The sequence below is a fragment of the Mobula birostris genome, chromosome 14 (assembly GCF_030028105.1).
Source record: "Mobula birostris isolate sMobBir1 chromosome 14, sMobBir1.hap1, whole genome shotgun sequence".
NCBI classification, from domain to species: domain Eukaryota; kingdom Metazoa; phylum Chordata; class Chondrichthyes; order Myliobatiformes; family Myliobatidae; genus Mobula; species Mobula birostris.
Window position 1 is genome coordinate 98,548,938 of NC_092383.1, and position 69,734 is coordinate 98,618,671.

At 49.5% G+C, this 69,734-nt stretch overlaps 1 protein-coding gene across 1 annotated transcript; it reads left to right on the top strand.

The window, feature by feature from the left end:
- Positions 1–4,376: 4,376 nt before the first annotated feature.
- LOC140209584 (uncharacterized) lies at positions 4,377–57,941 on the top strand. The gene is made up of 7 exons (XM_072277857.1): positions 4,377–4,551; positions 39,690–39,827; positions 40,571–40,621; positions 43,839–44,147; positions 46,079–46,393; positions 53,488–53,588; positions 56,536–57,941. The coding sequence occupies exons 1-6, from the start codon at positions 4,491–4,493 to the stop codon at positions 53,580–53,582; spliced, it is 969 nt and encodes a 322-aa protein (XP_072133958.1). The 5' UTR covers positions 4,377–4,490; the 3' UTR covers positions 53,583–53,588; positions 56,536–57,941.
- Positions 57,942–69,734: the final 11,793 nt, after the last annotated feature.

Genomic DNA, 69,734 nt, shown 5'->3' on the forward strand with positions numbered 1-69,734 from the left:
CAGCAAGTTTGCTGATGATACAAAGATTGGAGGTGTAGTAGACAGTGAGGAAGGTTTTCAGAGCCTGCAGAGGGACTTGGACCAGCTGGAAAAATGGGCTGAAAAATGGCAGATGGAGTTTAATACTGACAAGTGTGAGGTATTGCACGTTGGAAGGACAAACCAAGGTAGAACATACAGGGTTAATGGTAAGGCACTGAGGAGTGCAGTGGAACAGAGGGATCTGGGAATACAGATACAAAATTCCCTAAAAGTGTCGTCACAGGTAGATAGGGTCGTAAAGAGAGCTTTTGGTACATTGGCCTTTATTAATCGAAGTATTGAGTATAAGAGCTGGAATGTTATGATGAGGTTGTATAAGGCATTGGTGAGGCCGAATCTGGAGTATTGTGTTCAGTTTTGTTCACCAAATTACAGGAAGGATATAAATAAGGTTGAAAGAGTGCAGAGAAGATTTACAAGGATGTTGCCGGGACTTGAGAAACTCAGTTACAGAGAAAGGTTGAATAGGTTAGGACTTTATTCCCTGGAGTGTAGAAGAATGAGGGGAGATTTGATAGAGGTATATAAAATTATGATGGGTATAGATAGAGTGAATGCAAGCAGACTTTTTCCACTGAGGCAAGGGGAGAAAAAAACCAGAGGACATGGGTTAAGGGTGAGGGGGGAAGAGTTTAAAGGGAACATTAGGGGGGGCTTCTTCACACAGAGAGTGGTGGGAGTATGGAATGAGCTGCCAGACGAGGTGGTAACAGCGGGTTCTTTTTTAACACTTAGGAATAAATTGGACAGATACATGGATGGGAGGTGTATGGAGGGATATGGTCTGTGTGCAGGTCAGTGGGACTAGGCAGAAAATGGTTCAGCACAGCCAAGAAGGGCCAAAGGGCCTGTTTCTGTGCTGTAGTTTCTATGGTTCTATGGTTCTATGTTGTTGACAGTGTGGAGGACTCTCAGAGGTTACAACAGGACAATGCTAGGATGCAAGACTGGGCTGAGAAGTGGCAGATGGAGTTCAACCCAGGTAAGTGTGAGGTGGTTCATTTTGGTAGGTCTAATATGATGGCAGAATATAGTATTAATGATAAGACTCTTGGCAGAGTGGAGGATCAGAGAGATCTTGGGGTCCAAATCCATAGGACACTCAAAGCTGCTACGCAGTTTGACTCTGTGCTTAGGAAGGCATACGGTGTATTGGCCTTCATCAACTGTGGGATTGAGTTTAAGAGCCGAGTGGTAATGTTGCAGCTATATAGGATCCTGGTCAGACCCCAATTGGAGTTCTGTGCTCATTTCTGGAAGGCCGTGAAAACCATAGAAAAGTTGCAGAAAAGACTTACAAGGATGTTGCCTGGATTGGGGAGTATGCCTTATGAGAATAGGTTGAGTAAACTTGGCCTTTTCACCTTGGAGCGACGGAGGATGAGAGGTGGCCTGATGGAGGTATAAAAGGTGCATTGATCATGTGGACAGTCGGAGGCTTTTTCCCAGGGCTGAAATGGCTATCATGAGGGGGCACAGTTTTAAGGTGCTTGGGAGTAGGTACAGAGAAGTTGTTAGGGGTAAGTTTTTTATGCAGAGAGTGGTGAGTGCATGGAATAGGCTGTCAGCGATAGTGGTGGAGGCAGATATGATAGGGTCTTTTAAGAGACTCCTGGCTAGGTACATGGAACTTGGAAAAATAGAGGGCTATGGGTAACACTAGGTAATTCCTAAAGTAAGTACAGAATTGGACCTGAAGGCCTGTACTGTGCTGTAGGTTTTCTATGTTTCTATGTCATACCGACCAATCCCTAATTGTACAGCAAGTTTAACCACCTTATTCCAAACACTACATGCATTTAGATCCAGCATCTTCAGTCCTGCATTCTTCACCCTTTTTGAATTTTGCTTCGATGGTAGAATTTAACTCTTTGTAACTCTCAGTTTGGCTAGCAGCTTAATCTAGGAAATGATAGCCCCTGGCCCGGACAAATTTAAGAAATCTTGTCTGGCTGGATGCTGCGCGATGTGTCCCCTGTTACAAATCAGTACCATGAAATAACAAACAGTACACAATATGCTATTAAACGATTAAGCTTTATAATTCTTAATTTGACTATATGGTTAGTAAAGTGCGCGATGTGTCCCCTGTTACAAATCAGTACCATGAAATAACAAACAGTACACAATATGCTATTAAACGATTAAGCTTTATAATTCTTAATTTGACTATATGGTTAGTAAAGAAACAAAAAAAGAAAAGGGCCCGTTCTCATGAAAGAGTCGCAGCTCATGGTTCAGTCCACTGGTTTCCCGTCGACCTCTCTGCACGTAGCCAACCCTCGGGCCCTCGGTCCAAGTCCACTCCATCTGGTGGTCTACCAACTCTCTCCTTTGCATCTTCTCTCCTCATCTCTCCCCGGCAAAAGACCGTGAAATCCCTGCTCCCAGACCCAAAAGAAAGGACAACATCCCTCTCATTGGATAGCCCCACGTTCCAAAGCCACATTATCTCTAGTCATAATCCAAACATTGCTGCTACAGAGAAACCATTACATTAACAGTGAAACCTCACAGTGCATTCCATCTTTGCTCTGTCTGCATTTGTACCCAATCATTGGCTGGTCCTTCCTTACATTTATATTACACCCATCTTCCTCGTGTAAACCTGCTGGCTGATCCTCAGCTCTTTCACACTTGTTCCCAGCACCCTGCCATATTAGTTCAGTCCACTCCCAACAGCTCTAGCAAACCTGCTTGCAAGAGACCATTCAGCCCATCGTGTCCAAACTGACCAGTATTTTCCGTACTGTACCTTTTCATGACTCCTTGATGGCCAAAGGGCCTGTTTCTATGCTGTACTTTTCATTCACTATGATTTATCCCATAGCTTTCTGTGCCTGGGGGAGCGAACTGCTCAATCGGACACTAATTAAACATTGTCAGTGACTCTGCCTCTGGCCATGTAGTTCAACTACTCCCCACACTCTGGGCCCTCCCAAATCCCCTCCAAATCATTTAGCAATTTCCCTGAATCTGTGTCCTCTAAATTGTATCTGCCTCCCAGGTGGGGAATTGTTTCCTGTAGTCTGCCCTATCATAATATTCCTTACCTTAGTCATGTCCACAATTAACCCTCACCACCACCGGGAGACTACATTCGTTTCTTTATATACATGCTTCCCCTTGGTCAAATCATTTAAGATTACGACATTTCTTTCCACTGTTATGCTGACGACACACAGCTTTATCTCCCCCGAAACCAAACAACCAGTCAAATCTAGTCAGCCTCATGAACTGCCTTGAGGACATGAAGTGTTGGATGGCACAAAACCTCCTGCAGCTGAATGAAGACAAGTCTGAAGTTGTCCTATTTGGCCCCCTGACTCCATCAAAGTGATTTCCAGCAGTCTTGGTAACATGTCCACCCTTGTCAAACCCCAATTCAAATCCCTTGGTGTGATATTTGATTCCACCCTTAAGTTTGACAAGCAAGTTAATGTAGTAGTAAAAGCCAGTTTTTTCCAGCTTTGTACTATTGCCAAAATCAAGCAGTTTCTCTCTTTCAAAGATCTCGAGAAAGTCATCCATGCCCTTATATCCTCCCGCTTGGACTACTCCAACCCCCTGTGTACTGGGATTAGTCAGTCATCCCTGTCCCGTCTGCAACTGGTCCAGAATGCTGCAGCCAGGCTCCTGACAGGTGCCCGGAAGAGGGACCACATTACTTCTATCCTGGCCTCTCTCCACTGACTACCAGTACGGTTCAGAATTGATTTTAAGATTCTTCTGTTTGTTTATAAAGCCCTAAATGGGCTGGCTCCCCCTTATATCACAGACCTTCTAACCCCTTATTCTACTTCCAGATCCCACAGGTCGGCTGACCTGGGGCTCCTGGCTGTCCCATGATCTAAATTTAAGCTCCGGGGTACCGCACCTTTGCTACTGTAGTCCCTAGACTGTGGAACAGCATTCCCCTCCCTATCAGGTCTGCCCCCTCCATCGACTCTTTTAAATCCAGGCTCAAAACTTACCTTTATTCACTAGTGCTTGAATCTTCCTGATGTGGCTAATTTTTGGCTTGTGCCTCGGCCCTTGTGTTGTTTCTTCTGTGCCGATAAGCTGTTTGCCTTGTTGGTTATGTCTGTGTTTCCTGTATCTGTGATTTTAGCTATCTGCTCTGATCTGTACAGCACTTTGGTCAATGAGGGTTGTTTTTAAATGTGCTATATAAGTAAACTTGACTTGACTTGAGAATAGAGCCAGCTTCTTCAGTCTCTCCTCATAACTGAGATTTCTAACAAAGGGTTAAACAATGTCAGTGTTATTTGCAGACTGGGCTGTGTCACGTATCAGATATTGCAGCTTTCCTTCCTGTAACTGATATTGGTTGAGATTGGCTGAACTGCTTTCAGTTTGCTTTCTGCTTTCAATTTCTCTTGACTGGGATCCAAACGGACTCAAACTTTGATACCATCGGGTAGTCAAAGCTTGAATAAATAGTGAAGATGTCGAACTTACTTTGGTTCCTGTTCGGTATGCTGTTTAACCAACTCTTCAGCTTTGTGGGTAAGATTATATTGTGATGATCACCTTTTGTTGAGACGTGTGTGAGACTCATCCAAGGTTTCGGTGTGTGCAGGAGGATTCCAGGGTAGTGGAGTCAATTCCCGAGCCTCACCCTAAATCAGTACACTGACCTTAAGTCTTTTCTGTCTCTCACCGCCTGACCTGAATGCTCCTCCATTCTCTGACAGACATCTCTACACCTGTTAACCAGAAGTGTTCTGAGCCGCACCCTCTTCCTGCCACCATTTGACAAAGAGTTTCACTGATACCTCACCCTGAGAGAAGCAATGACCTGACACCAGCTCCCCACTCCACAGCCGCCCTGGGTATTCAGAGCCTACAGCTCTTCAATGATTATTCAATTTAGCAATATATTGTCAGCATAGTCAAGGCCAGCCTGTGTTGTCCATCCGTCATCAGCCTGGAGATGGTGCAGTGTGAGCTGCCTCTTACAGGCTTTATCCCAGGGCTGAAATGGCTACAGTTTTAATGTGCTTGGAAGTAGGTACAGAGGAGTTGTCAGGGGTACGCTTTTTTGCAAGACTGGTGGGTGCGTGGAATGGGCTGACGGCCACAAGTGGTGGAGCCGGATACGATATTGTCTGTTATGACGCTCCTGGTGGCACGGAGGTTAGAAAAATTAGAGGGCGATGGGTAACCCGAGGTAATTTCCGAAGTAACTACACGTTCGGCACAGCATTGTGGGCTGAAGGGCCTGTACTGTGGTGTAGCTTTGCTATGTTCTGTGTTTAAACCGCTGCGTCCTGGTGAAGGTGCTCCCATACAGCAGTTGCACTGAAGGTTGCAGGATTTAGACCCGCTCGTGGAGAACGTCCGGTGACGTATTTCACAGAAAGGATGCTGAAGGATATGGGGCGTAGTCTGCCTTTGGAGCTGTCCCACTGTCCAAATCTTTTTGTCTTACAGCGTGGGAGAGGTGCTGGTTTGTGAGTCTGGGTGACTTACGACAAGGCATTTTGCAGATGGTTCACAATATAGCAAATGTGCACCAGTGATGGAGCGAGGGGTTGCTTAGGGTGACAGAGGGAGAGAGTGGTTAGAGAGATGTTGAGGGGGTGTTTAGGGTGACAGAGGGAGAGAGTGTTCAGAGAGATGTCGAGGGGGTGTTTAGGGTGACAGACGGAGAGAGTGGTTAGAGAGATGTTGAGGGGGTGTTTAGGGTGACAGAGGGAGAGAGTGGTTAGAGAGATGTCGAGGGGGTGTTTAGGGTGACAGAGGTAGAGAGTGGTTAGAGAGATGTCGAGGGGGTGTTTAGGGTGAGAGAGGGAGAGAGTGGTTAGAGAGATGTCGAGGGGGTGTTTAGGGTGAGAGAGGGAGAGAGTGGTTAGGGAGATGTTGAGGTGGTGTTACGGTGACAGAGGGAGAGAGTGGTTAGAGAGATGTCGAGGGGGTGTTTAGGGTGACAGAGGGAGAGAGTGGTTAGAGAGATGTTGAGGGGGTGTTTAGGGTGACAGAGGAAGAGAGTGGTTAGAGGGATGTTGAGGGGGTATTTAGGGTGACAGAGGGAAGGATGGTTAGAGAGATGTCGAGGGGGTGTTTAGGGTGACAGAGGGAGAGAGTGGTTAGAGAGATGTTCAGGGGGTGTTTAGGGTGACAGAGGGAGAGAGTGGTTGGAGAGATGTCGAGGGGGTGTTTAGGGTGACAGAGGGAGAGAGTGGTTAGAGAGATGTCGAGGGGGTGTTTAGGGTGACAGAGGGAGAGAGTGGTTAGAGAGATGTCGAGGGGGTGTTTAGGGTGACAGAGGGAGAGAGTGGTTAGAGAGATGATGAGGGGGTGTTTAGGGTGACAGAGGGAGAGAGTGGTTAGTGAGATGTCGAGGATGTGTTTAGGGTGACAGATGGAGAGAGTGGTTAGAGAGATGTTCAGGGGGTGTTTAGGGTGACAGAGGGAGAGGGTGGTTAGAGAGATGTTCAGGGGGTGTTTAGGGTGACAGAGGGAGAGAGTGGTTTGAGAGATGTTGAGGGGGTGTTTAGGGTTACAGAGAGAGAGTGGTTAGAGAGATGTTGAGGGGGTGTTTAGGGTGACAGAGGAAGAGAGTGGTTAGAGGGATGTTGAGGGGGTATTTAGGGTGACAGAGGGGAAGGATGGTTAGAGAGATGTCGAGGGGTGTTTAGGGTGACAGAGGGAGAGAGTGGTTAGAGAGATGTTCAGGGGGGTGTTTAGGGTGACAGAGCGTGTAGAAGTGTGGAGCGATGGTCGGCTGGTGGTTAGAGGCTGTCGAGGGAGAGTGTTTAGCGGTGACGAGGGAGAGTAGGAGAGTGGTTAGAGAGATGTCGAGGGGGTGTATAGGGTGAGAGAGGGAGAGAGTGGTTAGGGAGATGTTGAGGGGGTGTTTAGGGTGACAGAGGGAGAGAGTGGTCAGAGAGATGTTGAGGGGGTGTTTAGGGTTACAGAGGGAGAGAGTGGTTAGAGAGATGTTGAGGGGGTGTTTAGGGTGACAGAGGGAGAGAGTGATCAGAGAGATGTTGAGGGGGTGTTTAGGGTTACAGAGGGAGAGAGTGGTTAGAGAGATGTTGAGGGGGTTTTTAGGGTGACAGAGGGAGAGAGTGGTTAGAGAGATGTTGAGGGGGTGTTTAGGGTGACAGAGAGAGAGAGTGGTTAGAGAGATGTTGAGGGGGTGTCACAGTGACAGAGGGAGAGAGTGGTTAGAGAGATGTTGAGGGGGTGTTTAGGGTGACAGAGGGAGAGAGTGGTTAGAGAGATGTTGAGGGGGTGTTTAGGGTGACAGAGGGAGAGAGTGGTCAGAGAGATGTTGAGGGGGTGTTTAGAGTTACAGAGGGAGAGAGTGGTTAGAGAGATGTTGAGGGGGTGTTTAGGGTGACAGAGGGAGAGAGTGGTCAGAGAGATGTTGAGGGGGTGTTTAGGGTGACAGAGGGAGAGAGTGGTTAGAGAGATGTTGAGGGGGTGTTTAGGGTGACAGAGGGAGAGAGTGGTTAGAGAGATGTTGAGGGGGTGTTTAGGGTTGCAGAGGGAGAGAGTGGTTAGAGGGATGTTGAGGGGGTGTTTAGGGTGACAGAGGGAGAGAGTTGTTAGAGAGATGTCGAGGGGGTGTTTAGGGTGACAGAGGGAGAGAGTGGTTAGAGAGATGTTCAGGGTGTGTTTAGGGTTACTGAGGGAGAGAGTGGTTAGAGAGATGTCGAGAGGGTGTTTAGGGTGACAGAGGGAGAGAGTGGTTAGATTGATGTTGAGGAGGTGTTTAGGGTGACAGAGGGAGAGAGTGGTTAGAGAGATGTTGAGGGGGTGTTTAGGGTGACAGAGGGAGAGAGTGATCAGAGAGATGTTGAGGGGGTGTTTAGGGTTACAGAGGGAGAGAGTGGTTAGAGAGATGTTGAGGGGGTGTTTAGGGTGACAGAGAGAGAGAGTGGTTAGAGAGATGTTGAGGGGGTGTCACAGTGATAGAGGGAGAGAGTGGTTAGAGAGATGTTGAGGGGGTGTTTAGGGTTACAGAGGGAGAGAGTGGTTAGAGAGATGTTGAGGGGGTGTTTAGGGTGACAGAGGGAGAGAGTGGTCAGAGAGATGTTGAAGGGGTGTTTAGGGTGACAGAGGGAGAGAGTGGTTAGAGAGATGTCGAGGGGGTGTTTAGGGTGACAGAGGGAGAGAGTGGTTAGAGAGATGTCGAGGGGGTGTTTAGGGTGACAGAGGGAGAGAGTGGTTAGAGAGATGTCGAGGGGGTGTTTAGGGTGAGAGTTGGAGAGAGTGGTTAGAGAGATGTTGAGGGGGTGTTTAGGGTGACAGAGGGAGAGAGTGGTTAGAGAGATGTTGAGGGGGTGTTTAGGGTGACAGAGGGAGAGAGTGGTTAGAGAGATATCGAGGGGGTGTTTAGGGTGACAGACGGAGAGAGTGGTTAGAGAGATGTTGAGGGGGTGTTTAGGATTACAGAGGGAGAGAGTGGTTAGAGAGATGTTGAGGGGGTGTTTAGGGTGACAGAGGGAGAGAGTTGTTAGAGAGATGTCGAGGGGGTGTTTAGGGTGACAGAGGGAGAGAGTGGTTAGAGAGATGTCGAGGGGGTGTTTAGGGTGACAGAGGGAGAGAGTGGTTAGAGAGATGTCGAGGAGGTGTTTAGGGTTACAGAGGGAGAGAGTGGTTAGAGAGATGTCGAGGGAGTGTTTAGCGTGACAGAGGGAGAGAATGGTTAGGAGAGATGTTGAGGGGGTGTTACGGTGACAGAGGGAGAGAGTGGTTAGAGAGATGTTGAGGGGGTGTTTAGGGTGACAGAGGGAGAGAGTGGTTAGAGAGATGTTGAGCGGGTTTTTAGGGTGACAGAGGGAGAGAGTGGTTAGAGAGATGTTGAGGAGTAGTTTAGGGTGACAGAGAGAGAGAGTGGTTAGAGAGATGTTGAGGGGGTGTCACAGTGACAGAGGCAGAGAGTGGTTAGAGAGATGTTGAGGGCTGTCACGGTGACAGAGGGAGACAGTGGTTAGAGAGATGTCGAGGGGGTGTTTAGGGTGACAGAGGGAGAGAGTGGTTAGAGAGATGTTCAGGGGGTGTTTAGGGTGACAGAGGGAGAGGGTGGTTAGAGAGATGTTCAGGGGGTGTTTAGGGTGACAGAGGGAGAGAGTGGTTAGAGAGATGTTCGGGGGTCTTTAGTTTGACAGAGGGAGAGAGTGGTTAGAGAGAAGTTCAGAGGGTGTTTAGGGTGACAGAGGGAGAGAGTGGTTAGAGAGATGTTGAGGGGGTGTTTAGGGTGACAGAGAGTGAGTGGTTAGAGAGATGTCGAGGGGGTGTTTAGGGTTGCAGAGGGAGAGAGTGGTTAGAGAGATGTTGAGGGGGTGTTTAGAGTGACAGAGGGAGAGGGTTGTTAGAGAGATTTCGAGGGGGTGTTTAGGGTGACAGAGGGAGAGAGTGGTTAGAGAGATGGTGAGGGGGTGTTTAGGGTGACAGAGGGAGAGAGTGGTTAGAGAGATGTTGAGGGGGTGTTTAGGGTGACAGAGGGAGAGAGTGGTTAGAGAGATGTTCAGGGTGTGTTTCGGGTTACAGAGGGAGAGAGTGGTTAGCGAGATGTTGAGGGGGTGTTTAGGGTGACAGAGAGAGAGAGTGGTTAGAGAGATGTTGAGGGGGTGTTTAGGGTTGCAGAGGGAGAGAGTGGTTAGAGAGATGTTGAGGGGGTGTTTAGGGTGACAGAGGGAGAGGGTTGTTAGAGAGATGTCGAGGGGGTGTTTAGGGTGACAGAGGGAGAGAGTGGTTAGAGAGATGGTGAGGGGGTGTTTAGGGTGACAGAGGGAGAGAGTGGTTAGAGAGATGTTGAGAGGGTGTTTAGGGTGACAGAGGGAGAGAGTGGTTAGAGAGATGTTCAGGGTGTGTTTCGGGTTACAGAGGGAGAGAGTGGTTAGAGAGATGTCGAGGTGGTGTTTAGGGAGACAGAGGGAGAGAGTGGTTACAGAGATGTCGAGGAGGTGTTTAGGGTTGCAGAGAGAGAGAGTGGCTAGAGAGATGTCGAGGGAGTGTTTAGGGTGACAGAGGGAGAGAGTGGTTAGAGAGATGTTGAGGGGGTGTTACGGTGACAGAGGGAGAGAGTGGTTAGAGAGATGTCGAGGGGGTGTTTAGGGTGACAGAGTGAGAGAGTGGTTAGAGAGATGTTCAGGGGGTGTTTAGGGTGACAGAGGGAGAGAGTGGTTAGAGAGATGTCGAGGGGGTGTTTAGGGTGACAGAGGGAGAGAATGGTTAGAGAGATGTTGAGGGGGTGTTACGGTGACAGAGGGAGAGAGTGGTTAGAGAGATGTTGAGGGGGTTTTTAGGGTGACAGAGGGAGAGAGTGGTTAGAGAGATGTTGAGCGGGTTTTTAGGGTGACAGAGGGAGAGAGTGGTTAGAGAGATGTTGAGGAGTAGTTTAGGGTGACAGAGAGAGAGAGTGGTTAGAGAGATGTTGAGGGGGTGTCACAGTGACAGAGGGAGAGAGTGGTTAGAGAGATGTTGAGGGCTGTCACAGTGACAGAGGGAGAGAGTGGTTAGAGAGATGTCGAGGGGGTGTTTAGGGTGACAGAGGGAGAGAGTGGTTAGAGAGATGTTTAGGGGGTGTTTAGGGTGACAGAGGGAGAGGGTGGTTATTGAGATGTTCAGGGGGTGTTTAGGGTGACAGAGGGAGAGAGTGGTTAGAGAGAAGTTCAGAGGGTGTTTAGGGTGACAGAGGGAGAGAGTGGTTAGAGAGATGTTGAGGGGGTCTTTAGGGTGACAGAGAGAGAGAGTGGTTAGAGAGATGTTGAGGGGGTGTTTAGGGTGACAGAGGGAGAGAGTGGTTAGAGAGATGTTGAGGGGGTGTTTAGGGTGACAGAGGGAGAGGGTTGTTAGAGAGATGTCGAGGGGGTGTTTAGGGTGACAGAGGGAGAGAGTGGTTAGAGAGATGTTGAGGGGTGTTTAGGGTGACAGAGGGAGAGAGTGGTTAGAGAGATGTTCAGGGTGTGTTTCGGCTTACAGAGGGAGAGAGTGGTTAGAGGGATGTCGAGGGGGTGTTTTGGGAGACAGAGGGAGAGAGTGGTTTGAGAGATGTCGAGGGGGTGTTTAGGGTGACAGAGGGAGAGAGTGGTTAGAGAGATGTTCAGGGGGTGTTTAGGGTGACAGAGGGAGAGAGTGGTTGGAGAGATGTCGAGGGGGTGTTTAGGGTGACAGAGGGAGAGAGTGGTTAGAGAGATGTCGAGGAGGCGTTTAGGGTGACAGAGGGAAAGAGTGGTTAGAGGGATGTCGAGGGGGTGTTTAGGGTGACAGAGGGAGAGAGTGGTTAGAGAGATGTCGAGGGGGTGTTTAGGGTGAGAGACGGAGAGAGTGGTTAGAGATATGTCGAGGGGGTGTATAGGGTGAGAGAGGGAGAGAGTGGTTAGGGAGATGTTGAGGGGGTGTTTAGGGTGACAGAGGGAGAGAGTGGTCAGAGAGATGTTGAGGGGGTGTTTAGGGTTACAGAGGGAGAGAGTGGTTAGAGAGATGTTGAGGGGGTGTTTAGGGTGACAGAGGGAGAGAGTGATCAGAGAGATGTTGAGGGGGTGTTTAGGGTTACAGAGGGAGAGAGTGGTTAGAGAGATGTTGAGGGGGTTTTTAGGGTGACAGAGGGAGAGAGTGGTTAGAGAGATGTTGAGGGGGTGTTTAGGGTGACAGAGAGAGAGAGTGGTTAGAGAGATGTTGAGGGGGTGTCACAGTGACAGAGGGAGAGAGTGGTTAGAGAGATGTTGAGGGGGTGTTTAGGGTGACAGAGGGAGAGAGTGGTTAGAGAGATGTTGAGGGGGTGTTTAGGGTGACAGAGGGAGAGAGTGGTCAGAGAGATGTTGAGGGGGTGTTTAGAGTTACAGAGGGAGAGAGTGGTTAGAGAGATGTTGAGGGGGTGTTTAGGGTGACAGAGGGAGAGAGTGGTCAGAGAGATGTTGAGGGGGTGTTTAGGGTGACAGAGGGAGAGAGTGGTTAGAGAGATGTTGAGGGGGTGTTTAGGGTGACAGAGGGAGAGAGTGGTTAGAGAGATGTTGAGGGGGTGTTTAGGGTTGCAGAGGGAGAGAGTGGTTAGAGGGATGTTGAGGGGGTGTTTAGGGTGACAGAGGGAGAGAGTTGTTAGAGAGATGTCGAGGGGGTGTTTAGGGTGACAGAGGGAGAGAGTGGTTAGAGAGATGTTCAGGGTGTGTTTAGGGTTACTGAGGGAGAGAGTGGTTAGAGAGATGTCGAGAGGGTGTTTAGGGTGACAGAGGGAGAGAGTGGTTAGATTGATGTTGAGGAGGTGTTTAGGGTGACAGAGGGAGAGAGTGGTTAGAGAGATGTTGAGGGGGTGTTTAGGGTGACAGAGGGAGAGAGTGATCAGAGAGATGTTGAGGGGGTGTTTAGGGTTACAGAGGGAGAGAGTGGTTAGAGAGATGTTGAGGGGGTGTTTAGGGTGACAGAGGGAGAGAGTGGTTAGAGAGATGTTGAGGGGGTGTTTAGGGTGACAGAGAGAGAGAGTGGTTAGAGAGATGTTGAGGGGGTGTCACAGTGATAGAGGGAGAGAGTGGTTAGAGAGATGTTGAGGGGGTGTTTAGGGTTACAGAGGGAGAGAGTGGTTAGAGAGATGTTGAGGGGGTGTTTAGGGTGACAGAGGGAGAGAGTGGTCAAAGAGATGTTGAAGGGGTGTTTAGGGTGACAGAGGGAGAGAGTGGTTAGAGAGATGTCGAGGGGGTGTTTAGGGTGACAGAGGGAGAGAGTGGTTAGAGAGATGTCGAGGGGGTGTTTAGGGTGACAGAGGGAGAGAGTGGTTAGAGAGATGTCGAGGGGGTGTTTAGGGTGAGAGTTGGAGAGAGTGGTTAGAGAGATGTTGAGGGGGTGTTTAGGGTGACAGAGGGAGAGAGTGGTTAGAGAGATGTTGAGGGGGTGTTTAGGGTGACAGAGGGAGAGAGTGGTTAGAGAGATATCGAGGGGGTGTTTAGGGTGACAGACGGAGAGAGTGGTTAGAGAGATGTTGAGGGGGTGTTTAGGATTACAGAGGGAGAGAGTGGTTAGAGAGATGTTGAGGGGGTGTTTAGGGTGACAGAGGGAGAGAGTTGTTAGAGAGATGTCGAGGGGGTGTTTAGGGTGACAGAGGGAGAGAGTGGTTAGAGAGATGTCGAGGGGGTGTTTAGGGTGACAGAGGGAGAGAGTGGTTAGAGAGATGTCGAGGAGGTGTTTAGGGTTACAGAGGGAGAGAGTGGTTAGAGAGATGTCGAGGGAGTGTTTAGCGTGACAGAGGGAGAGAATGGTTAGGAGAGATGTTGAGGGGGTGTTACGGTGACAGAGGGAGAGAGTGGTTAGAGAGATGTTGAGGGGGTGTTTAGGGTGACAGAGGGAGAGAGTGGTTAGAGAGATGTTGAGCGGGTTTTTAGGGTGACAGAGGGAGAGAGTGGTTAGAGAGATGTTGAGGAGTAGTTTAGGGTGACAGAGAGAGAGAGTGGTTAGAGAGATGTTGAGGGGGTGTCACAGTGACAGAGGCAGAGAGTGGTTAGAGAGATGTTGAGGGCTGTCACGGTGACAGAGGGAGACAGTGGTTAGAGAGATGTCGAGGGGGTGTTTAGGGTGACAGAGGGAGAGAGTGGTTAGAGAGATGTTCAGGGGGTGTTTAGGGTGACAGAGGGAGAGGGTGGTTAGAGAGATGTTCAGGGGGTGTTTAGGGTGACAGAGGGAGAGAGTGGTTAGAGAGATGTTCGGGGGTCTTTAGTTTGACAGAGGGAGAGAGTGGTTAGAGAGAAGTTCAGAGGGTGTTTAGGGTGACAGAGGGAGAGAGTGGTTAGAGAGATGTTGAGGGGGTGTTTAGGGTGACAGAGAGTGAGTGGTTAGAGAGATGTCGAGGGGGTGTTTAGGGTTGCAGAGGGAGAGAGTGGTTAGAGAGATGTTGAGGGGGTGTTTAGAGTGACAGAGGGAGAGGGTTGTTAGAGAGATTTCGAGGGGGTGTTTAGGGTGACAGAGGGAGAGAGTGGTTAGAGAGATGGTGAGGGGGTGTTTAGGGTGACAGAGGGAGAGAGTGGTTAGAGAGATGTTGAGGGGGTGTTTAGGGTGACAGAGGGAGAGAGTGGTTAGAGAGATGTTCAGGGTGTGTTTCGGGTTACAGAGGGAGAGAGTGGTTAGCGAGATGTTGAGGGGGTGTTTAGGGTGACAGAGAGAGAGAGTGGTTAGAGAGATGTTGAGGGGGTGTTTAGGGTTGCAGAGGGAGAGAGTGGTTAGAGAGATGTTGAGGGGGTGTTTAGGGTGACAGAGGGAGAGGGTTGTTAGAGAGATGTCGAGGGGGTGTTTAGGGTGACAGAGGGAGAGAGTGGTTAGAGAGATGGTGAGGGGGTGTTTAGGGTGACAGAGGGAGAGAGTGGTTAGAGAGATGTTGAGAGGGTGTTTAGGGTGACAGAGGGAGAGAGTGGTTAGAGAGATGTTCAGGGTGTGTTTCGGGTTACAGAGGGAGAGAGTGGTTAGAGAGATGTCGAGGTGGTGTTTAGGGAGACAGAGGGAGAGAGTGGTTACAGAGATGTCGAGGAGGTGTTTAGGGTTGCAGAGAGAGAGAGTGGTTAGAGAGATGTCGAGGGAGTGTTTAGGGTGACAGAGGGAGAGAGTGGTTAGAGAGATGTTGAGGGGGTGTTACGGTGACAGAGGGAGAGAGTGGTTAGAGAGATGTCGAGGGGGTGTTTAGGGTGACAGAGTGAGAGAGTGGTTAGAGAGATGTTCAGGGGGTGTTTAGGGTGACAGAGGGAGAGAGTGGTTAGAGAGATGTCGAGGGGGTGTTTAGGGTGACAGAGGGAGAGAATGGTTAGAGAGATGTTGAGGGGGTGTTACGGTGACAGAGGGAGAGAGTGGTTAGAGAGATGTTGAGGGAGTTTTTAGGGTGACAGAGGGAGAGAGTGGTTAGAGAGATGTTGAGCGGGTTTTTAGGGTGACAGAGGGAGAGAGTGGTTAGAGAGATGTTGAGGAGTAGTTTAGGGTGACAGAGAGAGAGAGTGGTTAGAGAGATGTTGAGGGGGTGTCACAGTGACAGAGGGAGAGAGTGGTTAGAGAGATGTTGAGGGCTGTCACAGTGACAGAGGGAGAGAGTGGTTAGAGAGATGTCGAGGGGGTGTTTAGGGTGACAGAGGGAGAGAGTGGTTAGAGAGATGTTTAGGGGGTGTTTAGGGTGACAGAGGGAGAGGGTGGTTATTGAGATGTTCAGGGGGTGTTTAGGGTGACAGAGGGAGAGAGTGGTTAGAGAGATGTTCAGGGGGTGTTTAGGGTGACAGAGGGAGAGAGTGGTTAGAGAGAAGTTCAGAGGGTGTTTAGGGTGACAGAGGGAGAGAGTGGTTAGAGAGATGTTGAGGGGGTCTTTAGGGTGACAGAGAGAGAGAGTGGTTAGAGAGATGTTGAGGGGGTGTTTAGGGTGACAGAGGGAGAGAGTGGTTAGAGAGATGTTGAGGGGGTGTTTAGGGTGACAGAGGGAGAGGGTTGTTAGAGAGATGTCGAGGGGGTGTTTAGGGTGACAGAGGGAGAGAGTGGTTAGAGAGATGTTGAGGGGTGTTTAGGGTGACAGAGGGAGAGAGTGGTTAGAGAGATGTTCAGGGTGTGTTTCGGCTTACAGAGGGAGAGAGTGGTTAGAGGGATGTCGAGGGGGTGTTTTGGGAGACAGAGGGAGAGAGTGGTTTGAGAGATGTCGAGGAGGTGTTTAGGGTTACAGAGGGAGAGAGTGGTTAGAGAGATGTCGAGGGAGTGTTTAGGGTGACAGAGGGAGAGAGTGGTTAGAGAGATGTTGAGGGGGTGTTATGGTGACAGAGGGAGAGAGTGGTTAGAGAGATGTCGAGGGGGTGTTTAGGGTGACAGAGTGAGAGAGTGGTTAGAGAGATGTTCAGGGGGTGTTTAGGGTGACAGAGGGAGAGAGTGGTTAGAGAGATGTCGAGGGAGTGTTTAGGGTGACAGAGGGAGAGAGTGGTTAGAGAGATGTTGAGCGGGTTTTTAGGGTGACAGAGGGAGAGAGTGGTTAGAGAGATGTTGAGGGGGTGTTTAGGGTGACAGAGAGAGAGTGGTCAGAGAGATGTTGAGGGGGTGTTTAGGGTGAGAGACGGAGAGAGTGGTTAGAGATATGTCGAGGGGGTGTATAGGGTGAGAGAGGGAGAGAGTGGTTAGGGAGATGTTGAGGGGGTGTTTAGGGTGACAGAGGGAGAGAGTGGTCAGAGAGATGTTGAGGGGGTGTTTAGGGTTACAGAGGGAGAGAGTGGTTAGAGAGATGTTGAGGGGGTGTTTAGGGTGACAGAGGGAGAGAGTGATCAGAGAGATGTTGAGGGGGTGTTTAGGGTTACAGAGGGAGAGAGTGGTTAGAGAGATGTTGAGGGGGTTTTTAGGGTGACAGAGGGAGAGAGTGGTTAGAGAGATGTTGAGGGGGTGTTTAGGGTGACAGAGAGAGAGAGTGGTTAGAGAGATGTTGAGGGGGTGTCACAGTGACAGAGGGAGAGAGTGGTTAGAGAGATGTTGAGGGGGTGTTTAGGGTGACAGAGGGAGAGAGTGGTTAGAGAGATGTTGAGGGGGTGTTTAGGGTGACAGAGGGAGAGAGTGGTCAGAGAGATGTTGAGGGGGTGTTTAGAGTTACAGAGGGAGAGAGTGGTTAGAGAGATGTTGAGGGGGTGTTTAGGGTGACAGAGGGAGAGAGTGGTCAGAGAGATGTTGAGGGGGTGTTTAGGGTGACAGAGGGAGAGAGTGGTTAGAGAGATGTTGAGGGGGTGTTTAGGGTGACAGAGGGAGAGAGTGGTTAGAGAGATGTTGAGGGGGTGTTTAGGGTTGCAGAGGGAGAGAGTGGTTAGAGGGATGTTGAGGGGGTGTTTAGGGTGACAGAGGGAGAGAGTTGTTAGAGAGATGTCGAGGGGGTGTTTAGGGTGACAGAGGGAGAGAGTGGTTAGAGAGATGTTCAGGGTGTGTTTAGGGTTACTGAGGGAGAGAGTGGTTAGAGAGATGTCGAGAGGGTGTTTAGGGTGACAGAGGGAGAGAGTGGTTAGATTGATGTTGAGGAGGTGTTTAGGGTGACAGAGGGAGAGAGTGGTTAGAGAGATGTTGAGGGGGTGTTTAGGGTGACAGAGGGAGAGAGTGATCAGAGAGATGTTGAGGGGGTGTTTAGGGTTACAGAGGGAGAGAGTGGTTAGAGAGATGTTGAGGGGGTGTTTAGGGTGACAGAGAGAGAGAGTGGTTAGAGAGATGTTGAGGGGGTGTCACAGTGATAGAGGGAGAGAGTGGTTAGAGAGATGTTGAGGGGGTGTTTAGGGTTACAGAGGGAGAGAGTGGTTAGAGAGATGTTGAGGGGGTGTTTAGGGTGACAGAGGGAGAGAGTGGTCAGAGAGATGTTGAAGGGGTGTTTAGGGTGACAGAGGGAGAGAGTGGTTAGAGAGATGTCGAGGGGGTGTTTAGGGTGACAGAGGGAGAGAGTGGTTAGAGAGATGTCGAGGGGGTGTTTAGGGTGACAGAGGGAGAGAGTGGTTAGAGAGATGTCGAGGGGGTGTTTAGGGTGAGAGTTGGAGAGAGTGGTTAGAGAGATGTTGAGGGGGTGTTTAGGGTGACAGAGGGAGAGAGTGGTTAGAGAGATGTTGAGGGGGTGTTTAGGGTGACAGAGGGAGAGAGTGGTTAGAGAGATATCGAGGGGGTGTTTAGGGTGACAGACGGAGAGAGTGGTTAGAGAGATGTTGAGGGGGTGTTTAGGATTACAGAGGGAGAGAGTGGTTAGAGAGATGTTGAGGGGGTGTTTAGGGTGACAGAGGGAGAGAGTTGTTAGAGAGATGTCGAGGGGGTGTTTAGGGTGACAGAGGGAGAGAGTGGTTAGAGAGATGTCGAGGGGGTGTTTAGGGTGACAGAGGGAGAGAGTGGTTAGAGAGATGTCGAGGAGGTGTTTAGGGTTACAGAGGGAGAGAGTGGTTAGAGAGATGTCGAGGGAGTGTTTAGCGTGACAGAGGGAGAGAATGGTTAGGAGAGATGTTGAGGGGGTGTTACGGTGACAGAGGGAGAGAGTGGTTAGAGAGATGTTGAGGGGGTGTTTAGGGTGACAGAGGGAGAGAGTGGTTAGAGAGATGTTGAGCGGGTTTTTAGGGTGACAGAGGGAGAGAGTGGTTAGAGAGATGTTGAGGAGTAGTTTAGGGTGACAGAGAGAGAGAGTGGTTAGAGAGATGTTGAGGGGGTGTCACAGTGACAGAGGCAGAGAGTGGTTAGAGAGATGTTGAGGGCTGTCACGGTGACAGAGGGAGACAGTGGTTAGAGAGATGTCGAGGGGGTGTTTAGGGTGACAGAGGGAGAGAGTGGTTAGAGAGATGTTCAGGGGGTGTTTAGGGTGACAGAGGGAGAGGGTGGTTAGAGAGATGTTCAGGGGGTGTTTAGGGTGACAGAGGGAGAGAGTGGTTAGAGAGATGTTCGGGGGTCTTTAGTTTGACAGAGGGAGAGAGTGGTTAGAGAGAAGTTCAGAGGGTGTTTAGGGTGACAGAGGGAGAGAGTGGTTAGAGAGATGTTGAGGGGGTGTTTAGGGTGACAGAGAGTGAGTGGTTAGAGAGATGTCGAGGGGGTGTTTAGGGTTGCAGAGGGAGAGAGTGGTTAGAGAGATGTTGAGGGGGTGTTTAGAGTGACAGAGGGAGAGGGTTGTTAGAGAGATTTCGAGGGGGTGTTTAGGGTGACAGAGGGAGAGAGTGGTTAGAGAGATGGTGAGGGGGTGTTTAGGGTGACAGAGGGAGAGAGTGGTTAGAGAGATGTTGAGGGGGTGTTTAGGGTGACAGAGGGAGAGAGTGGTTAGAGAGATGTTCAGGGTGTGTTTCGGGTTACAGAGGGAGAGAGTGGTTAGCGAGATGTTGAGGGGGTGTTTAGGGTGACAGAGAGAGAGAGTGGTTAGAGAGATGTTGAGGGGGTGTTTAGGGTTGCAGAGGGAGAGAGTGGTTAGAGAGATGTTGAGGGGGTGTTTAGGGTGACAGAGGGAGAGGGTTGTTAGAGAGATGTCGAGGGGGTGTTTAGGGTGACAGAGGGAGAGAGTGGTTAGAGAGATGGTGAGGGGGTGTTTAGGGTGACAGAGGGAGAGAGTGGTTAGAGAGATGTTGAGAGGGTGTTTAGGGTGACAGAGGGAGAGAGTGGTTAGAGAGATGTTCAGGGTGTGTTTCGGGTTACAGAGGGAGAGAGTGGTTAGAGAGATGTCGAGGTGGTGTTTAGGGAGACAGAGGGAGAGAGTGGTTACAGAGATGTCGAGGAGGTGTTTAGGGTTGCAGAGAGAGAGAGTGGTTAGAGAGATGTCGAGGGAGTGTTTAGGGTGACAGAGGGAGAGAGTGGTTAGAGAGATGTTGAGGGGGTGTTACGGTGACAGAGGGAGAGAGTGGTTAGAGAGATGTCGAGGGGGTGTTTAGGGTGACAGAGTGAGAGAGTGGTTAGAGAGATGTTCAGGGGGTGTTTAGGGTGACAGAGGGAGAGAGTGGTTAGAGAGATGTCGAGGGGGTGTTTAGGGTGACAGAGGGAGAGAATGGTTAGAGAGATGTTGAGGGGGTGTTACGGTGACAGAGGGAGAGAGTGGTTAGAGAGATGTTGAGGGGGTTTTTAGGGTGACAGAGGGAGAGAGTGGTTAGAGAGATGTTGAGCGGGTTTTTAGGGTGACAGAGGGAGAGAGTGGTTAGAGAGATGTTGAGGAGTAGTTTAGGGTGACAGAGAGAGAGAGTGGTTAGAGAGATGTTGAGGGGGTGTCACAGACAGAGGAGAGAGAGTGGTTAGAGAGATGTTGAGGGGGTGTCACAGTGACAGAGGGAGAGAGTGGTTAGAGAGATGTTGAGGGCTGTTCACAGTGACAGAGGGAGAGAGTGGTTAGAGAGATGTCGAGGGGGTGTTTAGGGTGACAGAGGGAGAGAGTGGTTAGAGAGATGTTTAGGGGGTGTTTAGGGTGACAGAGGGAGAGGAGTGGTTATAGAGATGTTCAGGGGGTGTTTAGGGTGACAGAGGGAGAGAGTGGTTAGAGAGAAGTTCAGAGGGTGTTTAGGGTGACAGAGGGAGAGAGTGGTTAGAGAGATGTTGAGGGGGTCTTTAGGGTGACAGAGAGAGAGAGTGGTTAGAGAGATGTTGAGGGGGTGTTTAGGGTGACAGAGGGAGAGAGTGGTTAGAGAGATGTTGAGGGGGTGTTTAGGGTGACAGAGGGAGAGGGTTGTTAGAGAGATGTCGAGGGGGTGTTTAGGGTGACAGAGGGAGAGAGTGGTTAGAGAGATGTTGAGGGGTGTTTAGGGTGACAGAGGGAGAGAGTGGTTAGAGAGATGTTCAGGGTGTGTTTCGGCTTACAGAGGGAGAGAGTGGTTAGAGGGATGTCGAGGGGGTGTTTTGGGAGACAGAGGGAGAGAGTGGTTTGAGAGATGTCGAGGGGGTGTTTAGGGTGACAGAGGGAGAGAGTGGTTAGAGAGATGTTCAGGGGGTGTTTAGGGTGACAGAGGGAGAGAGTGGTTGGAGAGATGTCGAGGGGGTGTTTAGGGTGACAGAGGGAGAGAGTGGTTAGAGAGATGTCGAGGAGGCGTTTAGGGTGACAGAGGGAAAGAGTGGTTAGAGGGATGTCGAGGGGGTGTTTAGGGTGACAGAGGGAGAGAGTGGTTAGAGAGATGTCGAGGGGGTGTTTAGGGTGAGAGACGGAGAGAGTGGTTAGAGATATGTCGAGGGGGTGTATAGGGTGAGAGAGGGAGAGAGTGGTTAGGGAGATGTTGAGGGGGTGTTTAGGGTGACAGAGGGAGAGAGTGGTCAGAGAGATGTTGAGGGGGTGTTTAGGGTTACAGAGGGAGAGAGTGGTTAGAGAGATGTTGAGGGGGTGTTTAGGGTGACAGAGGGAGAGAGTGATCAGAGAGATGTTGAGGGGGTGTTTAGGGTTACAGAGGGAGAGAGTGGTTAGAGAGATGTTGAGGGGGTTTTTAGGGTGACAGAGGGAGAGAGTGGTTAGAGAGATGTTGAGGGGGTGTTTAGGGTGACAGAGAGAGAGAGTGGTTAGAGAGATGTTGAGGGGGTGTCACAGTGACAGAGGGAGAGAGTGGTTAGAGAGATGTTGAGGGGGTGTTTAGGGTGACAGAGGGAGAGAGTGGTTAGAGAGATGTTGAGGGGGTGTTTAGGGTGACAGAGGGAGAGAGTGGTCAGAGAGATGTTGAGGGGGTGTTTAGAGTTACAGAGGGAGAGAGTGGTTAGAGAGATGTTGAGGGGGTGTTTAGGGTGACAGAGGGAGAGAGTGGTCAGAGAGATGTTGAGGGGGTGTTTAGGGTGACAGAGGGAGAGAGTGGTTAGAGAGATGTTGAGGGGGTGTTTAGGGTGACAGAGGGAGAGAGTGGTTAGAGAGATGTTGAGGGGGTGTTTAGGGTTGCAGAGGGAGAGAGTGGTTAGAGGGATGTTGAGGGGGTGTTTAGGGTGACAGAGGGAGAGAGTTGTTAGAGAGATGTCGAGGGGGTGTTTAGGGTGACAGAGGGAGAGAGTGGTTAGAGAGATGTTCAGGGTGTGTTTAGGGTTACTGAGGGAGAGAGTGGTTAGAGAGATGTCGAGAGGGTGTTTAGGGTGACAGAGGGAGAGAGTGGTTAGATTGATGTTGAGGAGGTGTTTAGGGTGACAGAGGGAGAGAGTGGTTAGAGAGATGTTGAGGGGGTGTTTAGGGTGACAGAGGGAGAGAGTGATCAGAGAGATGTTGAGGGGGTGTTTAGGGTTACAGAGGGAGAGAGTGGTTAGAGAGATGTTGAGGGGGTGTTTAGGGTGACAGAGGGAGAGAGTGGTTAGAGAGATGTTGAGGGGGTGTTTAGGGTGACAGAGAGAGAGAGTGGTTAGAGAGATGTTGAGGGGGTGTCACAGTGATAGAGGGAGAGAGTGGTTAGAGAGATGTTGAGGGGGTGTTTAGGGTTACAGAGGGAGAGAGTGGTTAGAGAGATGTTGAGGGGGTGTTTAGGGTGACAGAGGGAGAGAGTGGTCAGAGAGATGTTGAAGGGGTGTTTAGGGTGACAGAGGGAGAGAGTGGTTAGAGAGATGTCGAGGGGGTGTTTAGGGTGACAGAGGGAGAGAGTGGTTAGAGAGATGTCGAGGGGGTGTTTAGGGTGACAGAGGGAGAGAGTGGTTAGAGAGATGTCGAGGGGGTGTTTAGGGTGAGAGTTGGAGAGAGTGGTTAGAGAGATGTTGAGGGGGTGTTTAGGGTGACAGAGGGAGAGAGTGGTTAGAGAGATGTTGAGGGGGTGTTTAGGGTGACAGAGCGAGAGAGTGGTTAGAGAGATATCGAGGGGGTGTTTAGGGTGACAGACGGAGAGAGTGGTTAGAGAGATGTTGAGGGGGTGTTTCGGATTACAGAGGGAGAGAGTGGTTAGAGAGATGTTGAGGGGGTGTTTAGGGTGACAGAGGGAGAGAGTTGTTAGAGAGATGTCGAGGGGGTGTTTAGGGTGACAGAGGGAGAGAGTGGTTAGAGAGATGTCGAGGGGGTGTTTAGGGTGACAGAGGGAGAGAGTGGTTAGAGAGATGTCGAGGAGGTGTTTAGGGTTACAGAGGGAGAGAGTGGTTAGAGAGATGTCGAGGGAGTGTTTAGCGTGACAGAGGGAGAGAATGGTTAGGAGAGATGTTGAGGGGGTGTTACGGTGACAGAGGGAGAGAGTGGTTAGAGAGATGTTGAGGGGGTGTTTAGGGTGACAGAGGGAGAGAGTGGTTAGAGAGATGTTGAGCGGGTTTTTAGGGTGACAGAGGGAGAGAGTGGTTAGAGAGATGTTGAGGAGTAGTTTAGGGTGACAGAGAGAGAGAGTGGTTAGAGAGATGTTGAGGGGGTGTCACAGTGACAGAGGCAGAGAGTGGTTAGAGAGATGTTGAGGGCTGTCACGGTGACAGAGGGAGACAGTGGTTAGAGAGATGTCGAGGGGGTGTTTAGGGTGACAGAGGGAGAGAGTGGTTAGAGAGATGTTCAGGGGGTGTTTAGGGTGACAGAGGGAGAGGGTGGTTAGAGAGATGTTCAGGGGGTGTTTAGGGTGACAGAGGGAGAGAGTGGTTAGAGAGATGTTCGGGGGTCTTTAGTTTGACAGAGGGAGAGAGTGGTTAGAGAGAAGTTCAGAGGGTGTTTAGGGTGACAGAGGGAGAGAGTGGTTAGAGAGATGTTGAGGGGGTGTTTAGGGTGACAGAGAGTGAGTGGTTAGAGAGATGTCGAGGGGGTGTTTAGGGTTGCAGAGGGAGAGAGTGGTTAGAGAGATGTTGAGGGGGTGTTTAGAGTGACAGAGGGAGAGGGTTGTTAGAGAGATTTCGAGGGGGTGTTTAGGGTGACAGAGGGAGAGAGTGGTTAGAGAGATGGTGAGGGGGTGTTTAGGGTGACAGAGGGAGAGAGTGGTTAGAGAGATGTTGAGGGGGTGTTTAGGGTGACAGAGGGAGAGAGTGGTTAGAGAGATGTTCAGGGTGTGTTTCGGGTTACAGAGGGAGAGAGTGGTTAGCGAGATGTTGAGGGGGTGTTTAGGGTGACAGAGAGAGAGAGTGGTTAGAGAGATGTTGAGGGGGTGTTTAGGGTTGCAGAGGGAGAGAGTGGTTAGAGAGATGTTGAGGGGGTGTTTAGGGTGACAGAGGGAGAGGGTTGTTAGAGAGATGTCGAGGGGGTGTTTAGGGTGACAGAGGGAGAGAGTGGTTAGAGAGATGGTGAGGGGGTGTTTAGGGTGACAGAGGGAGAGAGTGGTTAGAGAGATGTTGAGAGGGTGTTTAGGGTGACAGAGGGAGAGAGTGGTTAGAGAGATGTTCAGGGTGTGTTTCGGGTTACAGAGGGAGAGAGTGGTTAGAGAGATGTCGAGGTGGTGTTTAGGGAGACAGAGGGAGAGAGTGGTTACAGAGATGTCGAGGAGGTGTTTAGGGTTGCAGAGAGAGAGAGTGGTTAGAGAGATGTCGAGGGAGTGTTTAGGGTGACAGAGGGAGAGAGTGGTTAGAGAGATGTTGAGGGGGTGTTACGGTGACAGAGGGAGAGAGTGGTTAGAGAGATGTCGAGGGGGTGTTTAGGGTGACAGAGTGAGAGAGTGGTTAGAGAGATGTTCAGGGGGTGTTTAGGGTGACAGAGGGAGAGAGTGGTTAGAGAGATGTCGAGGGGGTGTTTAGGGTGACAGAGGGAGAGAATGGTTAGAGAGATGTTGAGGGGGTGTTACGGTGACAGAGGGAGAGAGTGGTTAGAGAGATGTTGAGGGAGTTTTTAGGGTGACAGAGGGAGAGAGTGGTTAGAGAGATGTTGAGCGGGTTTTTAGGGTGACAGAGGGAGAGAGTGGTTAGAGAGATGTTGAGGAGTAGTTTAGGGTGACAGAGAGAGAGAGTGGTTAGAGAGATGTTGAGGGGGTGTCACAGTGACAGAGGGAGAGAGTGGTTAGAGAGATGTTGAGGGCTGTCACAGTGACAGAGGGAGAGAGTGGTTAGAGAGATGTCGAGGGGGTGTTTAGGGTGACAGAGGGAGAGAGTGGTTAGAGAGATGTTTAGGGGGTGTTTAGGGTGACAGAGGGAGAGGGTGGTTATTGAGATGTTCAGGGGGTGTTTAGGGTGACAGAGGGAGAGAGTGGTTAGAGAGATGTTCAGGGGGTGTTTAGGGTGACAGAGGGAGAGAGTGGTTAGAGAGAAGTTCAGAGGGTGTTTAGGGTGACAGAGGGAGAGAGTGGTTAGAGAGATGTTGAGGGGGTCTTTAGGGTGACAGAGAGAGAGAGTGGTTAGAGAGATGTTGAGGGGGTGTTTAGGGTGACAGAGGGAGAGAGTGGTTAGAGAGATGTTGAGGGGGTGTTTAGGGTGACAGAGGGAGAGGGTTGTTAGAGAGATGTCGAGGGGGTGTTTAGGGTGACAGAGGGAGAGAGTGGTTAGAGAGATGTTGAGGGGTGTTTAGGGTGACAGAGGGAGAGAGTGGTTAGAGAGATGTTCAGGGTGTGTTTCGGCTTACAGAGGGAGAGAGTGGTTAGAGGGATGTCGAGGGGGTGTTTTGGGAGACAGAGGGAGAGAGTGGTTTGAGAGATGTCGAGGAGGTGTTTAGGGTTACAGAGGGAGAGAGTGGTTAGAGAGATGTCGAGGGAGTGTTTAGGGTGACAGAGGGAGAGAGTGGTTAGAGAGATGTTGAGGGGGTGTTTAGGGTGACAGAGGGAGAGGGTTGTTAGAGAGATGTCGAGGGGGTGTTTAGGGTGACAGAGGGAGAGAGTGGTTAGAGAGATGGTGAGGGGGTGTTTAGGGTGACAGAGGGAGAGAGTGGTTAGAGAGATGTTGAGAGGGTGTTTAGGGTGACAGAGGGAGAGAGTGGTTAGAGAGATGTTCAGGGTGTGTTTCGGGTTACAGAGGGAGAGAGTGGTTAGAGAGATGTCGAGGTGGTGTTTAGGGAGACAGAGGGAGAGAGTGGTTACAGAGATGTCGAGGAGGTGTTTAGGGTTGCAGAGAGAGAGAGTGGTTAGAGAGATGTCGAGGGAGTGTTTAGGGTGACAGAGGGAGAGAGTGGTTAGAGAGATGTTGAGGGGGTGTTACGGTGACAGAGGGAGAGAGTGGTTAGAGAGATGTCGAGGGGGTGTTTAGGGTGACAGAGTGAGAGAGTGGTTAGAGAGATGTTCAGGGGGTGTTTAGGGTGACAGAGGGAGAGAGTGGTTAGAGAGATGTCGAGGGGGTGTTTAGGGTGACAGAGGGAGAGAATGGTTAGAGAGATGTTGAGGGGGTGTTACGGTGACAGAGGGAGAGAGTGGTTAGAGAGATGTTGAGGGAGTTTTTAGGGTGACAGAGGGAGAGAGTGGTTAGAGAGATGTTGAGCGGGTTTTTAGGGTGACAGAGGGAGAGAGTGGTTAGAGAGATGTTGAGGAGTAGTTTAGGGTGACAGAGAGAGAGAGTGGTTAGAGAGATGTTGAGGGGGTGTCACAGTGACAGAGGGAGAGAGTGGTTAGAGAGATGTTGAGGGCTGTCACAGTGACAGAGGGAGAGAGTGGTTAGAGAGATGTCGAGGGGGTGTTTAGGGTGACAGAGGGAGAGAGTGGTTAGAGAGATGTTTAGGGGGTGTTTAGGGTGACAGAGGGAGAGGGTGGTTATTGAGATGTTCAGGGGGTGTTTAGGGTGACAGAGGGAGAGAGTGGTTAGAGAGATGTTCAGGGGGTGTTTAGGGTGACAGAGGGAGAGAGTGGTTAGAGAGAAGTTCAGAGGGTGTTTAGGGTGACAGAGGGAGAGAGTGGTTAGAGAGATGTTGAGGGGGTCTTTAGGGTGACAGAGAGAGAGAGTGGTTAGAGAGATGTTGAGGGGGTGTTTAGGGTGACAGAGGGAGAGAGTGGTTAGAGAGATGTTGAGGGGGTGTTTAGGGTGACAGAGGGAGAGGGTTGTTAGAGAGATGTCGAGGGGGTGTTTAGGGTGACAGAGGGAGAGAGTGGTTAGAGAGATGTTGAGGGGTGTTTAGGGTGACAGAGGGAGAGAGTGGTTAGAGAGATGTTCAGGGTGTGTTTCGGCTTACAGAGGGAGAGAGTGGTTAGAGGGATGTCGAGGGGGTGTTTTGGGAGACAGAGGGAGAGAGTGGTTTGAGAGATGTCGAGGAGGTGTTTAGGGTTACAGAGGGAGAGAGTGGTTAGAGAGATGTCGAGGGAGTGTTTAGGGTGACAGAGGGAGAGAGTGGTTAGAGAGATGTTGAGGGGGTGTTATGGTGACAGAGGGAGAGAGTGGTTAGAGAGATGTCGAGGGGGTGTTTAGGGTGACAGAGTGAGAGAGTGGTTAGAGAGATGTTCAGGGGGTGTTTAGGGTGACAGAGGGAGAGAGTGGTTAGAGAGATGTCGAGGGAGTGTTTAGGGTGACAGAGGGAGAGAGTGGTTAGAGAGATGTTGAGCGGGTTTTTAGGGTGACAGAGGGAGAGAGTGGTTAGAGAGATGTTGAGGGGGTGTTTAGGGTGACAGAGAGAGAGTGGTCAGAGAGATGTTGAGGGGGTGTCACAGTGACAAAGGGAGAGAGTGGTTAGAGAGATGTTGAGGGCTGTCACGGTGACAGAGGGAGAGAGTGGTTGGAGAGATGTTCAGGGGGTGTTTAGGGTGACAGAGGGAGAGGGTGGTTAGAGAGATGTTCAGGGGGTGTTTAGGGTGACAGAGGGAGAGGGTGGTTAGAGAGATGTTCAGGGGGTGTTTAGGGTGACAGAGTGCTTAGAGAGATTTTCAGGGGGTGTTTAGGGTGACAGAGGGAGAGAGTGGTTATAGAGATGTTGAGGGGGTGTTTAGGGTTACAGAGGGAGAGAGTGGTTGGAGAGATGTCGAGGGGTTGTTTAGGGTGACAGAGGGAGAGAGTGGTTAGAGAGATGTCGAGGGGGTGTTTAGGGTGACAGAGGGAGAGAGTGGTTAGAGAGATGTTGAGGGGGTGTTTAGGGTGACAGAGGGAGAGGGTTGTTAGAGAGATGTCGAGGGGGTGTTTAGGGTGACAGAGGGAGAGAGTGGTTAGAGAGATGTTGAGGGGTGTTTAGGGTGACAGAGGGAGAGAGTGGTTAGAGAGATGTCGAGGTGGTGTTTAGGGAGACAGAGGGAGAGAGTGTTTACAGAGATGTCGAGGAGGTGTTTAGGGTTGCAGAGAGAGAGAGTGGTTAGAGAGATGTCGAGGGAGTGTTTAGGGTGACAGAGGGAGAGAGTGGTTAGAGAGATGTTCAGGGTGTGTTTCGGGTTACAGAGGGAGAGAGTGGTTAGAGAGATGTCGAGGTGGTGTTTAGGGAGACAGAGGGAGAGAGTGGTTACAGAGATGTCGAGGAGGTGTTTAGGGTTGCAGAGAGAGAGAGTGGTTAGAGAGATGTCGAGGGAGTGTTTAGGGTGACAGAGGGAGAGAGTGGTTAGAGAGATGTTGAGGGGGTGTTACGGTGACAGAGGGAGAGAGTGGTTAGAGAGATGTCGAGGGGGTGTTTAGGGTGACAGAGTGAGAGAGTGGTTAGAGAGATGTTCAGGGGGTGTTTAGGGTGACAGAGGGAGAGAGTGGTTAGAGAGATGTCGAGGGGGTGTTTAGGGTGACAGAGGGAGAGAATGGTTAGAGAGATGTTGAGGGGGTGTTACGGTGACAGAGGGAGAGAGTGGTTAGAGAGATGTTGAGGGAGTTTTTAGGGTGACAGAGGGAGAGAGTGGTTAGAGAGATGTTGAGCGGGTTTTTAGGGTGACAGAGGGAGAGAGTGGTTAGAGAGATGTTGAGGAGTAGTTTAGGGTGACAGAGAGAGAGAGTGGTTAGAGAGATGTTGAGGGGGTGTCACAGTGACAGAGGGAGAGAGTGGTTAGAGAGATGTTGAGGGCTGTCACAGTGACAGAGGGAGAGAGTGGTTAGAGAGATGTCGAGGGGGTGTTTAGGGTGACAGAGGGAGAGAGTGGTTAGAGAGATGTTTAGGGGGTGTTTAGGGTGACAGAGGGAGAGGGTGGTTATTGAGATGTTCAGGGGGTGTTTAGGGTGACAGAGGGAGAGAGTGGTTAGAGAGATGTTCAGGGGGTGTTTAGGGTGACAGAGGGAGAGAGTGGTTAGAGAGAAGTTCAGAGGGTGTTTAGGGTGACAGAGGGAGAGAGTGGTTAGAGAGATGTTGAGGGGGTCTTTAGGGTGACAGAGAGAGAGAGTGGTTAGAGAGATGTTGAGGGGGTGTTTAGGGTGACAGAGGGAGAGAGTGGTTAGAGAGATGTTGAGGGGGTGTTTAGGGTGACAGAGGGAGAGGGTTGTTAGAGAGATGTCGAGGGGGTGTTTAGGGTGACAGAGGGAGAGAGTGGTTAGAGAGATGTTGAGGGGTGTTTAGGGTGACAGAGGGAGAGAGTGGTTAGAGAGATGTTCAGGGTGTGTTTCGGCTTACAGAGGGAGAGAGTGGTTAGAGGGATGTCGAGGGGGTGTTTTGGGAGACAGAGGGAGAGAGTGGTTTGAGAGATGTCGAGGAGGTGTTTAGGGTTACAGAGGGAGAGAGTGGTTAGAGAGATGTCGAGGGAGTGTTTAGGGTGACAGAGGGAGAGAGTGGTTAGAGAGATGTTGAGGGGGTGTTATGGTGACAGAGGGAGAGAGTGGTTAGAGAGATGTCGAGGGGGTGTTTAGGGTGACAGAGTGAGAGAGTGGTTAGAGAGATGTTCAGGGGGTGTTTAGGGTGACAGAGGGAGAGAGTGGTTAGAGAGATGTCGAGGGAGTGTTTAGGGTGACAGAGGGAGAGAGTGGTTAGAGAGATGTTGAGCGGGTTTTTAGGGTGACAGAGGGAGAGAGTGGTTAGAGAGATGTTGAGGGGGTGTTTAGGGTGACAGAGAGAGAGTGGTCAGAGAGATGTTGAGGGGGTGTCACAGTGACAAAGGGAGAGAGTGGTTAGAGAGATGTTGAGGGCTGTCACGGTGACAGAGGGAGAGAGTGGTTGGAGAGATGTTCAGGGGGTGTTTAGGGTGACAGAGGGAGAGGGTGGTTAGAGAGATGTTCAGGGGGTGTTTAGGGTGACAGAGGGAGAGGGTGGTTAGAGAGATGTTCAGGGGGTGTTTAGGGTGACAGAGTGCTTAGAGAGATTTTCAGGGGGTGTTTAGGGTGACAGAGGGAGAGAGTGGTTATAGAGATGTTGAGGGGGTGTTTAGGGTTACAGAGGGAGAGAGTGGTTGGAGAGATGTCGAGGGGGTGTTTAGGGTGACAGAGGGAGAGAGTGGTTAGAGAGATGTCGAGGGGGTGTTTAGGGTGACAGAGGGAGAGAGTGGTTAGAGAGATGTTGAGGGGGTGTTTAGGGTGACAGAGGGAGAGGGTTGTTAGAGAGATGTCGAGGGGGTGTTTAGGGTGACAGAGGGAGAGAGTGGTTAGAGAGATGTTGAGGGGTGTTTAGGGTGACAGAGGGAGAGAGTGGTTAGAGAGATGTTCAGGGTGTGTTTCGGCTTACAGAGGGAGAGAGTGGTTAGAGGGATGTCGAGGGGGTGTTTTGGGAGACAGAGGGAGAGAGTGGTTTGAGAGATGTCGAGGAGGTGTTTAGGGTTACAGAGGGAGAGAGTGGTTAGAGAGATGTCGAGGGAGTGTTTAGGGTGACAGAGGGAGAGAGTGGTTAGAGAGATGTTGAGGGGGTGTTTAGGGTGACAGAGGGAGAGGGTTGTTAGAGAGATGTCGAGGGGGTGTTTAGGGTGACAGAGGGAGAGAGTGGTTAGAGAGATGGTGAGGGGGTGTTTAGGGTGACAGAGGGAGAGAGTGGTTAGAGAGATGTTGAGAGGGTGTTTAGGGTGACAGAGGGAGAGAGTGGTTAGAGAGATGTTCAGGGTGTGTTTCGGGTTACAGAGGGAGAGAGTGGTTAGAGAGATGTCGAGGTGGTGTTTAGGGAGACAGAGGGAGAGAGTGGTTACAGAGATGTCGAGGAGGTGTTTAGGGTTGCAGAGAGAGAGAGTGGTTAGAGAGATGTTGAGGGGGTGTTACGGTGACAGAGGGAGAGAGTGGTTAGAGAGATGTCGAGGGGGTGTTTAGGGTGACAGAGTGAGAGAGTGGTTAGAGAGATGTTCAGGGGGTGTTTAGGGTGACAGAGGGAGAGAGTGGTTAGAGAGATGTCGAGGGGGTGTTTAGGGTGACAGAGGGAGAGAATGGTTAGAGAGATGTTGAGGGGGTGTTACGGTGACAGAGGGAGAGAGTGGTTAGAGAGATGTTGAGGGAGTTTTTAGGGTGACAGAGGGAGAGAGTGGTTAGAGAGATGTTGAGCGGGTTTTTAGGGTGACAGAGGGAGAGAGTGGTTAGAGAGATGTTGAGGAGTAGTTTAGGGTGACAGAGAGAGAGAGTGGTTAGAGAGATGTTGAGGGGGTGTCACAGTGACAGAGGGAGAGAGTGGTTAGAGAGATGTTGAGGGCTGTCACAGTGACAGAGGGAGAGAGTGGTTAGAGAGATGTCGAGGGGGTGTTTAGGGTGACAGAGGGAGAGAGTGGTTAGAGAGATGTTTAGGGGGTGTTTAGGGTGACAGAGGGAGAGAGTGGTTATTGAGATGTTCAGGGGGTGTTTAGGGTGACAGAGGGAGAGAGTGGTTAGAGAGATGTTCAGGGGGTGTTTAGGGTGACAGAGGGAGAGAGTGGTTAGAGAGAAGTTCAGAGGGTGTTTAGGGTGACAGAGGGAGAGAGTGGTTAGAGAGATGTTGAGGGGGTCTTTAGGGTGACAGAGAGAGAGAGTGGTTAGAGAGATGTTGAGGGGGTGTTTAGGGTGACAGAGGGAGAGAGTGGTTAGAGAGATGTTGAGGGGGTGTTTAGGGTGACAGAGGGAGAGGGTTGTTAGAGAGATGTCGAGGGGGTGTTTAGGGTGACAGAGGGAGAGAGTGGTTAGAGAGATGTTGAGGGGTGTTTAGGGTGACAGAGGGAGAGAGTGGTTAGAGAGATGTTCAGGGTGTGTTTCGGCTTACAGAGGGAGAGAGTGGTTAGAGGGATGTCGAGGGGGTGTTTTGGGAGACAGAGGGAGAGAGTGGTTTGAGAGATGTCGAGGAGGTGTTTAGGGTTACAGAGGGAGAGAGTGGTTAGAGAGATGTCGAGGGAGTGTTTAGGGTGACAGAGGGAGAGAGTGGTTAGAGAGATGTTGAGGGGGTGTTATGGTGACAGAGGGAGAGAGTGGTTAGAGAGATGTCGAGGGGGTGTTTAGGGTGACAGAGTGAGAGAGTGGTTAGAGAGATGTTCAGGGGGTGTTTAGGGTGACAGAGGGAGAGAGTGGTTAGAGAGATGTCGAGGGAGTGTTTAGGGTGACAGAGGGAGAGAGTGGTTAGAGAGATGTTGAGCGGGTTTTTAGGGTGACAGAGGGAGAGAGTGGTTAGAGAGATGTTGAGGGGGTGTTTAGGGTGACAGAGAGAGAGTGGTCAGAGAGATGTTGAGGGGGTGTCACAGTGACAAAGGGAGAGAGTGGTTAGAGAGATGTTGAGGGCTGTCACGGTGACAGAGGGAGAGAGTGGTTGGAGAGATGTTCAGGGGGTGTTTAGGGTGACAGAGGGAGAGGGTGGTTAGAGAGATGTTCAGGGGGTGTTTAGGGTGACAGAGGGAGAGGGTGGTTAGAGAGATGTTCAGGGGGTGTTTAGGGTGACAGAGTGCTTAGAGAGATTTTCAGGGGGTGTTTAGGGTGACAGAGGGAGAGAGTGGTTATAGAGATGTTGAGGGGGTGTTTAGGGTTACAGAGGGAGAGAGTGGTTGGAGAGATGTCGAGGGGGTGTTTAGGGTGACAGAGGGAGAGAGTGGTTAGAGAGATGTCGAGGGGGTGTTTAGGGTGACAGAGGGAGAGAGTGGTTAGAGAGATGTCGAGGGGGTGTTTAGGGTGAGAGAGGAAGTGAGTGGTTAGAGAGATGTCGAGGGGTTGTTTAGGGTGACAGAGGAAGAGAGTGGTTAGAGAGATGTTGAGGGGGTGTTTAGGGTGAGAGAGGGAGAGAGTGGTATGAGAGATGTTGAGGGGGTGTTTAGGGTTACAGAGGGAGAGAGTGGTTAGAGAGATGTCGAGGGGGTGTTTAGGGTGACAGAGGGAGAGAGTGGTTAGAGAGATGTTGAGTGGGTTTTTAGGGTGACAGAGGGAGAGAGTGGTTAGGGAGATGTTGAGGGGGTGTTACGGTGACAGAGGGAGAGAGTGGTTAGAGAGATGTTGAGGGAGTGTTACGGTGACAGAGGGAGAGAGTGGTTAGAGAGATGTTGAGGGGGTGTTTAGGGTGACAGAGGGAGAGAGTGGTTAGAGAGATGTCGAGGGGGTGTTTAGGGTGACTGAGAGAGAGAGTGGTTAGAGAGATGTTGAGGGGGTGTTTAGGGTGACAGAGGGAGAGAGTGGTTAGAGAGATGTTGAGGGGGTGTTTAGGGTGACAGAGGGAGAGAGTGGTTAGGGAGATGTTGAGGGGGTGTCACGGTGACAGAGGGAGAGAGTGGTTAGAGAGATATTCAGGGGGTGTTTAGGGTGACAGAGAGAGAGAGTGGTTAGAGAGATGTTGAGGGGGTGTCACGGTGACAGAGGGAGAGGGTTATTAGATGTCCAGGGGGTGTTTAGGGTGACAGAGGGAGAGAGTGGTTAGAGAGATGTTCAGGGTGTGTTTCGGGTTACAGAGGGAGAGAGTTGTTAGAGAGATGTTGAGGGGGTGTTTAGGGTGACAGAGGGAGAGAGTTGTTAGAGAGATGTCGAGGGGGTGTTTAGGGTGACAGAGGGAGAGAGTGGTTAGAGAGATGTTGAGGGGGTGTTTAGGGTGACAGAGGGAGAGAGTGGTTAGAGAGATGTCGAGGAGGTGTTTAGGGTGACAGAGGGAGAGAGTGGTTAGAGAGATGTCGAGGAGGTGTTTAGGGTTACAGAGGGAGAGAGTGGTTAGAGAGATGTCGAGGGAGTGTTTAGGGTGACAGAGGGAGAGAGTGGTTAGAGAGATGTTGAGGGGGTGTTACGGTGACAGAGGGAGAGAGTGGTTAGAGAGATGTCGAGGGGGTGTTTAGGGTGACAGAGGGAGAGAGTGGTTAGAGAGATGTTGAGCGGGTTTTTAGGGTGACAGAGGGAGAGAGTGGTTAGAGAGATGTTGAGGGGGTATTTAGGGTGACAGAGAGAGAGTGGTTAGAGAGATGTTGAGGGGGTGTCACTGACAAAGGGAGAGAGTGGTTAGAGAGATGTTGAGGGCTGTCACGGTGACAGAGGGAGAGAGTGGTTAGAGAGATGTCGAGGGGGTTTTTAGGGTGACAGAGGGAGAGAGTGGTTAGAGAGATGTTGAGGGGGTGTTTAGGGTGACAGAGAGAGAGTGGTTAGAGAGATGTTGAGGGGGTGTCACTGACAAAGGGAGAGAGTGGTTAGAGAGATGTTGAGGGCTGTCATGGTGACAGAGGGAGAGAGTGGTTAGAGAGATGTCGAGGGGGTGTTTAGGGTGACAGAGGGAGAGAGTGGTTAGAGAGATGTTGAGGGGGTGTTTAGGGTGACAGAGGGAGAGAGTGGTTAGATTGATGTCGAGGAGGTGTTTAGGGTGACAGAGGGAGAGAGTGGTTAGAGAGATGTTGAGGGGGTGTTTAGGGTGACAGAGGGAGAGAGTGATCAGAGAGATGTTGAGGGGGTGTTTAGGGTTACAGAGGGAGAGAGTGGTTAGAGAGATGTTGAGGGGGTGTTTAGGGTGACAGAGGGAGAGAGTGGTTAGAGAGATGTTGAGGGGGTGTTTAGGGTGACAGAGAGAGAGAGTGGTTAGAGAGATGTTGAGGGGGTGTCACAGTGATAGAGGGAGAGAGTGGTTAGAGAGATGTTGAGGGGGTGTTTAGGGTGACAGAGGGAGAGAGTGGTTAGAGAGATGTTGAGGGGGTGTTTAGGGTTACAGAGGGAGAGAGTGGTTAGAGAGATGTTGAGTGGGTGTTTAGGGTGACAGAGGGAGAGAGTGGTTAGAGAGATGTTGAGTGGGTTTTTAGGGTGACAGAGGGGGAGAGTGGTTAGAGAGATGTCGAGGGAGTGTTTAGGGTGACAGAGGGAGAGAGTGGTTAGAGAGATGTTCAGGGGGTGTCACGGTGACAGAGGGAGAGAGTGGTTATAGAGATGTTGAGCGGGTGTTTCGGGTGACAGACGGAGAGAGTGGTTAGAGAGATGTTGAGGGGGTTTTTAGGGTGACAGAGGGAGAGAGTGGTTAGAGAGATGTCGAGGGGGTGTTTAGGGTGACAGAGGGAGAGAGTGGTTAGAGAGATGTCGAGGGGGTGTTTAGGGTGACAGAGGGAGAGAGTGGTTAGAGAGATGTCGAGGGGGTGTTTAGGGTGACAGACGGAGAAAGTGGTTAGAGAGATGTTGAGGGGGTGTTTAGGGTGACAGAGGGAGAGAGTGGTTAGAGGGATGTTGAGGGGGTGTTTAGGGTGACAGACAGAGAGAGTGGTTAGAGAGATGTTGAGGGGGTGTTTAGGGTGACAGAGGGAGAGAGTGGTTAGAGAGATGTTGAGGGGGTGTTTAGGGTGACAGAGGGAGAGAGTGGTTAGAGAGATGTTGAGGGGGTGTTTACGGTGACAGAGGGAGAGAGTGGTTAGAGAGATGTTGAGGGGGTGTTTAGGGTGACAGAGGGAGAGAGTGGTTAGAGAGATGTCGAGCGGGTGTTTAGGGTGACAGAGGGAGAGAGTGGTTAGAGAGATGTTCAGGGGGTGTTTAGGGTGACAGAGGGAGAGAGTGTTTAGAGAGATGTTGAGTGGGTGTTTAGTGTGACAGAGGGAGAGAGTGTTTAGAGAGATGTTGAGTGGGTGTTTAGGGTGACAGAGGGAGAGAGTGGTTAGAGAGATGTTGAGGGGGTGTTTAGGGTGACAGAGGGAGAGAGTGGTTAGAGAGATGTTGAGGGGGTGTTTAGGGTTACAGAGGGAGAGAGTGGTTAGAGAGATGTTGAGGGGGTGTTTAGGGTGACAGAGGGAGAGAGTGGTTAGAGAGATGTCAAGGGGGTGTTTAGGGTGGCAGAGGGAGAGAGTGGTTAGAGAGATGTCGAGGGGGTGTTTAGGGTGACAGACGGAGAAAGTGGTTAGAGAGATGTTGAGGGGGTGTTTAGGGTGACAGAGGGAGAGAGTGGTTAGAGGGATGTTGAGGGGGTGTTTAGGGTGACAGACAGAGAGAGTGGTTAGAGAGATGTTGAGGGGGTGTTTAGGGTGACAGAGGGAGAGAGTGGTTAGAGAGATGTTGAGGGGGTGTTTAGGGTGACAGAGGGAGAGAGTGGTTAGAGAGATGTTGAGGGGGTGTTTACGGTGACAGAGGGAGAGAGTGGTTAGAGAGATGTTGAGGGGGTGTTTAGGGTGACAGAGGGAGAGAGTGGTTAGAGAGATGTCGAGCGGGTGTTTAGGGTGACAGAGGGAGAGAGTGGTTAGAGAGATGTTCAGGGGGTGTTTAGGGTGACAGAGGGAGAGAGTGTTTAGAGAGATGTTGAGTGGGTGTTTAGTGTGACAGAGGGAGAGAGTGTTTAGAGAGATGTTGAGTGGGTGTTTAGGGTGACAGAGGGAGAGAGTGGTTAGAGAGATGTTGAGGGGGTGTTTAGGGTGACAGAGGGAGAGAGTGGTTAGAGAGATGTTGAGGGGGTGTTTAGGGTTACAGAGGGAGAGAGTGGTTAGAGAGATGTTGAGGGGGTGTTTAGGGTGACAGAGGGAGAGAGTGGTTAGAGAGATGTCAAGGGGGTGTTTAGGGTGGCAGAGGGAGAGAGTGGTTAGAGAGATGTTGAGGGGGTGTTTAGGGTGAGAGAGGGAGAGAGTGGTTAGAGAGATGTTGAGGGGTTGTTTAGGGTGACAGAGGGAGAGAGTGGTTAGAGAGATGTAGAGGGGGTGTTAAGGTGACAGAGGGAGAGAGTGGTTAGAGAGATGTTGAGGGGGTGTTTAGGGTGACTGAGGGAGAGAGTGGTTAGAGAGATGTTGAGGGGTTGTTTAGGGTGACAGAGGGAGAGAGTGGTTAGAGAGATGTTGAGGGGGTGTTAAGGTGACAGAGGGAGAGAGTGGTTAGAGAGATGTGCAGGGGGTGTTTAGGGTGACAGAGGGAGAGAGTGGTTAGAGAGATGTTCAGGGGGTTTTTAGGGTGACAGAGGGAGAGAGTGGTTAGAGAGATGTTGAGGGGGTGTTAAGGTGACAGAGGGAGAGAGTGGTTAGAGAGATGTTGAGGGGGTGTTACGGTGACAGAGGGTGAGAGTGGTTAGAGAGATGTCGAGGGGGTGTTTAGGGTGACAGAGAGAGAGAGTGGTTAGAGAGATGTTGAGGGGGTGTCACAGTGACAGAGGGAGAGAGTGGTTAGAGAGATGTTGAGGTGGTGTTTAGGGTGACAGAGGGATAGAGTGGTTAGAGAGATTTTGAGGGGGTGTTTAGGGTGACAGAGGGAGAGAGTCGTTAGAGAGATGTTGAGGGGGTGTTTAGGGTGACAGAGGGAGAGAGTGGTTAGAGAGATGTTGAGGGGGTGTTTAGGGTGACAGTGGGAGAGAGTGGTTAGAGAGATGTTGAGGGGGTGTTTAGGGTGACAGAGGGAGAGAGTGGTTAGAGGGATGTTGAGGGGGTGTTTAGGGTGACAGAAGGAGAGAGTGGTTAGAGAGATGTTGAGGGGGTGTTTAGGGTGACAGAGGGAGTGGGTGGTTTGACAGATGGTGTGAAGAATTGTTTAGGGAGCTGGATGGGGAGTCGATTTGACAGCTGCTTTGTCATAGATAGCATTGACATTCTTGAGAGTTGTTGGAGTTGCAAGTGGAGGGCTGAAGAGGTGACAGGTCCGGTGGAGTTTCTGGTCAGTTCTGATAAGCATAATGTCTACTCCTGGCATCGCTTTCTATTACTACAGGGCATCACAGTTTGCTCAAAGAGATGCACATATGCACTCATAAACACACAGACACCACACACACACACACACCACACCTGCACACACACACACCACACACACCCACACCCACACACACACACCACACCTGCACACACACACACCACACACACCCACACACACAGACACACAGACACTCACACATGCACACACGCACACCCACACACGGAAAGAGATAGATAGGAAGAGAGAGCAAACTCATCACCAGAATCCGTTTCACTGTTCTTGAGACAATTCGGTAGCTGTAGATGGATTTCCACCAGGATGATGTCAAGATCCACATGTCAGCTTGATGAAGAATGTAAAAGGCCATGGGATGCAAGGGAGCACAGGAAGTTGGACCAATTTGAAGCAAAGTGGGACAGTTAAGAGTTGTGGCTGGCACTGTTACCAATGGCCCTCATAGTGTCAGTGGTCCGTCTCTCACTGTGTTCTAAACAGTAATGGTTTTGAGCTGCATGCAAGGGCACGGTGCAGAAGCCTGGCAGATTGTATAAACCCTGTCCATGTGGATGGCAGTGTGGAGTAGACCCCCAATCTGCAGGGAGGTACTGGTACAGGTGGGATAGAACGTAGAACATACGAGGGGTCATTGTTACGTTCATGGCCTAAGGTAGAAGGAGCCAATTTTAGAAAACCTAGCACATTTATTTTTCAATATAGTCCCGTCCTACATTTACACACTTAATCCAGTGGTCATGGAGCATACGGATCCCTGCTTTGTAGAAGTCGGTGTCTTGGACCTCCAGAAGTGGTCAACAGCAGGGGTGATTGATAAGTTTGTGGCCTAATGTAGAAGGAGATGAGTTATTAACTTCAAACTTTCTGATTAATCACTCAAAGAGTTGAACTGCACATGCATGTAATGACAGCTGTATAACTCATGTCCTTCCACCTTAGGCCACGAACTTATCATCACCCCTGCTGTCGACTACTGTGTCTGGTGCTCCCGATGTGGCCTTCTATATATTGGCGAGACCCGACGCAGACAGGGAGATCATTTCACTGAACACCTACGCTCTGTCCGCCAGAGAAAGCAGGATCTCCCAGTGGCCACACACTTTAATTCCACGTCCCATTCCAATTCTGACATGTCTATCCACGGCCTCCTCTACTGTAGAGATGAAGCCACACTAAGGTTGGAGGAACAACACCTTATATTCTGTCTGGGTAGCCTCCAACCTGATGGCATGAACATCGACTTCTCTAACTTCCGCTGATGCCCCACCTCCCCCTCGTACCCCATCTGTTACTTATTTATATGCACACATTCTTTCTCTCACTCTCCTTTTTCTCCCTTTGTGCCTCTCACTATACCCCTTGCCCATCCTCTGGGCTTTTCTCCCCCCTCCCTCTTGTCTTTCTTCCTGGGCCTCCTGTCCCATGATCCTCTCGTATCCCTTTTGCCAATCACCTGCCCAGCTCTTGGCTCCATCCTTCCCCCTCCTGTCTTCTCCTGTCATTTCAGATCTCCCCCTCCCCCTCCCACTTTCAAATCTCTTACTCACTCTTCCTTCAGTTAGTCCTGACGAAGGGTCTCGGCCTGAAACGTCGACTGTACCTCTTCCTAGAGATGCTGCCTGGCCTGCTGCGTTCACCAGCAACTTTGATGTGTGTTGCTTGAATTTCCAGCATCTGCAGATTTCCTGTGTTCATGCATGGTAGGTTATGTCTAAGCAATCTTATAGAGTTTTTCAAGGAAGTTACCAGGAAAGTGGATGAAGGCAAGGCAGTGGATGTTGTCCACGTGGGATTTAGTAAGACATTTGGCAAGGTCCCACATGGGAAGCCGGTCAAGAAAGTTCAGTCACTCAGCATTGAGGCTGAGGGAGCAAATTGGATTAGACATTGGCTCTGTGGGAGAAGCCAGAGAATGGTAGTAGATGGTTGCCTCTCTGACTGGAGGCCTGCGACTCGTGCCGCAGGGATCGGTGCTGGGTCCTTTGTTGTTCATCATCTGTCTCAATGATCTGGATGATAACCTGGTTAACTGGATCAGCAAATTTGTGGATGGCACCAAAATCCAGTGTGCAGTGGACGATGAGGAAGGTATCATGGTGTGCACAGGGATCTGCAACAGCTGGAAAAATGGGCTGAAAAATAGCAGATGGAATTTAATGCAATTGTGATGTTTTGCACTTTGGGAGGATCAACCAGGGTAGATCTTACACAGTCAGCGGTAGGGCATTGAGGAGTGTGGTAGAACAAAGGGATCTGCGAGTACAGGTACGTAATCCACTGAAAGTGGAGTCACAGGTAGATGGAGTCATGAAGAAAGCTTTTGGCACATTGGCCTTCATAAATCAATGTATTAAGTACAGGAGATGGGCTGTTATGTTGAAGATGTATAAGACATTATTGAGGCCAGGGTTCTCTGCGGTGTTGGTCAGCTACCTACAAGAAAGACGTAAACAAGGTTGAAAGAGTGCAGAGAAAATTTTTAAGGATGTTGCTGCATCTGGAGGACCGGATCTATCTGGGAAGATTGGCAGGTAGTAAAGAGTGGATCAATGAATCCCGCATCACTGGGAGCAAGATGATAGGATTAAACATGGATTTTTCTTCCTCCCCAGGAGTGGGGTTGACTGCTGCCTTCATCATGTTTATTCGGAAAAAATGGAGGTCGAGAAAACTGACAACAGGGCAGATATTGATGGAACTAATTCACATTGCAACAAAAGAAGGCAACAACTGGGAAGATGTGATTCAGCGTAAGTGCCCACACAGTTCCCTGAGTCGTTTGGGGGGCGGGGGGAGGAAGTTTGAAGAGGGCCATTGTGAGCTGGGGCAGGGTGGGTAGAGGCATGTGTGAAGCAAGGCTGCTATGTGCTGGGGAATGTTGCTGGGCAGATTAACAAAAGGAATCTGGTTAATTAACAAGAGGGATTGGTCCCCTAATCTGAGGAAAGACATTCTTGCCATAGAGGGAGTACAAAGAAGGTTCACCAGATTGATTCCTGGGATGACAGGACTTTCATATGATGAAAGACTGGATCCACTAGGCTTATACTTGCTGGAATTTAGAAGATTGAGGTGGGATCTTATTGAAATGTATAAAATTCTAAAGGGATTGGACAGGCTAGATGCAGGAAGATTGTTCCCGATGTTGGGGAAGTCCAGAACGAGGGGTCACAGTTTGAGGATAAAGGGGAAGCCTTTTAGGACTGAGATGAGGAAAAACTTTTTCACACAGAGAGTGGTGAATCTGAGGGATTCTCTGCCACAGGAAACAGTTGAGGCCAGTTCATTGGCTATATTTAAGAGGGAGTTAGATATAGCCCTTGTGGCTAAAGGGATCAGGGGGTATGGAGGGAAGGCTGGTGCAGGGTTCTGAGTTGGATGATCAGCCATGATCATACTGAATGGCGGTGCAGGCTTGAAGGGCCAAATGGCCTACTCCTGCACCTATTTTCTATGTTTCTATGATTCTTATCACCTGTATTCTCCCCTACAGACCTGTGGAATGGTGGAAAGGTCAGCAATACCTCCCAAAGCCATAGAGACGGTAAGGTACCAAACTGAGTCTCATCCCTGTCTCCATGCCTCAATCATGAGATATCGCTGGGAAGAGAGGAAGTACAAACTGGGAGATCAAGAGGGGGAACAAACCAACATTAACAAGGGACAAAATAAATCCAAACCTTAAGCGGAAACACTGTCCCCACACACCCAGTCACTGGGGCGCACACCCTGACACTGGTGCACACCGACCACCCAACTCCCCTGCACACTCAGTCACCGTGAAGCACCGATGCCCCCACTCACCCAGTCACTTGAATACACTGTCCCTCACACACCCGGTCACTGGGGATGACTATCCTGTCTCAGATCTTTTTCTGGTTTCCAACATGTCCACCCTCCCAACTCTTTGTAACTGTACAGAGGGTCTGTGCCTGGTGGTGAGTTCCACAGCTCTACCTGCTGGGGAAACACCTTCCCTCATCTCCTCTCCAGTTGCTTTAAACCTCTTGCCCCAGTGTCAGGGAACTCGTTCCTGTCTCTTTACTCTGCCCAGACCCCCTCACGATTTCTCATTCTCCATTCAGCCTATTCTGTTCCTCTGTGAACAACCCCAGACTCTCCCAATGCTCCACGCAGTGACAGTGTTGCAGTTCCGGGAAGGTCCTCATAATCTTCAACCCCTCCCCTCAACCCCTCTCCAGTACGACCCCATCTCACCTCGGATGTTATGACTATAATTGTCCCCGTCCTCAGGCTAACTGATAACTGCAGTATCTGTAAATAAATAATTAAATCAATCAATCAAATGTACTGGGATATGGTTGCATCTTCCATGGTGTTATACTTTCTAGGCTGAAGGAAAGTTAACTGTTTGCCTTTCTAAACTGTACTTGCCTGTATAACCCAATATTGGCCGGTCCCCTTCTCTTTCAGTGATTTGTGAAGTTGGGTTCAACCTCCTTCTGACTCTCACTCTCTCCCTCTTTCCTTGTGTTTCTTCAATGTGTTCAACCTCCCCAAACTACCTGCCCGCATCCTTTCTCCACTCCTGATTGGGTCCCATTTCCCATGGCTGCACTCCCGACTCCCCCAACCATCACTATCTGGCTGCAGGCTGCATCTTCCTTCCTCAGGGCCAGGTGCAGAGTGTCTTCACTCTGTTCCTCCGTGGGCTCGCTGTGTGATGTTGGAACTGCAGGCAGAATACTAGTCAATAGGCCGCATGGAGTTCTTCTGTCCTGCTCCAAACATGTAGGTACTACAACCAGAAAGGCTTACCATTGCCTCTACTTCCTTAGGAAGCTAAAGAAACTTGGCTTATCTCCATCAGCCCTTACCAAACGTTATTGATGCCAGAGGAATCATTCTGGTGTATGTGTCAGAGGCTTGTTGTGGCAATTGCTCTGCATGTGACCACAAGAACCGTAGAGAGTCATGGACACAGCTCAGCACATCACAGATGCCAGCCATGTCTATACTTCTGCCTCAGTAGAGCAGCCAGCGTAATTAAAGACCCCACTCATCCCAGACGTGCTCTTGTCTCCCCTCTCCCTCTTTGCAGAAGGTAGAAAAGCCAAAAAGCACATAACACCAGGCTCAAAAACAGCTTCTATTCCTCTTGTAAGACTATTGAATAGTTCTCTAGTACGATAAGATGGACTTTTGACCTCATAATCTACCTTGTTATGATCTTGTTTACTCTCTCTGTTGCTGTTACACTTTCTACAGCACTATTAGTCATAGTCATACTTTATTGATCCCGGGGGAAATTGGTTTTCGTTACAGTTGCACCATAAATAATAAATAGTCATAGAACCATAAATAGTTAAATAGTAATATGTAAATTACGCCAGTAAATTATGAAATAAGTCCAGGACCAGCCTATTGGCTCAGGGTGTCTGTCCCTCCAAGGGAGGAGTTGTAAAGTTTGATGGTCACAGGCAGGAATGACTTCCTATGACGCTCAGTGCTGCATCTCGGTGGACTGAGTCTCTGGCTGAATGTACTCCTGTGCCCACCCAGTACATTATGTAGTGGATGGGAAACATTGACCAAGATGGCATGCAACTTGGACAGCATCCTCTTTTCAGACACCACCGTGAGAGAGTCCAGTTCCATCCCCACAACATCACTGGCCTTATGAATGAGTTTGTTGATTCTGTTGGTGTCTGCTACCCTCAGCCTGCTGCCCCAGCACACAACAGCAAACACAATAGCACTGGCCACCACAGACTCGTAGAACATCCTCAGCATCGTCCGGCAGATGTTAAAGAACCTCAGTCTCCTCAGGAAATAGAGACGGCTCTGACCCTTCTTGTAGACAGCCTCAGTGTTCTTTGACCAGTCCAGTTTATTGTCGATTCGTATCCCCTGGTATTTGTAATCCTCCACTATGTCCACACTGACCCCCTGGATGGAAACAGGGGTCACCGGTACCTTAGCTCTCCTCAGGTCTACCACCAGCTCCTTGGTCTTTTTCACATTAAGCTGCAGATAATTCTGCTCACACCATGTGACAAAGTTTCCTACCGTGGCCCTGTACTCAGCCTCATCTCCCTTGCTGATGCATCCAACTATGGCAGAGTCATTAGAAAACTTCTGAAGATGACAAGACTCTGTGCAGTAGTTGAAGTCCGAGGTGTAAATGGTGAAGAGAAAGGGAGACAAGACAGTCCCCTGTGGAGCCCCAGTGCTGCTGATCACTCTGTCGGACACACAGTGTTGCAAGCACACGTACTGTGGCCTGCCAGTCAGATAGTCAAGAATCCATGACACCAGGGAAGCATCCACCTGCATCGCTGTCAGCTTCTCCCCCAGCAGAGCAGGGCAGATGGTGTTGAACACACCGGAGAAGTCGAAAAACATGACCCTCACAGTGCTCGCTGGCTTGTCCAGGTGGGCGTAGACACGGTTCAGCAGGTAGACAATGGCATCTTCAACTCCTAGTCGGGGCTGGTAGGCGAACTGGAGGGGATCTAAGTGTGGCCTGACCATAGGCCGGAGCAGCTCCAGAACAAGTCTCTCCAGGGTCTTCATGATGTGGGAGGTCAATGCCACGTTATTGTTTTACATTGAGCCAGATCAATGCATTGTGTAATGATCTGATCTGTATGCACAGCGTGCAAGACAGGTTTTTCACTGTATCTCAATACATGTGACATCAGTTAACTAGTCTGCTCCCGTGGCTGTGATACTCCCAGCTCTGACTCCTCCTGCACTCTCTGAGTTCACCTGCTGACTGTCTCCTCTTGTCTCCTCAGCTTCCCCCATCACTGTGATCGGAGCTCGGGGACACTCAGTCTCCTTAGCTCCTGGGATTCCAGTCGGACCGGATGTTATTGAGGTTGAGTGGAGACGGTTATCACCCAGAAGCGCAGTTGCACAAAGCTCAAATGGGAACATTGAATACTTCGGTCCCAAGGAATACCAGCGAAGGATAACACTTCATCCTGGGAACTTTAATCTGGAAATCAGAGATCTACGGAGAGAGGATGCTGGTGATTATGAGGTGATCATTACAGCAGCCTCAGGGGCACAGACTCTGAGAAGAGTCCAATTGGAGGTAAAAGGTGAGTGTAACACTACAGAGGGGGAGGGGCTCGATTTTCATTGGCCCTTCAGACATCCCTAACTAATGGGTGAGGTCAAATCCTGTATGTTGCCCTGTTTAGTGAACCCCATTGAGTGAGCTGTCCTGAGCTGGGCTCACGGTGCCAGAGTAGTGGGGCTGAGGCAGTCCCATCCTGGATTAGTCACCTTCCATTGGAGAGAGGTGAACACCAGATTCAGACGCCCAAGCCTGCCCACTGAGGTCGGGCCTGGTCCTTTACCTTGCTTACGTTGAGTGGAAGTTACTGTTGCCTCACCACTCAACCAGCCACTGTACAAGTCCAAGCAAAACTTTTGACTTAAAGAGCAGTCATTCTTCATTACTTTATGTAGCTGAATCAGAGGCCACCTACAGGAGGTGTCTGAAAGCCCTGGGGCAACCCCACCAAAGATCCTATCAGCGGGAAGGACAGACTCACCAACACCAGTGTCCTGGAGGAGTCTGATATGAACAGCATCTCCACCGTGATAAAGCAACACCAACTCCAATGGATAGGTCATGTCATCCAGATCCACAACTCACGTCTCTCCAAACAGATCCTTTGCTCCCAGTTAAAGGATGGTCAGCAAACCCCTGGTTTGCAAAGAAAATGCTTCGAAGATAACATCAAAGTCAGCCTAAAGTTCAACCTTAATTTAAAAACTGGGAAGACATTGCACAGAATAGATACACCCAGAGGAACTTTGACTGTAGCATTGAGAGAGTGAAAATGTCTTTGAACACACCTGCCAGTTGACTAGCACAAGTTTTCAGAGCCCTACCAGGTACTCCATCGGGGCTTGTCACCTTGCAAGGGTTCACCCTCATGAAAGACAGTCTTATGCCAGTCCGAGACAGAGATCACAGGGTCTCCAGGTGCTGCAGGGATCCTCATAGCTGTAGTTTTATTCTGTTTCAAAGTGGGTATAAAAGGCATTAAGCTCATCTGGGAGTGAAGCATCACTGCCATTTAAGATGTTGGGTTTCCCTTTGGAGGAGGTAATGGCCTGCAATCATGGCCAGAGTCCACGTGCATCTGATTCTGCCTCTAACCTTGTTCAGAAATGTTCCTTTACTCTTAAGCTATCTCTCCATAATTTGTGCCTGGCCTTCTTGTATAGTCCTGGGTTACTAGACTTGAATGCCACAGATCCATCCACGGAATTTGGTATGACAGTGGTCAAGTGTGTTGGTTTCTCTGGTTCAACAAGTGATAAGTTAGCAATAATTGTTTAGAGACATTTCCAAACTGGCCTAGTTAAAATCCCCAAAGTGATAACGAAGGCGTTGGGGTATGCTGTTTTATGCCCATTGATAACACTGCTCAGTTCTTCTACAGCCAGTTTGACAAGGGCCAGAGGTGGGATGTATGCCATGACTAAAGTGATGGCTGTAAACCTCCGCGGCACATCTGATCGTGAGATGTTTCAGGTCAGGTGGGCAGGACTATGACAGCACCACCACAAGCAGATGATCATAAAGCAAACTCCACCTCCTCTGTCCTTGAAAGATTCAGCTGTCCTATCTTGGCGGTGAATTATATAGTCACTAAACTGTATCACTGCATCCAGAATGGCGGGAGAATCCACCATTAAACAAATAACGCAAGTGCTTTTTAAAGTCCTTCTGGTCCAGCATTCTTGCTGTGATATCATCGATTTTATTTACCAGAGATTGTACATTTGCCAGCAGAATAGTCAGTATTGGGACACAAAAGACACATTTTCTTAAATGAACTTTTAAACCATGCAGAATCCTCCCTTCCGCTGTCTTAACTGGGAGATTTGGTACGTCACCAAAGACACTCGCGATCACATAACAGCAAGTTTCACAACATACGCTAGTGATATTTGACCTGATTTGATTCTCACTCTGAACTCACCTTCTGACTGCCTCCTCCTGTCTCCTCAGATATGACTGGGGCTCCTCCTACCACTGTGACTGGAACTCGGGGACACTCGGTCTCCTTACGTGTTGGGATCCCAGTCAGACCGCACGTCTGTGACGTTGTGTGGAGACGAGTAGAACGTGAAGAAAGGATAGCAAGCCATTCGGTCACGACTACAAGGTATTTTGGAGAGTACCAGCAAAGGGTAACTCTTCATCCCAGGAATTTCAGTTTGGGAATCCACGATCTACAGATGCAAGACGCCGGTCACTACCAGGTGACTGTTACTGCAGATTCGGGACAAGAAGCTACAGAGGGCATTTCATTGGAGGTGCATGGTGAGTGAGAAGTCGTGGAGGGGCTTGGATTTCACCAGCTCCTGAGACACCGCTAATTAATAGGTGAGGGTAGATCCTGGGTGTTCCCCTGTTTACTGAACCCCATTTATATCCAGAGTGCCCGTGTCCAGAGCTGGGATCATGGTCCCAGTGCAGTGGGGCTGAGTCAGTGCCAGACTGGGGCAAACTCACCCTCTACATCCCCAGAGACTGCACCAGGGGCCATGAGGGATCAAACTGTCAACTGGAGCTGGATGCTTCGAGGCTGAAGGTGCTGAGTGAACAGGTTATGGGAGGGATAGGCCAATGGAGTGGGTAGGGCTGCTGTGGATGGGCCAAGTGGTGTGTATCTCTGGGCCAACAGGAAAACGGATCCCACTGTTTCACCATGCCAAAGGCCCAATGGTATTGAGAGAGAGGAATATCGACCCTGAGATGGTGTCAGTAGCTCAGGGGTATGGAAGTTTCAGGTGGAACAGAGCGGAGGGGCTTGCCTGAGGAGAGGTCGTGGACAGATCGGTAGGATAGTGAGGGTATCCTGGCTGCTGAGCAATGTGGACACATCTTGGGAATACGTGCTGTGGAGACCAGCCCGCCTGTACCTCAAGACCTGCTCCAGTTGAACCTGAGACCTTCCTCAGCCCCGACCCCTGGGGTGGGGAATGTACTTCTCCAGCTGCTGCCAGCAGTCACAGACTCTCCAGAGGTTTGGGGGGGCTTCCTCCATCACTGATGCCAGGGGTGGGTCCGGTTGGCACAGCCAGATTGGTGGCTGTTCCGGGAGGACGGGCCTGGTGTATGGAGGTGGGGCACAGATTGCACACCATTGATGGTGAGACAATGAACTGCCTCGTGCCTAACACCATGTCTCCACTCGCCTACCCCGACCCTAAGGGGAGCCGTGGAAAAGCCCCAATACCTCCGACTGACTGGTCAGGTTTGTCAGGGCACCCGCAGTCTGTCCTGTCATCCTCAGGGAGAAGGGAAGGGGTGGGTGGCATCTCTTCATCTCTGAAGATCCTAACAAAGAGCAGCCAGGCAGTGCGCACCGTGGAGGAGGGGATCTAGTCTCCATCGATGCCTAGCATCCGTGAGGAAGTAGGGGAATTCACTTAGCTTCCTTGACTTGGTGGACCTCCGGGGAGAATCTTTATCCAGTGCCTTCACCTGGAGGTCTGGAGGCTCTCAGGTCAACTGTCAGTACCTCTCAGCAGTTTACATCTCCCGTGTCTCCATACGGCTAATTTCATCCACAGACCTGGTACCGGCAGAGCTCAGCCCACTGCCTCCATGTGCAGGATCCCTGTAGTAGCATCTTAATATGTGGTTGCTGAAGAACAGCTGAAGGTTCTGGGCTGATGGAATGATGGCTTCAACTGCTGAGCTGTAATCGATAAATGACAAACTGATGTATATTTTTCAGTTGTCCAGGTACTGGACCCGATGGACTATACCCCAAAGTTCTGAAAGAGGTGGCGGAAAGATTATGGAGACATTAATATTGATATTTCAGGAATCACTAGATTCTGGAATGGTTGTGAAGGGCTGGAAAATTGCAAATGTCACCCCATTCTTTCAGCAGAGAGGGAAGCAGAAGAAAGGAAGTCATAGGCTAGTTAGCATCTGACTTCAGTGGTTGGGAAGATGTTGGAGTCAATTATTTTAAGGATCAGGTTTGGAAGCATATGTTAAGATAGGACAAAGTCAGCATGGTTTCCTTGGGGGGGAATCTTCATGACAAATCTGTTGGAGTTCTTTGAGGAAATAACAAACAGGATAGACAAAGAAGAGTCAGTGGATGTTGCTTACTTGGGTTTTCAGAAGGCCTTTGACAAGGAGGACAAAGAATCAAAAACAGGAAAACAGATTATTATCTGAATGGTGGCCAATTAGGAAAAAGGGGAGGTGCAACGAGACCTCGGTGTCATTGTACACCAGTCATTGAAAGTGGGCATGCAGGTACAGCAGGCGGTGAAAAAGGCGAATGGTATGCTGGCATTCATAGCAAGAGGATTCGAGTGCAGGACCAGGCAGGTACTACTGCAGTTGTACAAGGCCTTGGTGAGACCACACCTGGAGTATTGTGTGCAGTTTTCGGCCCCTAATCTGAGGAAAGACATTCTTGCCATAGAGAGAATACAAAGAAGGTTCACCAGGTTGATTCCTGGGATGGCAGGACTTTCATATGATGAAAGATTGGATCGACTAGGCTTATACTTTCTGGAATTTAGAAGATTGCGGGGGATCTGATTGAAACGTATAAAATTCTAAAGGGATTGGACAGGCTAGATGCAGGAAGATTGTTCCCAATGTTGGGGAAGTCCAGAACAAGGGGTCACAGTTTGAGGATAAAGGGGTAGCCTTTTAGGACCGAGATGAGGAAAAACTTCTTCACACAGAGAGTGGTGAATCTGTGGAATTCTCTGCCACAGGAAGCAGTTGAGGCCAGTTCATTGGCTATATTTAAGAGGGAGTTAGATACGGCCCTTGTAGCTAAAGGGATCAGGGGGTATGGAGGGAAGGCAGGTACAGGGTTCTGAGTTGGATGATCAGCCATGATCATACTGAATGGCAGTGCAGGCTCGAAGGGCCGAATGGCCCACTCCTGCACCTATTTTCTATGTTTCTATGTTTCTATAAGCCACACATGTGGCTGCTAACAATCTAAGAGCCTGTGGTATTATAGGAAAGATGCTAGCATGGATAGAGGATTGGCTGATTGCAGAAAGTAAAGATTGGGAATAAAGAGGGCTTAATCTTGTTGATTGGTGTTCTGTACGGTTTGGTATTGGAACCACTTCTTTTCATGCTATTTGTCAATGTTTAGGATGATTGACTTGATGGTTTGGTGACCATCTGCAGATGATACAAAGATAGGTGGAGCAGGTAGTATTGAGGAAGCAAGGTGTTTGTGGAAGGAATTAGACAGATTTGGAAAATGGGCAGAGACGTGGCAGGTAGAATATAGCATAGGGAAATGTATGGTCATTGGAATCAACGTGTGGACTATTTTCTAAATGGGGCTAAAATTCAAAAATCAGAGGTGCAAATGGACTTGAGAATCCTTGTGTAGGATTCCTTAAAGGTTAACTTGTAGGTTGAGTTGGTAGTGGGGAAAGCAAATGAAATGTTATATTCATTTTGAAAGGACTAGAATGAAGGAGAAAGTATGTGATGCTGGGAGGGTTACATTTCGCAAGATATTTGACAAGGTCCCCCATGAGAGACTCATCCAGAAAGTCATGAGGCATGGGATCAGTGGAACCTTGGCTGTTTGGATAAAAAAATTGGCTTGCAGGAAGAAAGCAGAGGGTAGTAGTGGAAGGAAAGTAATCTGTCTGGAGGTCGGTGACTCGTGGAGTGCCGCAAGGATCTGTCCTGGGACCCCTGCTCTTTGTGATTTTTATAAATGACCGGGATGAAGAGGCGGAAAGATGGGTGAGTAAGTTTGCTGATGACATGAAGATTGGAGGAGTTGTGAATGGAGCTGTAGGTTGTCAAAGGTTACGAGAGGATATAGACAGGATGCAGAGTTGGACAGAAAAGTGGCAGATGAAGTTGGATAAGTGTGAGGTGATGCGTTTTGGAAGGACAAACCAGAAGGCTGAGTACAGGGTTAATGGTCGGTTACTTAAGAGTGTGGGTGAACAGAGGGACCTTGGAGTTCAAATCCATACATCCCTCATGGTCGCTGCACAGGTTGATAGGATAGTTAAGAAGGCCTGTGGGATGCTAGGCTTCATTAACAGGGGGATTGAGTTCAAGAGTAGAGAGGTCATGTTGCAACTCTACAAATCTCTGGTGAGACCACACTTAGAGTATTGTGTTCAGTTCTGGTCACCTCATTATAGGAAGGATGTGGAAGCTATGGAGAGGGTGCAGAGGAGATTTACCAGGATGTTGCCTGGATTGGAAAACAAGTCTTATGAGGCAAGGTTAGCAGAACCCGGACTGTTCTCTTTGGAGCGTAGAAGGATGAGAGGGGGCTTGATAGAGGTCTACAAGATTATGAGAGGCATAGATAGGGTGGATAGCCAGTACCTGTTTCTCAGGGCATGAATAGCAAACACCCGAGGGCATATGTACAAAGTTAAGGGAGGGAAGGTTAGGGGAGACATCAGGGTTAAGTTTTTTTTACTCAGAGGGTTGTGGGTGCCTGGAATGATTTGCCAGGGATGGTGGTGGAGGCTAAGACATTAGGGGTATTTAAGAGCCTCTTGGACAGGCACATGGATGAAAGAAAAATACAGGGTTACGGGGTAGTGTGGGTTTAGTACTTTTTTTAGGAATATATGGGTCGGCACAACATCGAGGGCCGAAGGGCCTGTACTGTGGTGTTCTAGTGTTCTGGTGATTTATAAGGCATTGGTCAGACTGCACTTGGAGTATTGTGAGCAGTTTTGGGCCTCTTATCTACGAAAAGAAGTGTGGGCAGTGGAGAGGGTCCAGAAGATATTAACCAGAATTATTCCAGAGATGAAAGAGTTAACGTATGAGGAATATTTGATGGTTCTGGGCCTGTACTCACTGGTATTTAGAAGAATGGTGGTGATAGAGGGGGAATCTTATCGATAACTTTTGAATATTGAAATGCCTGTATAGAGTAAGAGTGAAAAGTGCTAGAGGTGGGTATAATTATAATGTTTAAAAAGCATTTGGACAACAAATGAGATAAGCACTGTTGACTTTGGATGAAGGGCTTCTTTCAGCGCTGCTGACCTCTATAACCATGATAGTGTTAGATGCGCATATCACAGAGATTTGATAACCTGAGTACTCATCTGAGGGGTATTGGCAGGGAAGGAAGATGGACTGATGTAAGGGGGGGGGATTGTCGGAGGGGACTGAGTGGGTATTGACGATGTGGGTATGAAGGGATGTGAGAAGTGATTGGAGGTTTTGGGGGGGTGTTACATATATGCAAACAAGGATGATACTGGAGTAGTACGATTAGAAGTTTTTACTGAGTTGGTGCAACACGGGACAAATTACAATGGTGCTACGAATTACAGAGCTATGAGCAGAGCCCGCCAAGATGACATGTGTACTTGAAAGCCCATGTGAAAAGCGTGGGCCGTCTGCACATAGGAGACCCGATCAATCCACAACACAATTAATCAGCTGCATGCCCACTTGCAACATTCTCGCAATCGGTTCATCCCTGCCTTCTACAGATGAGAACCGCAGGGGAAGGGGATCTCAAGCCAAGTCAAGTCGCTTTTATTGTCAGTTCAACCATAACTGCTGGTACAGTACACTGTAAAAACGAAACAATGATCCTCCAGGACCCTGGTGCTACATCAAACAACACAAAACTACACTAGACTACCTGAAACAACACAAAACTACACTAGACCTCAGGCCTACACGGGACTACATAAAGTGCACAAAACAGTGCAAAACAGTACAATAATTAATAAGCAAGACAATAGGCACAGTAAAGGACAAATTACAATATAATAATAAATGATGTAAATGTAAGCAATGTAAACAATGTAAACACGAGAACGCCGGAATTTCAAGCAACACACATCAAAGTTGCTGGTGAACGCAGCAGGCCAGGCAGCATCTCTACGAAGAGGTGCAGTCGACGTTTCAGGCCGAGACCCTTCGTCAGGACTAACTGAAGGAAGAGTGAGTAAGGGATTTGAAAGTGGGAGGGGGAGGGGGAGATCCGAAATGATAGGAGAAGACAGGAGGGGGAGGGATGGAGCCAAGAGCTGGACAGGTGATAGGCAAAAGGGGATACGAGAGGATCATGGGACAGGAGGTCCGGGAAGAAAGACAAGGGGGGGGAACCCAGAGGAAGGGCAAGAGGTATAGTCAGAGGGACAGAGGGAGAAAAAGGAGAGTGAGAGAAAGAATGTGTGTATAAAAATAAGTAACAGATGGGGTACGAGTGGGAGGTGGGGCCTTAGCGGAAGTTAGAGAAGTCGATGTTCATGCCATCAGGTTGGAGGCTACCCAGACGGAACAGTACTCCTCTACTGTAAAGGTGAAGCCACACTAAGGTTGGAGGAACAACACCTTATATTCCGTCTGGGTAGCCTCCAACCTGATGGCATGAACATCGACTTCTTTAACTTCTGCTAGGCCCCACCTCCCCCTCGTACCCCATCTGTTACTCATTTTTATGCACACATTCTTTCTCTCACTCTCCTTTTTCTCCCTCTATCCCTCTGAATATACCTCTTGCCCATCCTCTAGGTCCCCTCCCCCCCCCTGTCTTTCTCCCCGGACCTCCTGTCCCATGATCCTCTCGTATCTCTTTTGCCTATCACCTGTCCAGCTCTTGGCTCCATCCCTCCCCCTCCTGTCTTCTCCTATCATTTTGGATCTCCCCCTCCCCCTCCAACTTTCAAATCCCTTACTCACTCTTCCTTCATTTAGTCCTGACGAAGGGTCTCGGCCTGAAACGTCGACTGTACCTCTTCCTACAGATGCTGCCTGGCCTGCTGCGTTCACCAGCAACTTTGATGTGTGTTGCTTGAATTTCCAGCATCTGCAGAATTCCTGTTGTTAATTTGCTGAAATGTCGGCCCCATTTAGTCCGGGTCAACTGTCTGATGTGCCCTGGTGAACCGTTGCGGGGCACAGATGAAGGGCAGTCTCTCTGGGTAGCCGACATTGAGGGCATTGGGCTGTGAATCTCCTCTTAATGAAATGTCCATCAGTGTTGGAGCTTTAACACAATAGCCGATTGATGCAGGAACTGATTGCAATAGGCTGACTAGTGTTAGGAATGAGCATAACTGTGCCAAGTTTTGGTAACATAGGAACTCTTTTATAGCTTCCGCGGATGGAGGCCCATTTGGTGATTTTGAAGCACAACTAATCGACTGAGTTGTCTAAAAGCATTTCTTATACTTTAGCATAAAGCCGACACCGCCCCCCACCCCCAACAGGAAAGTACTGCGTCTGTTGCAAGGCCACAATTGATCTGATGGGCTCCGGAGGGATGGAGGGGTGATTGAAGACTGAGATACAATTTTGGGGTTTCCTCTGGTCTGGATGGAGTGGTTCCATCGACCCTCTGTCACTGGGAGTGTGAGTGTGGGATTAATCATGGATTCATCTCTCTCTTCATATTGTAGAGCCTGGACTGTTGAGAGCGGGTCTCAGAGCTTTAGCTGACGCCTTTAGTGCTGTCAGGCGCTTTCTGAGAAGTCTTTTCAGCTGCAGGAGATAGAAGAAGGTGAGAGGGGAGACGGGATCTGTAGGTCGAGGGGAAAGAAGGTGCATTTAGACAGAAGGAGGGCAGGAAAAGGAAAAGATGGCTGAGGGAGAGGGGAGATTTGGGCTGGGTGTCAAGCAGGGTGAAGGGTCTGGGGGGAGTGTAAAATAGGGGCAGGTAGGAGAAAGAGGAGAGAATTGGGAAATAGGGACGAGGGTCATGGGATTGGGTGCTGGGAGCAGGGAGGGGTTGGAGAAGATGGGCAGGGGCTGGGGACAGGATTGGCAGGGGTAAAGATGAAGAAGGGTTCAGGGACTGGAGAATGGGAGACAGATTGGGGGATAGCGTAGAGACAGACGTGATGGGGAGGAGAGACGGTGGGGAGAGGAGAAAAGGTATGGAAGAACTAGGAAGAAGGTATTTGGGAGGGGGAACAGGGTAAAAGGATGGGGGAGTGGGGAAAGGGAGTACAGACGGGATGGGGGAGTGGGGAAAGGGGGGACAGACAGGGGATGGGGGAACGGGGAAAGGGGGGACAGACAGGGGATCAGGGAGCGGGAAAGGGGGGGACAGACAGGGGATGGGGAGTGGGGAAAGGGGGGACAGACAGGGGATGGGGGAGTGGGGAAAGGGGGGACAGATGGGATGGGGAGTGGGGAAAGGGGGGACAGGGGATGGGGGAGCAGGGAAAGGGGGGACAGGGGTTGGGGAGTGGGGAAAGGGGGGACAGACAGGGGATGGGGGAGCGGGGAAAGGGGGACAGATGGGATGGGGGAGTGGGGAAAGGGGGGACAGACAGGGGATCAGGGAGCGGGGAAAGGGGAGTGGGAAAGGGGGGACAGGGGATGGGGGAGCGGGGAAAGGGGGGACAGACAGGGATCAGGGAGCGGGGAAAGGGGGGACAGACAGGGATCAGGGAGCGGGGAAAGGGGAGTGGGAAAGGGGGGACAGGGGATGGGGGAGTGGGGAAAGGGGGGACAGGGGATGGGGGAGTGGGGAAAGGGGAGTGGGAAAGGGGGGACAGGGGATGGGGGAGCGGGGAAAGGGGGACAGACAGGGGATCAGGGAGCGGGGAAAGGGGAGTGGGAAAGGGGGGACAGGGGATGGGGGAGTGGGGAAAGGGGGGATGGGGATGGGGAGTGGGGAAAGGGGGGACAGACAGGGATAGGGGAGTGGGGAAAGGGGGGACAGGGGATGGGGGAGTGGGGAAAGGGGGGACAGGGGATGGGGGAGTGGGGAAAGGGGGGACAGGGGATGGGGGAGTGGGGAAAGGGGGGACAGACAGGGATAGGGGAGTGGGGAAAGGGGGGAAAGATGGGATGGGGGAGCGGGGAAAGGGGGGACAGACAGGGGATGGGGGAGTGGGGAAGGGGGGAAAGATGGGATGGGGGAGCGGGGAAAGGGGGGACAGACAGGGGATGGGGGAGTGGGGAAAGGGGGGACAGGGGATGGGGGAGTGGGGAAAGGGGGAAAGATGGGATGAGGGAGCAGGGAAAGGGGGGACAGACAGGGGATGAGGGAGTGGGGAAAGGGGGACAGACAGGATGGGGGAGTGGGGAAAGGGGGGACAGACAGGATGGGGGAGTGGGGAAAGGGGGGACAGACGGGATGGGGGAGTGGGGAAAGGGGGGGACAGACAGGGGGATGGGGAGGGATCTGGGGAGTGATTGTGGAAAAGGGGAGGGAGGAATGAAAACTTGGGAGAAAGTCTGCCTATCCGTCACTGAGAAATGTTTGTTGGAGCGGGCAGGTGTGGTGTGACTGACAAACACTGATCAGTAACACGCCGTGTCCCACAGGAACCGCAGCCTTTAACATTCAGGCAATTAGAACCAATTTCCCCCGGGATCAATAAAGTATGACTATGACTATGACTTAGAACAACATTGGCGATGACAGAGGGGTGGGGAGGTAGATTGGGAGAGGACCAGCAATCCCATGAGGGACAATCCAGCTCAGAGAACCACTCCACTCCCCTCTATTGAAACAAAGAGGACCTCTCCACAGACCCAGTTAGTGGGGAATGGGGAATGGGAAATGGGACACATCCCAGCTGTAGAAGGAGAGATTCGGGAGTGGTTTTCTTTCCCATTGGAAATGCTGTGAGCTTTGACATTCCCATTCCCAGATTTTTGATCCACTGTATCCTACAGAATTTGGCCTCCATTCACTCCTCCCTCCCTCTTCCTCACCATACATTCTGACACCCCAATTCTGCAAATCCCCCTCCTGCACCTACACTCCTCCTCCTGCTACATCTGCACTCATCCACCCTCCCCTAAACTCCTCCTGCAGCCTCTCTCCTCCTCCCTTCTGTCCCCAGCCTTCTCCATCATCCATTCCACCACCTCCTCTTCCTACCCCTTCTCCCTCATTCCTCCCCTCCTCCTCCCCATTGACATCCTGTCCCAGTCTCCTCCCTTATCCTCTTCCCACCATCCTGCCTGTCATACCCCTAAGCTTCCCTTCTCATCCATCATCTTTCTCCTCTTCATCCTCCACCCCATTTTCCTCTCCTCTTCCCCTTTCCTACAATTCCACCTTCTCCCATTCCCCCTCTTCACTCTGTCCTTCCTCCCTTTCTTCACTTGTCTGCCTCTAATCCCTTCTCCTCGTCCCCTCTTCCTCCCCCTCATCCTCTACCTCCTCATCACTCAACTCCTTTTTTTCCCCCTCCCTTCCTCTCTTCCTGAAACTTCCCCACATCACTCCCCCACAGCCCGTGTTACTCTCCCACACCATTTACTTCCCAGAGGAAATTTCCAGAGATTGGAGATGAGAGAGGAACTCATGGAAAATCCAGGGAGATCCCAGCCAGGGTTTCGGACATGGTGAAGGGTCCTGGGACTCCTCTTCCTGGACTGTGGGGCTGAGTGTCAGATTGTTGATATTTTACACTCTTTGGCATACAGAAACCAATTAAAGTTTCACTGAATGGTTAAAGATTACTTTTTTTTTTACTTTGTAGCTGTGTCCTGCAGACATTGGCACTTACCTCCAAGCTGAAGCAACTGTGGACTCACTCTCAAGGACACAGCTGTTATGTTCTGTGTATTATTTGCTTATTTTTTCACCATTTGCATGATTTATTTTTTTTAAACAAATTGGGTTTTTGATGGTCTTTGTTTTGTGGGTTTTTTTAAATGGGTTTCTTTGTTTCACGGCTGCCTACTGGCAGACAAATCTGAAGGTTGTATACAGTATACATATGTTTATAATGCCCTGGTTCATGTCTTTACTGCGATGCTGCAGGTATTTCATTTAGCTGCTCTGTAGGGACAGTCTGTTCTGCTTTCAGCCTGTTTGGGTTATTGTTGAAGATAAGGGATGATGAGGATTGTGTGCTGTCCAATTAGCATAGGGGAACTGGGGGGGGGGGGAGAAGAGTTTATTTGGTGAGGGGCATTAAGGTTGGGCTTGGGGCTTTTGTTTGGCAGGAGGTGAAGAGAGCAGGTGCTGGAGAGAAGAGGTCGTAGGGTTTGACCGGGTGCAGGACCGTGATTTGTCAAAGCCAGGTGCCAAAATTGATAGAGGATCGATGAATATCGGTGAAACGTTGAGCTCCAACTTGTGCACGTTGGACTGCTTAATTAAAATGGGCCCTTTTCTTTCCTAACCCTTGAGTTAAGATTCATAAATATAATTCCTTTAATCTCATGCTGTGTGCTGTCTGTTATTTCATGGCACTAATTTGTAACAGGATAGGAAAGGACACAGCATCCACACAAACAGGGGGCTTTGGGGTGGGAGCGAGCCGTCCCAATCTCCCAGCTTTGTCTTCTCTTGCCTTACACAGCCAAGGAAACTGGGGGTTTCACGTACTTTGATAGGAAATGTGCTTTGAACTTGGTACAGTACTTGAAAACATCAAGTGATACAGTGACATTCATAATTTGCGTCAATGACCAACACTGCTTGAGGATGTGCTGGGGGCAGCCCGCAAGTATCGCCATGCTGTTTTTCGACAGCATGAAACCCCTAAGCTGTTTGTCTTTGGGTGTGGGAGGAAACACACACAAGAGCATTAAGAGAGTGGCGGATGTGAATCCTGGCATTGTAAACTGTTACACTCCCTGCTGCCCTCTGCACCACAGTGCCGCTCCCAGTCTGAGAGCCTATTGACAGTGTTTGGCATTAATGTGGGCACATTACTCAGCTGTGCACTGTCACACATCAAGCGTCTCAGGCAGCATCTGGACAAAGAGACAAAGTATTAACGTTTCAGGTTCCACACCCTTCGACCGAATCTCTCCACACACGCTGACTGACGAGCCTCGGGCTTCCAGTGTTTCCTGCCTAAGCTTCAGATTTCCAGCTCAATCAATTGCTTGATATTTACTGACTGAGTCTGTCAGTTTTATAATAAAAATTCGTAATCGGCCTTGTCTCAAACTATTGTGTTGTTGGACAAATGTGGGGCTGGAGGGGTTTACAGAGACAGGGAGGGGGTTACAGAGACAGGGAGGGGTGTAGGGGCCGGAGGGGGTTACATAGACAGGGAGGGGTGTTGGTGCGGAGGGGTTTACAGAGACAGGGAGGGGTGTAGGGGCCGGAGGGGGTTACAGAGACAGGGAGGGGTGCAGGGGCCGGAGGGGGTTACAGAGACAGGGAGGGGTGCAGGGGCCGGAGGGGGTTACAGAGACAGGGAGGGGTGCAGGGGCCGGAGGGGGTTACAGAGACAGGGAGGGGTGCAGGGGCCGGAGGGGGTTACAGAGACAGGGAGGGGTGCAGGGGCCGGAGGGGGTTACAGAGACAGGGAGGGGTGCAGGGGCCGGAGGGGGTTACAGAGACAGGGAGGGGTGCAGGGGCCGGAGGGGGTTACAGAGACAGGGAGGGGTGCAGGGGCCGGAGGGGGTTACAGAGACAGGGAGGGGTTTAGGGGCCGGAGGGGGTTACAGAGACAGGGAGGGGTGCAGGGGCCGGAGGGGGTTACAGAGACAGGGAGGGGTGCAGGGGCCGGAGGGGGTGCCAATCTCACAGGGTGAAGCAGATAAGGTCAGAGTACAGAGAAGGTGGTCAGAGAACAGAGCCGGTGGGACCTGGTCAAATGGATGGTTTGCACCTGAACTGGAGGGGGACAATACCTTTGCGGAAAGGTTTGCTACTGCACTTCTGGGACATTCGGACTAGAATCGCAGAGTTTGGGAACCAAAGGGCCAAGTCAGCAGTGAAGTAGTTATGAGTCGTAAACACAAAATACTCTGCAGATGCTGGGATCAAAGTAACACTCACAACACGCTGGAGGAACTCAGCAGGTCAGGCAGCATCCGTGGAGACAATCAGTCAACGTTTCAGGCCGGAACCCTTCATCAGGACTGAAAAGGGAAGGGGCAGAGGCCCTATAAAGAAGGTGGGGAGAGGGTGGGAAGGACAAGGCTGGTAGGTTCCAGGTGAAAAACCAGTAAGGGGAAAGTTTAAGGGGTGGGGGAGGGGAGGCAGGGAGGGGATACGCAGGAAAGGTGAGGAAGGAATAGGGGAAACACAATGGGTAGTAGAAGGAGGCAGAACCATGAGGGAGGTGATAGGCAGCTGGGGGAGGGTGCAGAGTGACATAGGGATTAGGGAAGGGAGGGGGAGGGAATTACCGGAAGTTGAAGAATTCTATGTTCATACCAAGGGGCTGGAGACTACCTAGATGGTGTATGAGGTGTTGCTCCTCCAACCTGAGTTTAGCCTCATCATGGCAGTAGAGGAGGCCATGTATGGACATATCTGAATTGAAGTGGGAAGCAGGAGCGGGGACAGGAGCACACGGCAATACAAAACCACAGACTGACAGCTAGGGGAAAACACACAAAAATACAGAGTTCAGCTGGAGGTACTGACAATAACCCCCACCCACCCCCCCCGCCACGGATGCCTCCTGGCATCACAACAAGTAGAGCTGGGTGCTGGCGATGAAAGTCCCTGATGAGGGAGGAGTCCAGGATGTTACGAGTGGGGACCCAGCACCTCTCCTCAGGACTATAGCCCTTCCAGTCCACAAGGTACTGGAGACCATGGAGATGAACGTCCAGCAGTCAACACATCGTGAATACCTCTGACCTATCGATGAACCATGGGGGTTGGTTTGGAGACAGGACACAGGGGGTGGCTTATGAAAGGCTGGATGCAGGACACACCGAAGGTGGGATGAATGCAGTGGAGAGTGGAGGGGAGTTTGAGACAGACGGCAGCAGGGCTGATGACTTTAGCAATGGGAAAGGGGGCCAATGAAGTGAGGGCTGAGCTTGCAGGAATCCACCTTGAGGGGCAGGTCTCGGGTTGAAAGCCACACACACTGTCCCCTGTGGTAACGTGGGGCCTCGGAGCGATGGCGGTCAGCTTGATGCTTGATCCTAGCAGAGGCACGGAGAATGGCAGAGTGAGTGCGTCACCATGTCCACTGACAACGGTGGGTGACTGCCTCGGCAGATGGAACACCAACCTCCTCCTCCTGGACAGGAAACAGTGGAGGTTGGTAGGCAAGGCAGCACTCGAAAGGGTACAGACCGGTGGATGAATACGGATGAGAGTTTATGGCATACTTGGCCCAGGGTAGCTGCTGACTCCACACGAAGGGGTTCTGGGAGACCAGACACCACAATAGTCTTCAGCTGTTGGTCAGCCCACTCGGTCTGGCCATTGTTCTGTGGGTGGAATCCTGAAGACAGACTCCGAGGCACCCAGAAGATTACAGAATGCCCTCCAGGATGTGAATTGACAGCCCCTATCTAACACAACATCAACAGGTAAACCACGTAATTTTAAAACACACAGTACTAGTAATTGGGCTGTTTCTTTGGCAGAGGGGAGTTTAGGTGAAGGAATGAAGTGTACAGACTTGGAGAAACGATCAGCTACGGTGAGAATGGTGCAAGCTGCTCAACAGAGCGAGGCAGCCTAGTCAATGCTCTACTAACCGTGTTTATGTTCCCAGCTCTGTCCACTCATAAGTGTTGTAGTGGGGCCATTCTTCCCATTTGAGAGATTTGAGTCTTCAGGTGAGCTGACACCGTCAATCTTCTCGTTGTCCTCCAAAATCCTTTAAAAGTCACCGACTGTGACCACAACAAAGGGGACCGTTTTTCTGTGGTGGAGCTATCAACCCAGTCAAGGATGGACACATGGACAACTCCCCACCAGTCAATCCCTTTTCTCACTGCAAGAGCCACTGATCGATCTGTCTGATCGATCCTCCAAAAACCCATTCTTTCTGTGGGGACAACAAAGCTCATTCAGTGTCCAAAACATGCCTGAGGTCTATATCATCTGACCTCCTATTTATCTCACCGTACTGGATACCAACTGTCATTCAAATTACCCCTCCTTCCTTTGTCTATGTAAGAAATATACAAGCAGGCAAATGTCCTTGGAAGTATAAACACGCTGCCAAAAAATCATAACATTGATTGTCCATCAAATAACACTGCCCTCGGTCACCATAGCAACTTACGAGCTCCAAACTCAGCAGAAATCCAAAAGTTACTCCCAGTGTCTTAAAGTGACAGTCCAAAAGTTAGTCTTCGTCTCTCTTTCCAAAACAACATGTCAGTGTTAAATACTTCTCTCTCTCTTTTCAAAAACACAGTTCCAAGGGTAATCCAGGACCCCATCACACCCCCTTCCTTCAGAGAAAAAACATTTTTTTGATGAATGCAAAATTTTTTTTTGTCTAAATGTAAATTACAGAGTTTGAAACAATACATGCATGATCATCAGATGACAGAGCAGAATGTGTACAATTTCCAACTTAACGTCAGGATAAACAATCAGCTATAATATTGTCAGTATCTTTCACGTTTGATTTTTAAGTCACAATCTTTCAAGATCACACTCCAATTAACAAGCTTCTATTCTTATCCTTCATCTTAGTTAGAAACACCGACAGATTATGATCAGTGTAAACCACAAATGGTCTCTGGGCAACAGAGAGATTTTGAGGTCTCTGATCATAGGCCTCAAAATGTTGTAAGGCCAGAATAAGTGCTAACAATTCCTTTTCAACAGTTGAATAATTTTTCTGGTGTACATTAAAATTCTTTGAGAAATAAGCTACTGGATGTTCCATGTCATTCACACCCTTCTGTAACAGTACTGCCCCAGCAGCTTCGTCAGTAGCGTCTGTTGTTATAGAAAATAGCTTTGAAAAATCAGGTGCTTTGAGCACAGGATTATAACACAGGACAGTTTTCAGATGTTCAAATGCCTCCTGACAAAGGTCATTCCATACAAATCTTTCACTCTTCCCTAGGATTTTTGTTAGGGGGAGAGCGATGTCAGCCAAGTTCCTACAAAACTTATGATAATACCCAACCATTCCTAAAAACCTTCTCAAAGCTTTCTTGCTGGTTGGAACAGGAACCTCAGCAATAGCTTGAACCTTGGCCTGTACGGGAGCCAGTTGGCCTTGGCCCACCACATAACCAAGGTAAGTAACTGTGGCGTGGCCAAACTCACTTTTAGTGAGGTTCACAGTAAGATTGGCCTTGGAAAGTCTGTCAAACAGTTTTTCTACCACTGTAATATGCTCTTCCCACATGTCATTCCAGACCACTAAGTCATTGATATAAGCCCCTGTGTTTCCTAAACCTCCAATCACAGAGTTGATCATTCTTTGAAATGTCCCTGGAGCAGTTTTCATCCCAAAGTGTAAAATATTGTATTCATACAGTCTAGCCAGTATCACAAATGCTGATATCTCTTTAGCCCTCTCTGTCAAAGGAACACCCCAGTATCCTTTTAACAATTCAATCTTTATAGGGTATTTAGCCTTCCCCACTTTATCAATACAGTCATCCATTCTCTTTCCTGGTTCTCTCTTGTTTCTAATTTCTTCTTCAACCATTTTACTTTTCTCAAAGTTCATTCTGTGAAGATGTCATTTCATGGGCTGGGCTGAATTTATAATGACATGATGCACTGCACCTACACACGGCTTCAAAATGTCAATTAGTCCTCCCACTTGTTTTTGCAGTGTAGGGTCCAACTGATGGACCTTATCAGTAATATTTTTCAAAACAATGGAATTCTGACATCTTGGTGGGACTAGATTCAGTGGGTAAACATGTTTTTCCACTCCATTATCAGATTCCACGACTCCATTTTGTGCTATCACAATTCTCCCAGCCAGCTCCTGGGTTGAGCATCGAGCTAGCAACTCAACCTCGTAAAAATAAGAAAGTCTACTAAAAAAAAAACACCGTCATGATGATTCCACTCGGAGTTAACGTCTTTCTTTTTCTTCTCCTTCTGGGCTTGGAGACAAGAGAATCTGAGCATGGCGGAAGCAGCGGGAGTGACAGAATGAGCTCCAGCCTACAAACTTGTGACTGAGCGAGTCAATGTGGGGATTGTGTCTGATTAACCAGGGATGGCCCAGGACAATGGGAGCTTGAGGAGAGTCAATAACATAAAGGGTTAACTGTTCATGATGGTTGCTGGATAAACTGAGACTCACATGGGGTGATGTTAGCCAGTCTCTGACCATTCAAGGTGTTGGCCATTAATGGTGACTTGAGAGCAGATGTGGGTAGTCCCCACCGGGCAGCCAAGTTGGAATCGATAAAACACCCCTCCACACCAGAATCAACCAAGACAAAGTCTGCTCGCCAGTGGACGCCCCACTCCAGAGAAGGAGGTATGACAGTGAGTGGCATCAAGGAGGCCGGGAAAGGGTCACACCCACCTGAATAATTTTCTGGAGGAGGCAGATGGGGCTCTTGGACAGGAGGAGCATATGAGGACGTAGAAGGCAGGGCAGAAGATGCAGTCGCAGAGTGTTGATGGGCACTCTGGGACAGCTGGAGTGACTGAGTCTGGGCCACAAGATTGGCAGAAAGTGACTCCACTGCCCTGAACACAGAGTCCAGCTGGTTCTGGTGTCTCCCCAGCATCACTACCTGTTGTTCCAGGCAGCTGTCAGACAATCAGGGTCTGTTGGATCCATTCTGGCCAGATTGTACTGTCAGGACACTGGAGCAGGGATCCAATTGCAGACCCAGTGATATTAATTGAGTAACAAATCCCAAGGTGCAAACAAAGTCATATCAAAGTTCAGACAGAGATCAAAACATCCAGAGAAATCCAAAAATCAGAATCAAGAAACAGGCAGAGTCAATATTCAGACAGACAGGGGCCAGATACCAATTCTAGAAAGCCTCAAGAAAATTCACTAGCACAATCTGGCCATAAACAGGTGAAAACACAGGACTGAAATACACTGACAATAAACAGAGAGGCAGATGATAGGTGGAGCACAATGAGACACAGGGGGCAGCAATACAGGTAATAATGAGAAACAGGTGAGAGACGGAGTACTCAGTAATACAGGGGCCGGAGTAGAGCAGAAGCAGGGACAGGAGCACATGGCAATACAAACCACAGACTGACAGCTAGGGGGAAACACACAGAAAGACAGAGTTCAACTGGAGGTACTGACAACTTTGTAGGTGGGAGGCCATCAAAAGTGAAATATTGAGAGTACAGAATCTGAATGTTCCTGTTGGAATAATGGCAGGGCTACCAGGTTTAGGAAACCTTGGTGGTTGGTGGATATTGAGGATCTGGTGCAGAAAAAGAAGTAGACGCATATCAGGTTAAGGCATTTATAATCAAATGAGGCACTTTAGAATAAGAGTCTATTTGATCTGAGCTCTTAAGGGAGAAAACTTACGAGAATCTTCAGGAGGGGTAAATCTGGACATGAGGCTGTTGTTGCAGACAAGTTGAATGAGAATCCTAAGGGTTTCTGTGGCTACCATCAAGCTTCATCATGATGTGCTGTGTCACATCACGTAGGACCTGTGATCATGGCTGTTTGACCATGATTGTTCTTGGGAAATTTTTCTACCAAAGTGGTTTGCCATTGCCTTCTTCCTGGCAGTGTCTTTACAAGACTAATGGTCCCAGCCATTATCAGTACTCTTCAGCGACCGTCTGCCTGGATTAAGTGGCCATATAACCAGGACTTGTGATATGCACCAGTTGCTCATACAACCATCCACCACCTTCTCCCATGGCTTCACCTGACCCTGATCGGAGTCTAAGCACGTGCTACATCTTGCCCAAGGTTGACATGCAGGCTAGCAGAGGGAAGGAATCTTACATCTCCTTTGGGAGAGATGTGGATCCACTCCACCACTCATCTCCACTCTACCCACCCATCTAAAGCTAAATTAAGAGCAAAAAGATATCAAGGGATTACATCTATGCATAGAGCCAAAAGAGAGGGTGGAAATCTTATATGTTTTTTTTTCAACTGCATTTACTGGGGAGACAGACGCAGAGCTGATAGAACTGAGGCAAAAGAGTCGTGAAGTCTTGGACCATATCCAGATTACCAAAGAGGAGGCTCTGGCAGGCTTGGGGAGAAGTAAGGTGGATAAATTCTCAGGGCTTAACCAGGTGTCTCTTGGACCATGTCAGAGGAAGTGCTGAAATTGCAGGAGCTTGGCAGAGATTTAAAACATCTTTAGCAATGCGTCTGGGCCATAGACGAGAGGATAGCTAATGTCCCATTGTTCAAGAACGGCTCTAGGAATAAGTTAGGATGATTACAGGCTGGTGAGCCAGAAATGAGTTTTGGATTAATTATTGGTTGGGATTCTATAGAACAGAATCTTAAAGTGTATAGAAAGGCAGAAACTGAATAGGGGTAATCAATGTGGCTTTGTGCATGGTAGGGTGTGTTGAAGCAGTCAATCAATCTAATAGAGTTTTAAGATGATTGATGAACGAAAGATGGTAGGTATTGTCTACATGGACTTTAGCAAGACCCTTGACAAAGTCCTGTGTGGGAGGCTGCTCAAGAAGATTCAGTCGCTTGGCATTCAGGATGAGGTAGTAAATTTGATTTGGCTTTAGCTTCGCAGGAGAAGCCAGAGAGATGTGGTAGATGGATGCCTCTCTGATGGAGGCTGGTGACTAGTGCAGTGCTGGGTCCTTTGTTGTTTGTCATACGTGTCAATGATCTGGATGATAATGAGGTTAACTGGATCAGCAAATTTATAGATGACACCAACAAGAGGCACAGTGGACCACAAAGATTGCTATCAAAGCTTGCAAAGTCATCAGGCAAATGGACTGAAGATGACAATGCAGACAAGTGTGAGGTGTTACACTCTGACAGGACAAACCAGGGAGATTTACACGGTGAATGGTAGGGCGCTGAGGAAGGTGGTAGAACAGAGGGATCAAGGAATACAGATCCATAATTCCTTAAGAGTGGCGTCACAGGCAGATAGGTTTGTAAGTAGAGCTTTCAGCACATTGGCCTTCATAAATCAATGCATTCTGAGCACAGCAGTTGGGGTGTTAGTTGAAGTTGTATAAGATTACCTACCTTCAAGAAGGATATCAATAAATAAGAGAGTACAAAGACAAGTTACAAGGATGTTGCTGGGACCAGAGGAGCTGAGTTATAGCTTCAGTTTGAATAGGTTAGAATTTGACCCACTGGAGTGCAGGGGAATGAGGGGAGGTATCATAGACATATACACAATTATGAGGGACAGAGATAGAGTGAATGCATTCAAGCTATTTCCCCGGAGGATGGGTGAAACTAAAGCTAGAGGTCAGGTTTGAGGTGAAAGATAAAATGTTTAAGGGGATACGGAGGAGACGCTTCTGCACTCACAGGGTGGAGCGAGAGTGGAACGATCTACCAGTAGAAATGTTAGATGCAAGAGTAATTGTCACATTCAGGAGAAATTTTGATAGGTGCATGGACACAAAAGGTTGGAGAGGTCCTGGTGCAGGTAGATGGGACTGGACAGAGAACCGGCTGGCATCTACTAGAAGGGTCAAAGGGCCTGTTTCTGTACTGTAGTGCTCTATAACTCCATCATGTTGGAGAGTATGAGCAGTGAATAAGATGTACAAGTCGTCCAGCCTGTGCAGACTGAACTGGAAATACTACATGGAGCCACCTGCCAGCAGAGGAAGATGCAGTGGAGCCCTTGCAAACCCACGCCATGGAGTTTTGAATTGTATTAATTCCTCAGTGTTATTAACTAATGGGAAAATACTTCATGGTGGTTGGCATCGATCTGTCTCGAAGGATAATGGGTGATGATGACCATCATCATCACAAGCCTGAGTGGAAGACATGGAGGTAAGAACTGTTGAGTGAACTTGCCTTTTCTCCTTGGAGAGATGAAGGATGAGAGCTGACCTGATAAAGTTGTATAAGAGGATGAGAGCATTGATCATGTGGATAGTCAGAGGCTTTTTCCCAGGGCTGAATTGGTTAACATGAGGGGGGCATTGTTTTAAGGTGCTTGGACGTAGGTACAGAGGGGATGTCAAAGGCAAGTTTTTCCACGCAGAGAGTGGTGAGTACGTGGAATGCACTGCCAGCAAAGGTGGTGGAGGCGGATACAATAGTGTCTTTTAAGAGACTCTTAAATAAGTGCATGGCACTTAGAAAAATAGAGGGCTATGCAGTAGGGAAATTCTAGGCAGTTTCTAGAGTGGGCTACATGGTTGGCACAACATTGTGGGCTGAAGGGCCTGTGATGTTCTATGTTCTAAGAGTCAGAAATGACAAGTAGTCTTAATTCCAAGATTTCAGTTAATTCTAAGAACATACAAATACTAAGTAAACTAAATAAACAGCTGAGAAATGATGCTAGAAGGTAAATTAACATACAAAGACAAAAGATAGAAAAGAAGCCAAGGTGGCGCCTCTGAAAAGCCAACACGTTTACAGATAAGATGAGGAAATTTCCTTAGATGGAGAATAAACTAGCTAATAGGATATAATATATCAGCTTCTCTGAGATTGGAAAGTTCCCAGTGGTGACATAGGTCCCCCTATTACTGTTGTGTCTTTGCAAATACATATCATACGTGGTGCCAAGGGGATTCATTGCTCTAGAATGAATAGATCCATAATTCACACTTCCTCTCCCTTTAGATTAATGTAATATCAAACTCTATATGTACAAACATTCGATTTCCCTTTCATAAACCCATACTCAAATAAACATGCTTTCACAATAGCAGTCCATATCTAACTTCACAGTTCTAAAGATTCAGTCTTTTGGGTGGTGCTGGACTGTGCAGTGGCATCAGGTCTGGCAGGTGTCCTGTCAAAAACAGCCTTCCCTGTTATCGGTGTCATGTTGCTGTCAGTGACATCATCATCACTGAGAGATAAGTCCGATGGCTCTAAAGTGTCCACCTTGTTGGATGAGTCGACTCAGGGGTGTTCTCTGGCTGAAAATCCAGTATCTAGTTTATATGATGTCTCCATATCTGATCTCCAACATCCACTGTGGTCCAGTTCTTGTAGCTATCCTACTGGGTGTCCACATGTTTTCTCAGTAATCACCCATCCAACCGCAAAGCTCCTTGCTGAGTCACTTGGCAACTGGTTGAACTGTTTATTCTGCACTTCCTTCCATACATCTGGTTTCAGCAGGTCTACGCGAGATCTTAGATTCCTGCTCAGGAACAGCATTGCAGGTGTTTGATTTGTCATTGCATGAACGGAGTTCCGATACACAAAAAAGGAAGTTGTCCATGTTGTGCTGTAGAGAAATGTCCTCCTTGTCCATCATTTAATGGACTTCTTGAATACTTAGATAAGCCTTTCAGCTAAACCATTTGTTGCTGGATGGTGAGGAGCTGACCTGAAACGTCTGATAGAATTTTCTTCATGAACATTCGGATCTCGAGAGAGAATTTGTAGAATGTCTGCGAGATGGCTTTTTAGCACAGCTTGTTGTTGAGCCCACTAGGGAATCGGCTGTACTGGATTGGGTATTGTGTAATGAACCGGAGGTGATTAGAGAGATTGAGGTGAAGGAACCCTTAGGAGGCAGTGATCATAACATGATTGAGTTCACTGTGAAATTTGAAAAAGAGAAGCCGAAATCTGATGTGTCGGTATTTCATTGGAGTAAAGGAAATTACAGTGGCATGAGAGAGGAACTGGCCAAAGTTGACTGGAAAGGGACACTGGCGGGAAGGATGGCAGAGCAGCAGTGGCTGGAGTTTATGCGAGAAGTGAGGAAGGTGCAAGATAGGTATATTCCAAAAAAGAAGAAATTTTCAAATGGAAAAAGGATGCAACCGTGGCTGACAAGAGAAGTCAAAGCCAAAGTTAAGGCAAATGAGAGGGCATACAAGGAAGCAAAAATTAGTGGGAAGACAGATGACTGGGAAGTTTTTAAAAGCTTACAAAAGGAAACTAAGAAGGTCATTAAGAGGGAAAAAATGAACTATGAAAGGAAGCTAGCAAATAATATCAAAGAGGATACTAAAAGCTTTTTCAAGTATATAAAGAGTAAAAGACAGGTGAGAGTAGATATTGGACCGATAGAAAATGATGCTGGAGAAATTGTAATGGGAGATAAGGAGATGGCGGAGGAACTGAACGAGTATTTTGTATCAGTCTTCACTGAGGAAGACATCAGCAGTATACCAGATGCTCAAGGGTGGCAGGGAAGAGAAGTGTGCACAGTCACAATTACGAAAGAGAAAGTACTCAGGAAGCTGAATAGTCTAAGGGTAGATAAATCTCCCAGACCAGATGGAATGCACCCTCGTGTTCTGAAGGAAGTAGCTGTGGAGATTGCAGAGGCATTAGCGATGATCTTTCAAAAGTTGATAGATTCTGGCATGGTTCTGGAGGACTGGAAGATTGCAAATGTAACTCCACTATTTAAGAAGGGGGCAAGGAAGCAAAAAGGAAATTATAGACCTGTTAGCTTGACATCAGTGGTTGGGAAGTTGTTGGAGTCAATTGTCAAGGATGAGGTTACAGAGTACCTGGAGACATATGACAAGATAGGCAGAACTCAGCATGGTTTCCTTAAAGGAAAATCCTGCCTGACAAACCTATTACAATTTTTTGAAGAAATTACAAGTAAGCTTGACAAGGGAGATGCAGTGGATGCTGTATATTTGGATTTTCAGAAGGCCTTTGACAAGGTGCCACACATGAGGCTACTTAACAAGATAAGAGCCCATGGAATTACAAGAAAGTTACATACATGGATAGAGCGTTGGCTGATTGGCAGGAAACAGAGAGTGGGAATAAAGGGATCCTATTCTGGTTGGCTGCCGGTTACCAGTGGTGTTCCACAGGGGTTCGCGTTGGGGCCGCTTCTTTTTACATTGTACATCAACGATTTGGATTATGGAATAGATGGCTTTGTGGCTAAGTTTGCTGATGATACG

Excerpts from the sequence above, each read along its gene's own strand:
- LOC140209584 (XM_072277857.1), top strand. The coding sequence starts at position 4,491 with ATGTCGAACTTACTTTGGTTCCTGTTCGGTATGCTGTTTAACCAACTC. Across the intron at positions 39,828-40,570 it reads CTGGGAAGATGTGATTCAGC|ACCTGTGGAATGGTGGAAAG; the intron begins GTAAGTGCCCAC and ends TCTCCCCTACAG. Across the intron at positions 40,622-43,838 it reads CTCCCAAAGCCATAGAGACG|CTTCCCCCATCACTGTGATC; the intron begins GTAAGGTACCAA and ends TTGTCTCCTCAG.